This window comes from Stegodyphus dumicola, chromosome 10 (genome assembly GCF_044657685.1).
Source record: "Stegodyphus dumicola isolate Sdum_Otavi_A_Nest chromosome 10, ASM4465768v1".
In the NCBI taxonomy this organism is placed as follows: domain Eukaryota; kingdom Metazoa; phylum Arthropoda; class Arachnida; order Araneae; family Eresidae; genus Stegodyphus; species Stegodyphus dumicola.
In genome coordinates, this window is record NC_140777.1 from 164,424,052 (window position 1) to 164,484,999 (window position 60,948).

Here is a 60,948-nt window from a genome sequence, read left to right on the forward strand (position 1 = left end):
CCCAAAACATTTCTATAAGGATAGTTCATCATTTCAGTCATTTCTTCTTGTGTACTGGGACTTTGAGTATTTCACACCTTTAACTATTGGAAGGGAAGTAATTTGTATTTTAAAAGACTTGAATCGATCAACTATGTCTTCTATATATAATTGCTGATGAATTAAAACACTATTGTTCTCATATTCTAATTCCACACCCAAAAGCTTTCTTGTTTTACCTAAAATTTTTAAATCAAAATGTGAACTCAGGACTTTTAATATTCTTTTGGCCTGAACTTCACTTTTTCCAAACACAACTATATCATCAACATAAACCAACAGAATGACAAAATCTTTAAAACGATAGACACAATTACACCATTCAAACTTGATAAACCCTAGGTTACATAGTGTTCTATCCAACTCGTAGTACCATAATCGCCCACTCTGATGCAAATCATACAAGGCTCTATCTAAACGACACACAAAAGTTTCTTTATCTCGCTCTACAAAACCCTGATGTTGGGACATGTAAATTTCCTCTGATAAAGGAGCGTAGAGATAGGCACTTTTTACGTCGCACTGTATATTTGCCCATCCAAGGTGTGCAACTAAAAGAGAGAAAAAGAGCCTTATTACTGAAAAGTTGACTACAGGAGAGTAGGTTTCATCATAGGTATCTTATTTAATTTGCCGATAACCCTGAGCCACTAAACGATCTTTAAAACGAACAATGTTTCCAAATTCGTCACGTTTAATGTTGAAAAATCCACCTGCAACCTAGTGGAGTCTTGTCTTTAGGAAGTGGAACAAGATGCCATACGTTATGCTTTCGCATGTTGCCATTTCCTCTTCCATTGCCTCTATCCATTTAAGCTTTTCTGTGGATTTCATTGCCTGGTTATAAGTGTTTGGAATTGAAATCTCTAGTCAGCTATCTCGGGTATATGACGTTGAAGGAGTGCCAGTTGGGTCGATTTCACCACTATAAGTATTGCTTCCCTAGAAATCAAACAAGGTAGGATCATACTGAATATTATGTTCAGTGCAATACCTTTTTACATCATTTGGTGATCGTAGTCTTTCATTAGACCCCCTCTCAAAATAATACACATCCGTACGAGTGCCGTCTGGCCTTGGAACAGATTTACGAAGCCAAGTTACTTGTCTCAATGCAGATTGAGTGTCAGTGCCAATTGTAGAAGAAGGTACATTGGTATCGCTCGGTTCTTTCCTCTATTTCAGGAAAATAGCCAACTGGAGTATCAGTAGAATGGAACTCTATCCTCTCTTCAGATTCCAAATCAGGAAGGGTGCCCAGTGCAGCTCCACTGCCACTTTTCTGCATTCCAATTGATTCTTTAAAAGTAGCTTTTAGGGTTTCTACTACCTTTTGCTCATTTTCCAACCAAATCTTGTACCCTTTTGTTCGTACACTGTACCCAATCAATCGGCCCTTCGTTGCTTTTGGATCAAGCTTAGAATTTCTTTTAGCCTTTGGAATTCCCACATAGGCAATCGTTCCAAATGCCTTAAGATTACCCTTTTGTTTCCGCTTCGTGTACAATTCGAATGGGGTTCTATCTTGGCCCTTATGACAAATTCTATTAAATGAATATGCAAAATACATTACTGCATCTGACCAAAATTCGGAACTCATTCCACTATCATGATTGCACGTACATTGTTGAGAGCTGTCTGATTAAATCTCTCACAAACTCCATTCTGTTCTGGAGTATATACATCTGTAAATTCGTGCTTTACACCATTTTTATTACAATACGACCTGAATTGATCATTATCATATTCTCGCCCATTGTCAGTCTAAAGTATTTCAACTTAAGGTTCAAAGATCTTTCCGCACGTGCTATATGCCTTTCAAATACTTCAAACACCTGACTTTTCTCCACAATTGGGTACACTACCACATAACGAGAATATTCGTCAATAAAGGAAACGAAATAACGTTCACTATTCCTACCTGGAATGTTAATAGGTCCCCATACATCAGAAAAAACCCTTTCAAGCGGCTCTTTACTTGAAGACCTTCTAAGGGTCTACAGGAGATTCGTCTTTGCTTATTGATTTGGAAATGTTCACAAAACAAATTAAGTGAGTGCTTTAACACAGGAAGACCTCGAACTGAATGTCCCTTACTAGTCCTGACAATAGCACCATAATTTATACGACCAAACCGACCATGCCATAATTCACTATTGTTATGCTGAACTGTGGATGCCTCAAATTTTACAGATTTGCCCCCCTTTTTGACTATTTTAGGGAATACATGATAGTTACTTCCTATCAACTTAGCTTTGTACAAAGTTTCATTTTCATCATTAGTAACCTTAATTTGCCCATTTTTACCATAAAATCTTGCTCCATTGATATCCACCCTAGGTCCAGATATTAAATTTCGTCTCAGTCATTATTTTACTATCATTACTATCATTATTTTCCTCCAAATTGTTAACATTAGCTTGAGCTATAAAATGGGACTGAGCATGGGAATTATTTTTACCTTTACTCAACTTGGGTTTATTCTTACACTTATGAGATGTTTTATTACTACTAGAAACAGCTGAGAAAACAGAAGAAACAGGCAAGGGTGATCTGGTAAAATTACCTTTCATTCTACAGTATTCTCGAATATGACCTGGACGGCCACATTTGCCGTCCAGGTACACATTAAACAATAACACTTGAGCCCTTTAATCTGCTTAAATTTGTGTTCGCAATGAGTACTTTGGAATTCTATAGTCTTATTGGAATTTTCCCTATCTATCTCTCTTAAACCAAGACGCGTTTCCTCTGTTAGTATTTCAAGTTCAACAATTTTAAAAATGAACTTTTCATCTGGCCACCTCAAAACATTCTGAACTACTTGATCAAATTTATCTGGAAGGAACCTAAGAAACTGGAAACATATATATACGTCTTTTACAGCCTGATTAATATCAACTAACTGTTACGCGTTTTAATCTAGAAGAAAAGAAACTAATACTTTCATTTGGATTAATTTTACAATTTAAAGAACTCTGAAAACAAGGACATATGTCTTGATCGATAATCTGGCTGAAAGTATTTGGCAAGCGTATTCCATGAAACTACCGGATAACTAACTGTTACGCGTTTTAATCTAGAAGAAAAGAAACTAATACTTTCATTTGGATTAATTTTACAATTTAAAGAACTCTGAAAACAAGGACATATGTCTTGATCGATAATCTGGCTGAAAGTATTTGGCAAGCGTATTCCATGAAACTACCGGATCATCAATTTCACTTATCAAGCTTCTATATTCAGGGCTTACATTCATATAAATTAAAGATAATGTCAATCGACTTCTATTTTGATAGACGGCAATAATTTCTTTTGTAATACCCTTAACATCATTTAAATCAAGACATTTTTCAATACCCTTGACCAAAAGCCATGCATTTTTTCATTTAAAACAAACTTCATATTTTTGCACCATGTAAAGTAATTAAATGCCTCAAGTTTAGCAATATTATGCATGACACTAACAGTAGCCATATTTGAATTTTAACAAAAATCGGCCCCCAATTTCTTAAGTCCTAAATTAACTTTAAACTTCAAAAGTCTGCACTAAAAATAACTCAGGGGCTGGGCCCATAACCAAAATGATGCTAAAGCAAAGTTTAAAGTTTATAAAATTAAACATTTAACAATAGTAGCAATAAAAGCTCTCTGAGATAATATGTTGTGCAGACATTGAAGACAATAAAAAAAAGTTTCAAACTTAACCAATTTATTAACAACATAATAAAGAAAAAAAGACAGAAAATAAATTTAAACAATATAAGAGTCTTAGGAAAAATATAATATAACTATTATTCATCAAATAATATTTTTACCTAGTCTCCAAAAACACTGGCATTCAATACAAAGAAAAATGTCCTAAACAGTAATTATGCGGCCTCAAAATGAAGTTGGCTACACATTCAAAAAGTCCATGATCAATGGTCGGGAAAACACCTGAAATTTAAATCAAGTTCTTGAAAGCACTCAAAACCAGCCTCACTCCGTTTGCATTAGTTGAACACGAAGAATCGCCGCTAACGTATTTTAAATGCCACTTTCATTGAAGAACATGGATGCCGCCCACGGCAGTCACTCACATGGTAGCCTCTGGAACCAAGGAACTTATTCTGGAACAATCATCTTGTATACAGGAACCAAGGAATTTATTCACAGGAACAATCATCTCAAGGAACTCATTCTGGAACAATCATCTTGTATACAGGAACCAAGGAATTTATTCACAGGAACAATCATCTCAAGGAACTCATTCTCGAACAATCATCTTGTATACAGGAACGTATTCACCGGACTGCACGCATCCTTCTGAAGGGGCTGGAAACGGCACACCCAGGTGCCAGGAAAGCAGGAACTAGAAGTTCTGAGCCTGCTTAAATGCTTGCTTAAATGCTAATTGCTTATGCTTATATTAGCCCAGTTGGTCTTTAATAAGCTATATTGATCTAATCCCCTAAGGACAATCAGAATGTCAACTATCAGCTAGTTCCCAGGCGGGAAATCGGAGCGGGTAGGGAAAAGAGGGCCCATCGGCCATGGTGACAAAGTCCAATCAACAAAGTAACTTAACTCTCACCCCTGAGACAAGAGTAATAATCACGTGTATGGAGCTATGAAGATGCAAAAGAAATGAAAATATATGAAATGTGCATAGGATACAGTGTTGAACATGTAATAAACAAATGAAAGTAAAGTAATGTACGCATAAAAAATGTGTTATTTACATATTTAAAAACGAGTGGGCTAAGTGACAAAATTGTGCTCCCTCATTCTGTGAGTCGTGAAAGGCCTGATATTGTAGTCCTCAGGAATGCAGTTATAGTTCAGTACAGCATTAAAGTTTCCTTTACTGCAATTCAAACCTTTGTCAAAGAACTTGCTGTTAAGTTTTTGCAGATATTTGTCAATATATTCAACTTGTAAATCATCGTGCAGGAGTTTGTTACGGATATAAAAATGCGCTAGTGTAATGGTGCGTAAGATTGTGTTTTGAGTCACCTGCAATTTGTTTATATCTGAGCTCGTAGCAGTCGCCCAGACAAGGGACGCATAACACATAATTGGTCTTAAAATGGAAATATAAATCTGTCTTTTCCTTCTCAGATCTAACTGGGAGCTGCGCCCTAGCAGTACTTGTAATTGTTGAGCAATTCCTCTGAGCTTGTTTGCAATGTAATTGACATGCGTAATCCACGTGAGTCTTCGATTCAAGTAAACACCTAAATACTTGGCCTTGTTTACCATCGGGACACGTCGCCCGAATAGGTAAAGTGGCTGAACTGAGACCAGTATTTTCTTCCTTCTAACAAGAAGTAGCTGTGATTTAGTCACATTGATGGAAATCTTCCACCTGGAGCACCACTCCTCAATGTCCATAATTATATCCTGCATAACAGAAATTGCCCTGTTAGGCTGAATAGATCTGATCGCTACAGCGGTGTCATCCGCATAGCAGGCCAGCAATGTATTTCTGTTGAGTTTATCCCGCGGGAAATCAGCTGCATAGAAAAGATAGAGTACTGGGCCAAGACAGAACCCCGCCAACTGTCTGTTTCTCGAAATAATTTAAATAGACCTCCCAAAAAGACGTTCTGAATTTTCCCACGGAAAATTTCAGTTTCTCAGGCTGTCAAGACAGTATCTGAGAACAAATCAGCGCCTGTTAACCAATGGAGAGATGCTCCGAAAAAGACGTTTAGCGAATCACTGCAGCAGACGCACAAGACACGCCCAGAAAACCTGGACATAAAAACAGTGAGTGAAAATAATTAGAGAGATTAGTCTGAAGAATACGCAGTTCTTGCGTAGAGAAGAGAGAGCCTTTCTCTTGTATTTTACGGCTCTACCCGAGTCGCTAGTAAGCTTTAGAGAGCCCCTTTCTCTCTTGTGTATTTTACGGCTCGACCCGTGTCGCTACTAAGCTCTGTCAAGAGCGGAAAAAGAAACTCTCAAAGAAGCGTAGCCAGACTTTTCCTCCGCTACCTCTGTTTGGACTTTGTTTGAACTCAAGTGATTATCGTTTCCTATGTAAACGGACTATTTTGCTAAGCAAACTACTTTGTTATGATAAGCAGTTGACTTACCTTAAAATTCAACTTGTGTAATTTAACACCTACCCTTCAGTAAAAAAAATATTTTATTTACGCTACCCAAAATAAAAATCTGACTGTTCTCAAATTGCTACAGCTAGAAGGTATGTGTTAATTAGTGGCAGCGGTGGGATCGTAAAAACCCAATAGACAAACAAAGACGTGATCGTTTTGGAGAACCGTCCCGGTTCTTATCTTCATTCAGAATCAGCCGATTCTAACAGTGGAAAAGAATTTTTTCGCAGTAAAGTTTGGAGAGTTTAACCAGCAGCTGAAAAGGGATCATCGATGAGAAGCGTTCGTGAAGAATCAACTACTCCAAAGACTAGTTCCGGAAGTGCCTGGAAAAGAGTGTGAAGTAAAATTCTCCCTCGGGTGTAAAGACAAGACATAAGAAGTCCAGACAAGAGTGAAGTGTTGTGAATTCGCGTTTGGTGTTTACCACCCTCTGTGCAGTGAAAGTGCTTTTGGTGTTTAGTGAAAGAAGAATCGCCCAGTCGACTATTGTTCAATTGGTTTCCTTCTTCGATCATTGAATCGCGTGTGCAAATAGAAAAGAAAGGAAAGAAGAGCTGTTATTTTTTTTTTTTTTTGTCTGCAATGGGTAAGTTGATATGGCATATCTTTTTAAAGAGGCATTTTAATGGAGTTTGTCTTTTGTGTATCGAAATTATATGTTTAAATGGTTACTCGTAAATGTTTTGTTTTTGATGAGTAGAAAATTTTATAATAGTATTTTCAATCTTTAGAAAGCACGCATCATTTGTAAATTGAGTCAATAAGTATTGCTTTTTGTGACTAATATTCTTTTGCCAATAAGTATTTAGCAAATTTTTTATATACTGCATTAAGTATGGTTATGTGTTAAGCTGCAACAGATTATTTAAGAAATGCTTAATTTACTTTAATTTTTTTTCCTATGTTGCTAATGGTACGTATTTTATGTCATACATACCATAAATTGCATTGCTATGTTGTTTTACTGTAGTATTTCTGGATAGTGTGAAACTTTCAGAGTAGACAAACTGGTACCTTTAGTTTTATTTTATTGTATCATTTTAAAATTTTGTCACTGGCAAAATGTCATATCTTGGCAAGGGTCGAAAGCAAGACCTCATAAATCTGTCTGTAGAATTAGGTCTAGAAGTTCCCCCAAATGCAAAAATACAAGATCTTAAAAGCCTCATTGTACAGAGCCCTCAGTATGACGAAAAATTCGTCGAGGCAACACTAGAGTCGATTATCGAAGCGCGAATCGAACAACATAGACTCGAAGAAGCCGAAGAGCGTAAACTTGAAAGGGAAAGGGAATTTGAATTAGAACGTCTAAGGTTGACAAACGCCAATAATGGCAGAGAAAATTCTCAAAATAATATTCCGAGATCTATGAGAGATTTGAAAAATTTAATGCAGAGATATAATCCCGAATCATCGGATATTTCGCTTTACTTAGCGATGTTTGAGCGTCAGGCTCGCAAAGCGAAGGTAGAGGAAGGAGACTGGGTGTCACATTTGATGGCTCTATTGCCAATGGACATTGTTTCTATTATTCTACGAGAGCCGGAACAGGAGCTAGATAATTACTCCTACGTAAAGAAAATTCTTTTGCAGCGGTTTAAGTTGAACCCAGAGGCGTTCCGCGTCAAATTTGTTCAACACCAGCGTCGTGCGGGTAGTTCATATAAAGACTTTGCTTTTGAGTTAAAAAACTATCTAGATGAATGGTTAAACGGAGTAGACGTACGAGATTTCGATGCGCTAAAAGACTTAATGTTGACGGATCAAATTAAACGTCGAGTAAACAGCGAAATTCGCGAACACTTCGTGGATGAGTGGCCGAGTATAATATCTTCTGCCGAACTAGTGAAGAAATTAGATGAATATGAAGCAGTACGAAAGTCCGTAAAAAAACCAACAGGTTTTACTAAAAATACCGAACAGGATTCAAATATTAAAGAAAGGAAAAAAGGAGAATTTTCAGATCGAGTACGTCGCCATGATAATGTTTCGAAAGAAAAAACTGCGGAGAAATGGAAGTCAAGTGTTTTCGAAAAACGGAGAATACCTAGATGTTATGAATGTAATTCAGATAGTCATCTCCGACCTCAGTGTCCTCGGTTAAAAAGACAAGAGGCCTCTGAAGCTGTAAACAAACTAGGCACTTCAGAATCTCCAGATACATGGCTAGCTCCCTATATGAGTATAGAGAGAGTAAATAATCGAGAAATGCCTGTACTCCGAGATACTGGCTCCACTATCGATCTGATCGGATGGGACCAAGTAACACATCAGATGCTTCTAGGAGAGACAGTGTGGGTTAAGCAGCCGCTAGATTTACATTCCTTGTGTTTACCCTTGACTCGAATTGAATTAGAGGGAGAGGACTTTGGGAAAGTCATTACTGAAGCCGCAGTGATTAGCTCCGACCTGAATCAAGAATATTATCTGCTGGGAAATCGAACAGCCCGATTGATAGAACAGAATAAAATGCAGCCCCATAAAATCAATGCTGTTATGACTCGCAGTCAAACGAAAGCTTGCAGCAGGAAAGAAAATTTCCCTAGCCAAGGTCCAGAGAACAAAGAAGTTGAGCGCCCCGCGGGGCGAATGAATGACGAGGAGGAGGGTGAAATTTCCCCCGTTAGAAGGGTCAGCGCGGGATGCGCAGAAGGAGAAAACCACTTACCCCCCGGTCGAATGAGGAGCCGATGAATACTCTATTAGGAGTGACAAAGGAAGATTTTATCAAGGCTCAAGATGAGTGCAATACCTTAAGCGATCTCTGAAGGCAGGTACAAGAACAAAGGACCGCTGGAAAACGGGAGTTTGTCCGAGAAGACGGTTTGTTTTTTCGAATTTCCGAAGATCACCATGGGAATAAAAGAAAGCAGCTAATCATTCCTGAAAAGCTGCGGGAAAAGGTAAAGGTTTTGTGGCATGAAGGAACGGCTGCAGCACATTTAGGGGTTACGAAAACGAAAGATAAACTTTTAAGGTATTTTTATTGGCCAGGTTGCTTTAAAGAGATAGAAGAGCATGTTCGCACGTGTGACCCGTGTCAAAAGGTGGGAAAACCCGGAGAAAAGAAAAAGGCACCTATGAAATTAGTACCCATTATAAGAGATTTTTTCTAAAATCAATATCGATGCTTGCAGACCCCTACCAGTCACTGCGAACGGAAATAAATATATCATAACTGCCATCTGTATGTCCTTCAAATATCCTGATGCAGTCCCCGTTGCAGATATCAGTTCCGTGACGGTAACGAACGCGTTGATGAAAATTTTTAGCAGAATGGGGTATCCCAAAGAGGTCCAATGTGATCAGGGAACTTCCTTCACGAGCAACCTAACAACCGAGTTTTTCACAAAATTTGGTATCAAAGTGACTCACAGCTCTGTTTATCACCCGCAGTCGAACCCCGTAGAGAGACTTCACCGCACAATCAAGAGACTCTTGCGAGTGCTGCGTTTAGAGGCCGGATCGGAGTGGAAGAAACATCTCCCACCTGTTCTGCTAGCATTGCGTACGGTTACACACGAAAGTATGGGATTTAGTCCCGCCGAATTAGTCCATGGTAAGAACCTAAGGACCCCAGAAACACTATTGTATGAACACTGGGTTGAGCCCCAAGAGGAGAATGTCACTGTTACGGATTATGTTCTCTCGTTAATAAATAGACTGAAAAGGTGCCAAGATATAGCTTTTGAAAAGTTAGGAGAGTTGCAGGGAAAACGTAAACTCTGGTATGATAAGAAAGCAGTTAAGAGACAATTTAAAGAAGGGGACTGTGTGTTAGTCGTTGCCCCCTCGAAAGCAAATCGATTATCAGTTCAATGGTTCGGCCCTGGTATTATTGAGAGTCAACTCTCAGAGACTAATTACGTAGTGAAATTACCGGGAAAAAAAGAGCGTTCTCAGATATATCATGTTAATATGCTGAAGCCATACCATCAGCGGCCGGAGACAATTAATCTACTATTGCAAGAGGTTGATGATAAAGGTTTAGAACCGGAAGTTGATATTCCATACTTCACTGCTGATCCAAATGTGTACGACTTTGAAGATATAACTCGGGAGAGTAAACTAGAAGAAAGGTTGAGTTCTGAACAGATAGCTCAGTTGCAGACTTTGCTAAATACATACATGTCAGTGTTCTCTAACGAACCTGGGATAACCGATTTAGTAGTTCACGACATTGAATTAATCAATAATCAGCCCGTGAGATCGAAGCCATACCGCACATCACATGTATTCAGTCTCAGACTACCGACTGGTTATTTTTCTTGAAAGTCAACTCATTTTGCTAATCCCCATCAAATGTTCAATGAAACTTTTGCTGCACATGTATCATCAACTGCTCAGGTCGAAGTATTCCATATAAAATATGTGCCATTGCATGGACAATGGTTTATTGCTCATTAAATCCAAGACCCCCCTCAACACCACCACTGTCAGTGGCTCCTCTGAAAACCTACACAAACAATGTTGTCAAATTAAAATGGGCAATTCTAAATGTTGCACCTGATATATGCATCTGATTTATTCAAAAGATATCATTTTGCAGAAAACGCTCTAAAATCAAATATAATTTTATGACAATATCTGAGTGACCAGCAGCAGTTTGTGATTTCATAATCTAATATTCTGTGTCTAATAGTACATAAATCTAATGGAAAAGACTCCATTATAGGTGGTGTTACTGCTGATCTCACAATCATTCTGACATTCATCTCTTGTTGAAGAAATTCATTTTCCAGATGTGAAGCTAGTGAATTATCATCCAAAAATAAATAAATAAATAATAAAATAAAATAAACTAAGGTAAAACAATAAATTGTTTTCAAGGGAATGCAAATTCAGTAGTGAAGTTACATCCTTAATAAACAAAGAAAAACTTTTCTTACAGAAAATTTTATTTAAAAATGTAAAATATGCTGCTGCAATTCAACATTTGTGCCCATAAAGTTAGATATGGGCAACAGCACAGAAGTACAAGCTTCTGGATGGCTATACAGTAACTAAAAAATGAAAAAAATATGCTCAGATTCACATTGTTTTATGTTTGCTCTAACATATAAAAATACATATGATAAAAAGGACTAGAGAAACATATATCATTAATCACAGTTTGAATACTGCAGCAAGGAAATACATAAATTATATGCATATTTTACAATCATTTCTAAAATTCTTCATTCACTTAAAATACAATTTTGAAATTTAACAGAATATTCATTACATTTAACAATATTACATTTAACAATATATTCATTACATTTTACAATCATTTCTAAAATTCTTCATTCACTTAAAATACAATTTTGAAATTTAACAGAATATTCATTACATTTAACAGATATTGCACTTATGCACTGCTATGTAAAAATTATACATATAATTTATGATATTTGCTTCAAAGCTTTATCCACGAATAAATATGAAAGATTTAAATGCTAAGACTCAAATTTCTCATTTTCCAAGCATTTTTCAAGACCAATCAAGACTTTAATAGGATGCCGTTTCAAGACCATTCTTTAATAGGATGTCATTTCATCCCTATTAAAAGAAAAAAAAATCCTATTTTTTTATACATGTAATATATATCTAAATAAGAAATTCTCATATAACATAACACTTTAAAAATATAGTTAGATAAATCAGCATAAAAAGTATTGATAAATGTCTTTAAATTTGAATCATACAAAGTTCAAATCGCAAGTTTTATTATATATTAAATATTAAAAATACCAACTTTGTGATGAATATTAGCTATTAAAGAATGAGAATTGTAGCAGAATTCTTTTTATGGCATGGTTTTAAAGTAAATTAGCGACCAAATATGGATTTATATCAAAGGGATTTTAGAGCTGTGATTTATTAACTAAATAAAAGAATTGGAAGACCACAGGTTTGCCAGATGAGAAGAAAAGATTTCAGAGCTTAAAGTTAGATGATGGCTCCCTCTGGAGTCTTATCGAACGGATTTAATTGTAAACCAGCATGTAAGGCATCAGTTCAAATAGGCAACAATTATGTTTACTCTGATGACAAAAAGAAATAATTTTCACTGATCATCTGAAGAGAGAATTTTCATTTAATACTTCATCAACTGACCACAGCGTATTAAGAGAGTTAAGGTGAGTTTGACTCTTCAATCACAGCTCGTACCATAATACTAACTTTCTATTCACCAAACATGGAAAATTAGTTAGTATTATTAAGATACTAACTAATTTTCCATGTTTAGACTTAATCTAGAAATGCTCTTGGGTTTTATGGCATTACATAAATGATTCACAATTTATTAAATAGCACAGTTGCTAAATCTTTAAGGATCATTAATGTCTACCTGGTAAATAATAACTTCCCAAGATCCTAGAAATATGTTAGCATTTGTTTTGCTTCCCAAATCAGAAAAAGTTATTAATAAATGTGAAAATTTCAGACTCGTTAGTTTTCTCTCAGTTTAAGAAAAATTCATAAAACAAACTTACCCCAGTTACACTGCAGCCTTATTTTAACTTGATTTCTGATGATCACTTTGAATTCAGGAAACAATTTTTAAAACCAAGCTACTTGTGAGGCTAACTGAATTTGTGAGGAATTTAATATGCAGCATCAAGGGTGGTAACATTAGCACTCAATTTAAAATTCCATACTAATATTATATGGGAGACATTACAAAATCAGAAACTGACTACAATTCATTATTAGCATACTACTTGTGTGATACTGGTACAGCAGTTAAATCATTCAAACTAGACCACGCAATATAAAACTTTGAAAACAGCGTATTTAAGAAAGGTGCAGCAGTATTTAAGAGTAGTAAAACAAATGGTCAATTTGCATCAATGGAAGTAAATCAAGATTACTTATAATCAAGAAGAATAAAATTATGGCCTCAGTTATATTTATTCAACGAAACTGCCATTAAATCTATCAAGGAGTGAAGCAGAGATTTATGAAGATCATGCATATCCAATAGATTATTTGAAAGGCCAATTTCATGTTCCATAAAGTTACTTTTCTTCTTAGGTAAATGTTCCAATTTGAACCTAAGCAACAAACAGCATCTTTATCCACCTATTACTAGGTCCATCATGTTTTATGATTGTCTGGCACTGAAAACAGATACTGATATCGTAATTCAATATTGTGTACTTGGAATAATAATGAATGCTTATAACTACATTAGGAATAGTCTGCTCTAAACAGATTTCAAAGTTGACACTATTGCCAACTAGCTAGCCCTTTCCGCCCAAAAAAACGTTTTTCAAATCATTTTTAGAGTATTCTCATACACGAAATCACCATCTATCATTTACACTTTTCATTGCAACGATAAAATGTAATTCTCTTGCATCTACTTTTGCATATTATATTTGTATATATTCTTTTTATGGCTATTAATGTATATATAGAATTGCTTGGCATGGTATGCTGTCTGATTGATAAACTTTGGATCTTATTTTATGAGCAATTTTGTCCATTTTCTATATGCATATTAAGAATACATAAGCTTTTGGCTTTTGTGTTTCTGCCTTTGATAAATGGTATTAAGTATTAGTTTCTGCAGGTTCCAAGATCTAAATTTTTGCATCTTATATTTTATTCTTATAGAAATTCATATATTTAACTAGTTTAAAAACTAAAGCTTTTAAAGTTTTAATTGGTTACGCCCCAGTGAAACAAAATGTTATTTCATATAATTTTTTTAATTTTAATTATAAATTTAAAATTAGATCTCATTCTGGCAAAAATGAAAGATTTAGGAAATTATCCAAATGTGAGGGATTGTGTTTTGCATACAGGGAAAAAAATATTTAGAAAGTTTTATGAAAATGACGTCTTTATTGAGCTAAGCAATTTAAGACTACAATATAGCATACTTATGGCTTGCATTATAGATAGTTCCTGTTCCGTAAACAAATTCTTTCTTCCCTAATTATTTAAAATATTGTTGAAAATTATGGAATAAGGAAAGGGCTGTTAGCACAACCGTGCCCAAATTGACAAGTGAATAAGCCCTTTTTTCTCTATCTATTAAACTACCTGAATGTGAAATAAGATATATAACATAAATTACGAAATCTAAAGGAACTGAAAAATTTTAGATTTTGCCTAAGAAATAAACACTTAATTTTGTCTTGTCGGGAGGAATGATACAAATCATGAATATATAAAAATAAAAAGCAAATATGTACTTTTACCAGTAATAATCAAATACCAGTTCTAAACTATATTTTTCTGAATTTTTTTCATTTATTAAATGCTGTTGTGAAAATTGGATTTTCAACTGAGCACATTATAGCTCAGTAGGTATGACATAAGATTTGGAAACCAAAGGTAGCACATTATAGCTCAGTAGGTATGACATAAGATTTGGAAACCAAAGGTCTCAAGTTTGAAACCCACCAAAAACAAGTTGCCTAAAATTTGGTTTTTGTTAAATTTTTCCTTTATGTTCCATATATGGGAGAATTTTCTCCATTTTCTAGAACATTTGTCTAAAATGTTCCAACTCATTCCTCAGGTGTATGTAAGTGGTTATACTTATTCAGTTCGAACAATAAAGTCTTGAATTCAGACGAGTTACTTGCCTCTTCATCTATATGATCACTTCATTTATGCGACAGTTTGGCGGAGGCACCATGTAAATCAATTATTGCGACAGAGTTGCACCAAAGCCTAACGTATTCAAGGACTTTCTCTGAGTTTGGTCTCATACAGGATTTGAGTACAAGATCAAGAAACATGGCTGATGGGAAGGAAGCCAAGCAAAATCCCCCCAGCAGGAGCTAGCTCCGTTCCAAGTAATACTGCACCAATACTGATCCCGCCTTACTATTGTGTTCATAAATGCTCTCAAAAACACATTTTGCTGTGCAGCTCATGTAAAGTAGCAAGCTGAAAGACTACTACTTACACGGGTGCAGCAAATCGATGAGACATCTTGTAGAGACATTAGGTATATTTTTGGAAGCAGGAAAGATGAAAAACAGCAACTGCCTTCGCCGGGAATCGAACCATGGACCTCTGGAATACCGGCTCAGCGTGCAGAACCATTACAGCACGAAGGCACGCTACGAAAGTGGGAGAAATAACTTATATACTCCCCTTTTTAAAGGGTGACTGGGGTTTTCAGGGGACCCAATTGCCAAATCTTGGGTGTGGAGAAACCTCATCCAACACCCTTTTAGTTCAGGCGCCACTGTAGAGACATTAGGTATATTTTTGGAAGCAGGAAAGATGAAAAACAGCAACCGCCTTCGCCGCGAATCGAATCACGGACCTCTGGAATACCGGCCCAATGTACAGAACCACTACACTACAAAGGCACGCTAGGAAAGTGGAAGAAATGCCTTATAGTCTGAAGCTTACATTCAAGATGTTCTTGCTCTATGCCAAAAAACAAATCTCTCCATGGACTAAGAGGTAAGAGGCCCATCTCAAGAAAGGCATTGCCGAGGACTTGTACCAGGTCCTGTCGTCTCAGAATTATGACAGCATCAATGCCTGAGTGAAACATTGCCATCAAATAGAGAGCAACCTCTGCAGGAGGTGAGGCTGCAACTGAAAAAAATCCCCAGATGTACACCACAGCCAAGTTAAAAATGAATGTCACCTTTATCACTGTGAACAGACAGTGTGTAAAAGCCCTTGTTGATTCGGGTGCCAATTATTCCATCACATCCGAAGAATTATAGTGACAATTGAATGTTCCTATGTTTACTGAAAATTGATTTATACTGAAAACTGCCTGCAGTAGCCACACTGGCACACTGTGTATTAAAAACTGATTTGAATGGGACTGTGAGGCTGTTTGAATTTCTTGTGCTTTCACAATGTAGCCATCAAATGATACATAGATGGATGGATGTGTGTTTATTGATGGTGTTATCGATTGTGGAAATCAAGAACTTCAAGCTTGCAGAAATCCTTACGGACAATGAATGTTTAAATAAATCAGAGTGCTCCTTGTTTTCCACAACAGATTATTTAATTGAAGCAAACTCCACAAGACAAATATGTGGCCTTAATCCAGAAGTATGAGAAGCAGATGGAGCTATGATTGTTGGGAATAGATTTCTGATGTGTGAAAGAGAGCTATCAATACCAGCTTCAGTTGCCACTATAGAGGATAGTTGTGGCAAATTATGGGCAACTAATTGTTCTTGAACAACCCAACTGATATCAAAAGGGATGAACTTAGGCTGTTTAATGACTATAGTAAATGACACTACTTGCTCCCTAAGTAGTCAGGCTCAAGAAGGTTCTTAGGGACTAAAGTCCAGAAAAAGGTTACCTTGAGAAACAGTTCACATTTAAAAGAAACTTTCGATACTGATCAGACCAATGCTGAGGAACACGAACTGTTGAGTCTACTAGAAGAATTTAGTGACATATTCAACTTTAACAGTATTGCGAGGAAATTCCAATGCTATGTGATGAAGCACAAATCAATACATGTGACAGCATACCAATCAAGCAAAGGCCATACCATGTGTCAGCCACTGAGAGATGTGCGATTGCAGAGGAAGTGCAACGGATGCTAAAAGAAGATGTGATCATCAGACAGTCAGAATACTATCAGACAGTCCATGTCCAGTCATGCTTATGAAGAAGAATAATGGCGAATGAAGTTTTTGTGTCAATTACAGAAGATTGAACAAGATAACCAAAATGGACGTTTATCCGTTACTTTGCATCGATGATGCTTTGGACTATCTGGCTGATGCAGAAGTTTTCTCTATGATGGATCTAAAGTCAGGCTACTGGCAAATAGATAGGAGTAGATAATAATAGAGGTTAATGATACAGACACGTGACACCAGATGGTCTTTATGAATTTAAAATAATGCCATTCGGATTATTACAACCATACTCGAACCAATGACGGACACGATACTAAGAGCCCTCAAATGGAATATTTGCCTTAGCTACCTCAACAATATAATTGTGTACGCATCTAATTTCAAAGAATACCATTAACGCTTGAGGGAAGTTCTGAAATGTACCCAAAGAGTAGGACTGATGCTAAATTCCAAAAAATATTCCTTAGGCAAAAAGAAGCTGACTATACTGGAACACCTAGTCGATCAATATGGGATCTATACCAATGAACAAAAGGTACAGGTGTAACAAAGTTCTCTGTTCCCAAAAATATCGTCGATATCAGAAGTTTTCTAGCTTGTTCTTCTACTACCAATGATTTATCAAAAATTTTGACAATATTACAAAACCCCTGCATGACTTGCTGAAGAAAGATGAAAAATGTTCTTGAAACATGTTGCGAAAGGAATCTTTTACAACACACAGAAAGTTACTGACCAGTGGCACTGTTTTGGGACATTTTATTCCAGATGCAGAAATGAGGATACATTCTGACATTAGCAGCTATGGCATTGGTGCAGTACTGGTTCAGATCCAGGATAGCAAAGAAAGAAGGAAGCCTATGCATCCAGGTCATTTCCTGCAGCTGAAAGGAACTATTCTACAACCAAAAAGGAATGCCTTGCTGTCATCTGGGCAGTCAGTAAATTCAGGTCATATTTCTATGGAAAACCCTTCACGGTAGTCATGGAACACCACTCTTTAGTTGGCTGGCCACTGTTAAGGATCCATCTAGAAGACTTGCACGGAGTACAACATAAATTTCGTCTACAAGAGCAGTTCCATATACTCTGATACAGATTCAATATCTAGGAAGCCCCCTGTCAAAACAATAATTGAAAGCAATGATGACATCCCTTTCCTCACAGCAATCACAGATTATAGAAAAAAGTAGCAGAAGGATAAACAATTAAAAGTCGATCATTACAACTCTCAAGAGAGGTGATGAATGCCAAAATTATCAAATGAGAAATGGTATACTATGATGATCATATGATAAGGTATGATCATATGACAGAAGCTATATAAAAGAAGTTTATATGAAGTTTTATAAAAAACTATAATCCTATGGGACAGCAATGGCTCTTAATTGTACCAAGACAACTTCATAGTAATGTTCTAAGTCTTCATGATGCTCCAACCGCAGGTCATCTTAAATTTGCCAAAACATATGACTGAATAAGAAGGAAATGCAATTGGCCAAGGCTATGTGGGAGCACACGATGGTATGTATCACACTGTCAAGAATGCCAAAGATGGAAGTCGCCACCGCAACTTCCATTAGGAAAGCTTCATCCTATAAAACCCTCCTGACATACCATTTACCAAAAATTGGAATAGATCTACTTGGATGCATTCCTAGTTACTCAAAATTGGAACTAGTGGATTATAGTTTACACAGATTACTTTACCAGATTTACAGTCACAAAGGCAGTACCAACTGATGAGGGCACCGAAATTGGCAGATTTATAATTGAAGAATTTGAACTGAAGCAAGGCGCCCCTGAAGAGATGATACATAACTGAGGCCACAATTTCTTATTCACTACTGTTAAAAAAATCATCCAACTATGCCAGACGTCTCATTCTGATAACTGCATACCATCCACAGATCAATGGTTTAACTGAAAGATTCAGCAAGACACTTGCAGACATGCTGTCCATGTACAGTGGTGACCAAAATTGTGGACACTTTTGGAAATTTTTATGTTTTTGAACTTGTATGCTTATAGAAAATGTTACGTTTCGCAAAATGCAAACTCGTATACAGTCAAAAGTCTTTAATCCGAACTCGTCGGGACTTCGGCGATTCCGGATTATCGATTTTTCCGGATTATAGATCATCAGTTTAAATCTGGTAAGATGGCATGCAGAAATTATAAAATTAAAAATATGAAACCGTAATTTATAAAATAATGAGCAATTATGATCTAAAGGGTATCAAAATTTACAAAAGAAGAAGCTTAATATTTATTTGTTTACTTTATTAAACATTTCTTTCAACGTGCGCATGCGTAAAGCATACATTACGCATAGCCGAAATTAGAAAATTGCAACCAGAAAACTATTTGATTTGTATTCGTGATATTTATAATGATGAGGAATTTGATTTAAATCATATCAAAGACGGAGTACATCGAGATAAAATACTACATTTAGTAAGGAATTATAAGCCGAATAAAATAAAAACATCTGCCCTGAAGATAACGATAGTGTTGACAGATCAACTTCCAGTTCATTGCGCGCCGCGACGTCCCCCCCCCCCGCATGCAGAGCAGCATGAAATTGATAAACAAAGGATATGTCTTTATTCATTTTTTGTAGCAATTCCACTTTTTGTTTGATGGACATCGAAACATACTTTCATTTTGTAGATCCTTTGGGAGCTCCAGCATCGGAAATTCTATTTGACATAATCAAAAGTTCAAGCTTACTTTTATAAAATTGCTCTTACAGTCAGCAAAAAACAATAAGCCGGATCCAATTCGAAGATTAAGGAACAATGCAATCATCAACATTAACTGAAATAGATAAGATAATTTTAGCTTATACCGTCCATTATACATTAAACGTGGACGCGAAAACGTATTCTGCGCTTGCGCAGACGCATATGCGCAGTAGTAAAGGTCTTGAGCGCATGCGTAAACGCAGCGCATGCGCAGAAAGATTTTAGCTTTGAGGTCCAGATTATGGGTGTCCGAATTAACGACTTTTGACTGTATATCATTTTAAAGAGAATTTATTACTGAATTCAATACAAAACACAAAATTCAATTATTTGCAATACAAAAAAAGTTATATGTACTTTAATATAAATACAAAAAACGCATCTATGAAGTGGTTTGTAATGTCTAGCTTTCCTGGCCAATCACTGTTCTTGTTCTGAGAACCAATCAAATGTTAGTAACTGCCAGTAGAAGCTGACATCATGTTTACACTTGAAACAATTCATTATTTTGCTCTGTTCTGTAGAAGGAGGACCTGTTTCTTATACAGTGCAATTACAAGTAGGAATTTTTGTAAAAATTTTTAATATTTAGTCAAGAAGCAATGACATCAAATAAAAGAGTAGATTGGACACCTAGAAAGAGATGTAATATTATTACGTTACGAGAAAGTGGTCTTTCCTATGCTGAAATTGCAAGACAGGTGGGTGATTCAGTGACTACAGCTGGAGTCCGAAAGTTTTGCTTGCAATATCAGGAGACAAATTCAATAAAAAACAAAGAAGGAAAAGGCTGAAAAAGGTGCACCACATCTATTGATGACAGAAGAATAAAAAGACTATGTCTCCAAGATAGAAAAATGTCATCAGCGGCCATCAGAAGTGATTTGAATGATGCTGGTGTTTCTGTCAGTTTAAGAACAATCAGAAGAAGATTAACAGATGTTGGACTGAGAGGTAGAATTCCACAAAAAAAGCCTTATCTTAATTTTCAGCAACGAAAACAAAGACTACATTGAGCAAAGGAACACATTAATTGGACAGATGATCAGTTGTCACAAGTTATATCGAGTGATGAAACTAAGATATCGTTATTCGGTAGTGATGGGCGAAAATATGTAAGACATAGAATAGGAGAAGAGCTACATCCTGACTGCATTCAAGCAATTGGGAAGAACCCAGTTAGTGTCATGATTTGGTCATGCATGTCAGCAGACGGTATTGGTCGCCTTCATGTCATCGATGGGATACTGAATGCAAGAAAATACATTGACACTATTCTTACAACCAAAACTTCTACCTTCCATCAGAGATCTCTTTCCCAACAATGCTTCGTTTATTTTTCAGCAGGATTTTGCTCCTTGCCACACGGCCAAAATATCGAAAGAGTGGTTTCGTACAAAGAGCATTAAATTGTTGTCATGGCCAGGAAACAGTCCTGATCTCAATCCTATCGAACATTTGTGGCACCGTTTGAAAACTCTTGTCTGAATGAGGCGTCCATCAAATAAAAGGGAACTAATTGAGGCTAAAATTGTTTCCTGGCATCATGTAATAACGAAAGAAGAGCTTAAAACTCTTGTCAGCTCAATGAAACGTTGATGTGAAGCTGTAGTCAAAAATAAAGGGTACCCTACTAAGTACTGATAACTCACTGCAATCATCACTATCTAACGTATATCGATAACTATTATCGTTTAACATTTTTTGTATTGCAAATAATTGAATTTTGTGTTTTGTATTGAATTCAGTAATAAATTCTCTTTAAAATGATATATACAAGTTTGCATTTTGTGAAACATAACGTTTTCCATAAGCATACAAAGTTCAAAAACATAAAAATTTCCAAAAGTGTCCACAATTTTGGCCACCACTGTACATAGAAGTTGAACAGAGAAACTGGGAAACTATCCTACCGTTTGTGACTTTTACTATAATTCAGTGAAACAAGACACAATTGTGTTTAGTTTATTCTTTCTCATTTATGGTAGAGATATCCAGACTTCTCTTGACAATTTTACCATCCAATACTGATGACCCCAACGACAGTTATGTGCAACATCTGATCACCAGAGTTAAGAAGCTAGACAGCTTGCAAAGCTCAATATCCTTAAAGTGCAAGCCACAGAGAAGCACCGATAGGATGAGAGGCTTGTCATTGACTTGTCAGCTACAACATTGGAGATTTAGTGTGGGTTTTCACTCCAGTAGGAAAGGTTCGATTACCCAAAAAGCTCCTAGGACATTACTTTGGACTGTATCGAATAATGTAACAGTTGTTTGACATAACATATGAAATAGAAAGGACATTACTTTGGACTGTATCGAATAATGTAACAGCTGTTTGACATAACATATGAAATAGAAAGTATAGAACAAAATAGGAAATGGCGGAGTTCAAACAACATTGTTCACGTATTGTGATTGAAGCCTTATCCTGATTCAAAAGAACAACTAGATGATGAAAGAAAGCCCAATATTTGCAGAAAACCTGTTTCAAGAAGCCAGACAAAATTGTAGCAGGACACTGCTTCTTTCCAAGAAGGGAGTTATGTAGAGAAAATTGTTCCTTTCGACCAAGCTCATTATGGCTCAGTGGGTAAGACAAGATTCGGAAACCGAAGGTCCTGAGTTTGAAACCCATCAAAGGCAAGCTGCCTAAAAAATTGGTTTTTGTTTAAATTTCATCCCTGTTAATTTGTTTCTTTAATGTTCTATATATTGGGTAATTTTCTCCATTTTCTAGAATATTCCAGCTCATTTATCATGTGTATGTAAGTAGTTACTCATTCAGTTTGTACAATAAAGTCATACTTCTTCAATTGTACGATAACGTCAACTACACAATATATATTACATCTTGATAAAAATAAAAATCTGGATTATTATGTGTCTTGCAATAAGAATAAAACCTTTTCATTTCATCACATGAATGAAAGTTGTCTTTACCTTTAGATCATTTAAGTTACTCAATATTTATTTTCTATGCAAGTGCTTCAGTCTGTTGCTCTTTTGCTGTAATGCCAGAAATAGCTTTTAGAAGCTTTCTAGAACTGCTCAAATATTCTATTCAGCACAGATTTTGTACTGTCAAGCACCGGCAAAATCATTTGATCACAGGCAGCAGTTTAAATGCAACATAGTTAATGAATTTACCAAAATTCTAATAATGAACACAGCTACAGCATAAAATTGCAAATGCGGTGGTATATAAAAGGAGGGGGGAAAGGTGTTACCCTGCTTTAAAACATTATTAAGCAAACTATTTGATAATTTGGCAACATTCACAATAATCTGGAACTAAACATTTTGCAATTAATATTTTCCTGGAAACATTTGGTTAAATGAGTTATTTTATTTATTTTTTGAACACACACACACCACTCCCCCCCAAAAAAAAACTGCATTGAGCTTTTGTATAACATTAAAAGTTTATTGATTGATTACAAATTAGTAAAACTTTGAACCACATGGATAGGTTATATTATGGTTACTTATCTAGCTCTAGTATTTCAAAAATAAAATTACAAATTCTCATTCATTGCAATAAAGCAAAACTACCACAACACCTTACAATAAATCTTTCAAGATCAACTAGTAAATACTAACAAATTCATTGTTTTTCTTTTAAACAGAATATTAACTTTTAGCATTACCCATCTATGGCCTGAAACCAACACTCATATTTGTTTTTACTATCACAAAGCAATACTAGTTGATGGATGGTTCCCCAGCAGTGCAGGGTTATGTATATATAGATGGAAGACAAAATAATATGAACACCTGTGAAATAATAGAAAATCTTTATTAATAGGGGGTTGGACCACCCTTTGATTGAAGTACAGATTGAATGCAATGTGGGATAGATGCATAAAGGTGATGGATAATAAATATTTAAAGGTATATTAAGCCATTCCTCCTGCAGAGCGATCTCTAATTCCGAAAGTCCGGATGGAGGTGGAAATCGGGAATGAAGTTTGGACTCCAAATATGCCCATAAATGTTTAATAATATTCAAGACCGGAGACTGAGGGAGCTAAGCGAGATGTTCAGTTGCATTGTCATGCTCTTCGAATTATTCTTAAATACACCTAGCAGTGTGGATAGGGGCGTTGTTGTATTGAAAAAGTGGCACTCCCCAGGGAATACAGTCTGGACAAAAGGATGGACATGATCCCCTAGAATGCTTAGATAGTGTTTGGATGTGATCCTCCCATGCAGAATAACAAGTGGCCCAAGACCGTGCCAAGATATTGCACCCCATATCATAATGGCGCCACCCCCATGCTTCAGAGTCAGCAAGATGCAGTCAGTAGAATGAAATACTTCTATATTCTCCAGACATAAATGCGTCCAGTCGTCTGAAATAGGGTAAATGACGATTCATCTGACCACATTACCTGTTGGCACATCTATGGGGGCCGGCTTTGTGCTCTCCGCACCATTGGCGTTGCTTGAAAGCATTAGTTGCTGTCACCAAGGGTTTACGAATTGCCACTCTGTCATAAATGTTTGCAGCATGAAGTCCCCTTTTGACAGTTTTTGTTGAAACGGGGTCCTGGAGATGACTATTCATTTCGGATGTTATCTCGGATAACGATTCCTTGTGCTTTTGGGCTACTATGTGCTTCAAGACCCATCTATCCCTATCAACCACTGTTGTGCTTTGAAGACGTTGTCTTACCCTCTTCTGTGTACACTATAATAACGGCTGATACCGTACTCCTAGCACACCCCACAAGCTTTGCTCTTTTCATAACCGATGCTCCACTTAAACGCACTCCCACTATCCTTCTTCTTTGGAACTCTGGCAGGTCTGACATTTCAACTTTTCACAGACAGTTTGATCGAAGCATGCAATGCAGGTGACTGCTGTTGAGAGAATGATACTTTCCTCTTCCCGCTCACTAGGTGGCAGACTTTTGTTGCAGGTGGCGCGGCTGTACTGCAGGTATGAAATACGTCATACTTTTTCACAGGTGTTCGCATTATTTTGTCCTCCATGTGTTTATAAGCTACACAAGCTATAGCTTAGGGCCCCACCCCCCAAAAAATTTAAATATAGTATAACAGTCTCATAAAGTGCACTATAATCTCAAATAGCTTGGGGTGTTATCAAATCTAAATCCGGCTCTGTTCCCCAGTTATCAACCAGGATAAAGCTTCAAATATGTATTAATGTTTACTAGGCTGGTAATACTGTCAGAGCTATGATAGCATACTAAGATATTTATTTGCACATAGAAGCTGAACACTTTGACTGAACAAACTGATCACAAATTAGGACTGTGTTGGTTCTTATCAGCAAGCATCCAAACACATAACAGCTATGCAAGAATCGAGAGGCTCATTCATCTCATTAATTTAAATACAATGTCAATTCAATTTTTAATTAATCAGGTATAGACTATTCAAAATCTAATAGCTTTGAATTATTAAAAACAAATATAAATTTTTTTCTACTGACTTACTTTTTAATGTCAATATAAAATTAAACTAATTTTAATTAACAGTATTTTAAAAATATAAGAATACCGATAGTAGCATAAAATAGTAGCTAAAAAAATTGCATTTGAAGGGAACAACAGTAAGATGGTCTGAGAAACATTCTAATTTAGAAATGGGCTCCACAGCTGGAAACAGTTATAGAAATACTATTTTAAAGAATTAATTATTCAGATTTGAAATATAAAGATAACACATTTTTGTTTAAGAAATGCAGTTATAAATTATATTCGTTAAAAAAAAGTTCAACATTTTCATAATACTTTTATTCAATAAATAACATGTAAGTTACGTTTTATATGAATATTGAATGCATCACAACTAAAACTTTAATCTTAATAAAATATAATAATTTTTTAGGTTTGAGATAAAAAGAAATTTTATCCTAATTAAACACTTTTTATTAATCAATAGCTGAAAAATTATGTTTGGAATTTTATTCATGGCAATGTCTGCAAAGTTATGGCCCGAAATTATACATTTAACACAGCTTTTAAGCTTAAATAAAATAGCTGGATGTTTTCCTTTACAGGAAACATGCCCAATAATTTTTGTTAGATGATACATTTAAGGAAACATGCAAAATAATTTTTTGTTAGCTGATACTTTTAATTTAAGATTTTCAATGGAAAAATACTCTAATCACAATCTTTCTTATTTATGTGACAGATCCATTCAAACAGACCTTAGCTGAAATTCTTCCTTTAAATTAAATGCATTGTTCTTCTTTTAATAACAGTGGTCTTGTTTTTAAAATAGGTATTATCAATGAATATTTGGTTCTTTTCCGTTTCACCGGCGCAAATCTCGCCAAGCAGACTTTGTTGGCGACAACATACAGTATACACATAAAAAATGTTAGTTCTAAGAATTTTTTATTTTGAAGGCATAAACATTTTAATATGGTTTAAAATTTTGTAAAAAGCCAATAAATAAAGACAATAAATTTGTAAAAAGACATTAATTTAAGAATTTACTATGCTATCATGGTTCAACATCCTGATTCACCGGTTCATATCACGTGACCCCAAGTGATCTCATCTCACGTAAACTACGCTACAAAAATATAATTCTCTCAGTAATTATCTGCATTAATTTGAAGTTAAATCTTAATTTGGAATACAAGTTTAAATGCAAGAATTATTTCAATTCGTACGAATAGCTTACTCAGAAATTATGTAAAACCGCAGTGCTTTACTTAGCTGGTGCATTCTCATTAGAATTAATTAATTTAACCCTTGATTTTGCCTTTTTTATATTTTCGCTTTCGAGTAGAGGTGTGATCTATTTCATTCATCTATTCTATACATCCTAATTGACTTAATTACCGCAAATGGTCTTAGGGCATAAAATTTAATTATCTTTGTAAATATTCTATGTAATTGTATGCCAGTATTGAAAGAAACAATCAAGCTGGTAAGAAATGGCTGAGACTTGTTTTGGAAATGAGGCGTAAAAGGTTACCAGCGAAGATATTCCGTTTGGCATCAGTTGTACCATTATTGGTGACTTTATCGTTTGCGCCGGCAAAACGGAAAAGTACCGAATATTTTTAGTGTCATTCAGTTTTAGTTCTTTTTTTTATTGAAATAACTATGAGACATTATTTCCTATGATTAGAGAAATGTTACCATCATGTTTTTTATCATGCAAAGGGTAAATATTTTTTTTTTAAAGAAAAGAATTGTCATATGTGGAAAAAATAAATTCACCTAATTATGCTCCTTATAATAAAAGAATTTCCACTGATCATAAAACACTTAATTTTTTCCCTTACCATATCAAGCCGATCTTCAATAAATTCACTAATTGCTTCCTCCACTGAACTGGATCGAACAAAATTTGGAATAATAAAATTTGGCAAAATAAGACTAGATAATTCACAAGCCAGAGCTAACTCTTCAGAAACAGATCGTGCTGTATACGAGAGGAATCGCAGAGCAGCTTTCACTGTGCGAGATGTTAGACAGTTATTCAAACATTCTGCAACTGATGAAACCTGTTTCAGGTGCAAAAGAAAATAATGTAAATTTAATTTTTTTAAATAAATATGAAAAATAAATTGAACATGAATGTATAAAACATGGTAAATAAAATAAATGACTGCTTCTAGATGTAAAAGGTCTGGCTATTAATTTCCAGGACTGATGTAACTGTAGGAGAACGAAAAGTCGGAAGATGGCACTACTGATTGCATACTGAAGAGCGTTTTCTTAAGCATGTGCAGTGCAATCGACGCCATTCTGAAGTAAGTGGTTCTCGTGATAAGGCGCATTAAAACCTAGCTCTTAAATTCCTATTGTTGAAGTAAAAATGGAGTAAAGAATTAACATTAAATTTTGCTTCAAATTGGTCAAGACAGCTGTGGAAACCTACGAAATGTTAAAACAAGTTTACGGCGAGGAAGCATTATCCCACTCAAGAACTTTTGAATGGTTTAAACACTTTGGGACGAACGCGAAAGCGTCAAAGATGATCCACGCACGGGTTGGCCACAGTCCGTACGCACGCTGGAAGCAACTGAGAAAGTTCACGATATGGTGAAATGTGATCGTTGATTGACTATTCGAGTACTCGCCAATGAATTCAACATGAAAAAGAGATGGTTTGGAGAATTTTGATGCAAGACCTAGGCAAACGCAAGATTTGTTCCAGATTCATTCCTCACCATTTAAGGGACGAACGTGAAAGCGTGGAAGATGATCCACACACAGGTCGGCCGCAGTCCGTACGCACGCCGGAAGCAATTGAGAAAGTTCGAGATATGGTGAAATGTGATCGTTGATTGACTATTCGATTACTCGCCAATGAATTCAACATGAACAAAGAGACGGTTCGGAGAATTTTCACACAAGACCTAGGCAAATGCAAGATTTGTTCCAGATTCATTCCTCACCATTTAAGGGATGAACAAACGCAATTGAGACTGGATGCAATGTGGCGAATTTATTGACAATGCTGATGCTGACCTTGCGTTCTTTCACGGGAGACGAGTCTTGGTGTTATTAATATGACCCTGAAATTAAGTGTCAAAGCTCTGAATGGCGATCTCCAAGTTCACCACGGCAGAAAAAAATTTCGACTTGAAAAGTACAAAATCAAGGTCATGTTAATCACTTTTTTTGATTGCAATGGACTCATTCATCATGAATTTCGTTCTCCTAACATGACTATCAATGGATAGTTCTACACAGAAGTTCTTGACTGACTTCAAAAACGAATTTGTAGAGTGAGGCCTCATTTTCAACAAAATGGGAGTTGGCTACTGCTACATGACAATGCCCAACCACACATTGTGTTGCCTGTGAGGTGATTCTTAGCCCAGCATGGTGTTGTTGAAATGCAGCATCCACCATACTCTCAAGACCTAGCACCCGCAGACCTTTTCCCTGTTTCCTAAGCTGAAAAATTCGCTGAAGGGAACAAGATTTCAGGTGCCGAAGCCACCAAGAAAACTGTAACGTCACTATTAAAGAGAATTCCAAAAGAGGACTTTAAAACTTCTTTCCAAAATTTGCACAGATGTGCATTACGGCTGAAGGGGATTACTTTGAATCATATTAAATGGCTATGTGTTTAACCTTTTTTTTCTTCTGAATTATTCCATGAGTCCTGGAAATTAATAGCCGGACCTTGTATTTATTTATTTACTTTTGGTTTAATGAGTTTAAGGACAGAATTATTTAAAATATACGAGCACAATTAAAAATAGGAGAGAATTAATAGATGCAAAATTTACAAGAAGTGAAAGCATTGCTTTATTTCTACATAGGCATTACATCATTGCAGCTTATGAACTGATCCACTTAAATAGGATAGTCGCTAACCACTATTCTATTTAAGTGGGCTATGCACATTTTACTAAATAACTGAACTTTGTTAAAAACAATGCAGAATATTTCTTCGAAGTTTAGAATTGTAGCATTGAGTTTAAACAATATATAAAATAAGGTTAGGTTAGGTTAGGTTAGGTTATTTAATTACGGCAAAGCCTTGAGGGCTATCTGCCTATGGGAAGGGATGCCTTCATGGAGGACTTTCTAAGGGAAATTGGATCGTATATATGTTACACATGGGGAAAACCATGAAAACACCCATGCAGCCAGCCCGTTCGTGGGATTCAAACCTCAGACCAAACTACTAGTGTTCAGCGACTAAAGAATTTGAATAATATAATAATACCATACTAAGAAATTTGGACTGAATGATGTATTATTATATATAATTGTAATAATAATGTGCAGTATATTTATTCAAATTATTAATATTCAACTAACTTTCACCACACTTATTTACTTGATAAGAATAAAAATAAAAACTTACTGAAAACTGGGGACCAACAGTATGCATATTTCTTACAACTCTAATTTCCTCTTCATTTAGACCTAGAAGTAATAAATCTATGCAATTTTTCTTTTCCATAGATACATGAGAAATTATAGAGCCTATTAATGAAGTTAAAGTACCTTCATTTAGCAAAACTGCACGCTCAACAGACAGCAATGACCGTGGACGTCTGATGTGTATTCTATCAGCTGCAAGTCTTAAATTTCTAGCAATTGTTCTAATTCTTTGTCGTTGTTGAGCATTTAAAGCACCTAAAAATATTTATAGATATTAATTAAATAATAATTATCATGTTAATAAAATGACATGAAATAATTAACTGAAATGAATTAAGATACAAGAAGATAACTAATTAATACTATCAAAGCTCCAAATTAAAATTTATTGAATGATCTTATAAATAATTTGAAGAAATGCATAGTTACCAAATAAAAAAGGCAAAAAATTGGAAAACTCCCAGTCAAGTGTTTGCAGTTTTGTAACTTAATTTCACTCCTCCCTCCTTAAATACATTTTTCTATATTTCAGAAAATGGAGGAGAGGGAATTTCAACTAATAAAAGAAGTAATATTAACCCCTTAACTGCCACGGAAAACGTATAAGATTCATTTCCCAATGCCACGGTTTTTCACACAGACGCGCATAGTTATGCAATTTATTGGGGGAAAATAAGTGCAAGTTTTACTTTCTAAAAGCTGCTTATTTTCACAAAATAAAGAATAAAAGAAAAAAAATTAATGCACAAAATTTAATGTTTTGAGTAAAAGTATAATAAAAAGATGTAAGTATAATAAAAATGATGTTTTATAATAGAAAAGATCCCTAAAATGGAGTTTCGATCAATTCATTTTTAGACTAGTAAAGTGTAATATCAGATTTCAGTGTTATACCTTGTGAAACCAGCATGCCTAAAACAACATATATTTCTTCTGAACTGGTTGAATGCCACGATTTTGTTCTTGATTTTTCGTTTGCAAGGTGTTGGTTCATATACTCATCTACAAAACAGATTCAGTAACAATATGAAGCACGAGCAGTTCATCAAAAAATAATTCAAAAAAGATAAATGGGTTTGAAACATCCGTTATATCTTTCTTTATTCCTGGAACCTACTACAAAAAGTAAATGAAAACGGAGGACACAGAATAAAAAATATACGTTTTACTCAAACAACACCAGCCAATGTTGTGCAATCACGGTTTTCACTGCTTTAGACACATCCCTCTCTCCAATTTCTCCCATACTTCTCTGAAATAGTATCCTCCTTCGCATACTTTGTCAAGGTCATTATGGTGTTGCATTCCAAAGCTTTACGAATAATTTTACAGGTAGTAGTGCAAAGCAAATGATAGTATTTTGGAAGGGCGTATATATACGCCCGGGGCAGTTAACGCATCGGCTGAGCAAGGCATATATATACGCCCACGGAAGTTAAGGGGTTAATCAAAAAATTTAATGATTCAAGAAAAACTATGACGCCTTTTACTTCAATGTATTTAATAGCACAATATTGAGTTTTTCAAGCAAAAAACAAAGCTGGGTTCATATTGAATTTGAAGTTTTCATCTGATTTATTCTGCTAGGATTATATTATTTTGCAATAACTATCCTGAAAAGTTTCCATTCAGAATAAATGTAGCCAAAAGATATAATCTATTTTCCTATAGCAATTAACATCCGAAATGCTTCTTACCACAATTAATGCTGTAATAATGAAATAAATTTCAGACATACTTATTAAGAATCAATTTCTGAATGCAATGAAATTAATTTTTGTGAGAAAAGGATACAAAATTTTGAGCTATATTATGAAAAATGTAATGTCTTAATAATTATGAAATTTAAACAGAAAATAGGTTAAATTGTGGAAATATGACACTAACATGTAAACAAACATTTTTTTTTTTTGTTTAATTTTTAAACAACATTTTTTTCGGTAATTTTTTTTTTAAGGGAAGGGAAGGGCAACTAAAAAAGTTCTGAAAATAAAGTTGCATAAGTATTTGGACAATTTAGACAGTTTATTTAACAAAAACATTAAAATAACGAAGGACATCTACAGCTAAAATTGCACCTTTGACATGGATTCAACTAATTGTTTCAAGCTAGAATGTTCCATTCCTCTGTAAGAAATGCTTTTAGCACAGCTTTCAAAGAAATATATGCTTCCTTACTCTTTTCTCCCATTCACTTCTTTCATGTTCATTAGGGCTTAAATTCAGAGAAGACGGGGGAGTTTTGATTGCTTAAGAATAATTGTATAATAACCAATAGCAAATTTTAAGGCCATATTTTTAGGATCATTATCCTGACATAGCTTGTAGTATTTTATACTTCAAGTTTTCTTGCAGATGCTTTCATGTTTTCAATAAGAATATTCATAGATTTATAATGTAGTATACTATTTTCTATAAAAGCAAAATTTCCCATTTGAGAGGCAACGAAACATGCACAAACCATTAAGCCTCCACTTCTATGCTCAGCAATAAGGCAAGACATTTTTTCATGTTCTTTTATTTCGGTTTCGCCCCAAAATAATTCACCGATTAAGCCTAAAAGTATTAAATTTTGACTTTTTTGAAAACGTAACATTGTCCCAATATGATAAATTGCTTACCATGCATTTTGAAAATGCCAGGCATATCTCCCTTGCTTGCTAGTTGATGAAGAATATTTTTCTTCTTGATCACTGATTGTATCTATTTGCTTTAATGATTATTTTCACATTTAACTTTTATTGGATATTGTTCTTTTAAATCCCCTGCAAGTTTTACAGTTTTAATTTTGGCGTTTCATTTCATTTTTTGTTGGTAAATCTCCGATTCCTTTGTGTTATCTTGGAAAGGGTTCCAAATTTCACTGCATTTTGAACAGTCCCACATAGTTTCCATCATTTTAATAACATCAAAAATAGTTATATACAATATATTTATCATCTTTAAAACAAACTTAAACTGAAAAAAAAAAAAAAAAAAAAAAAAAAAAAAAAAAATCAAAATTCTAACAGAATTTGTCATTAATATATAGTGCGTTGTATGTTCACTTCAGATATGAAACAGTTAATCTATTTTGCTAAACAAGTAAAGTAATAATTTCCAAGTACAGGAAAAAAATCTTATGATGTATTTCCATTTGAAACAAAAAATTATGACAAGAAATGTCATCTTCTAAATCATTTCAGCATAATTTTTGAGTCTACAAACTTTCTAATTATTACCCCTAATTATTAATTAGCATTTTTTAAATAAATTATTTTTTACTCAGAATATTTTGGTGATATTTATAACAAGAAAATCTTAAAAAAAGAAAGAAAGAAAGAAACCTGTGTTTCAGTATTTAGAACAAGATTTAAGCAAATAAATATCAAAATATATATGTTTGAAAACAAATATGAGCCAGTATCACTTACTAATACAGCAACATCTGCTTCCCTATACTTTACATCCATAATTATGCTTCCTTTGATTCCAAAGGTACTATTGTCCAGCAACAAGTATGGTATTTGCATACCCTCCACAATTCAGAGTTCTGTGCTTCTTACAAAATCAATAAAACAAATCAACTCTGTTTTTGTCTTTGCATAACAAATAATCATCAGTATTTACTTTGGATGACCCAAAACTTTGCATGCTTGAGCCTTTTTCAAAAATAATATATACATTAACTCCTAATCAACTATCTGGCATAAAATGAAATGGAAAAGATATTAAGCGATTAAATGGATGAGGTATGGTCCAATATTTCTCTTTAGTATTTCAGCATTATTTTCTACATTCTTCTTTCACGTTCTACATACAGAATGTGAAAGACCAATTTACCCCATGCCCAATTAGTAACTGGAAGTGCTAACAAGACATCTTCAGGAAATTTTTTTTCATTGAAATAGAAATCCACAAATATTCTTTGATAGTGAGAGGCTTTGGGGGGAAGTGAGCTGTAGCACATTTGAAAAACATTTAAGGGAAGCGATGCTAACAGGAGTAAATGTATAAAAAACAAGGGGGGAAATGAGTTTGCTAGAAATGCAAAATATGAATAAAATATTCACAAATTAAATTATCGCACACACACATATATTTACGGCCATTTTATGAAATGTAATAATATGACATCTAGTGATGAATAAAAAAAATAACCTATCAGGCAAACATACCAGTCGAGCAATTGAATATTGGGTAAATGATCTGATGTGGTTTTTAAACATGTACACTTAGCAGGATTCTCAGTGACCTCATTTTTTATAAATGTTTTAATGTTATTATAAATGTCCACTTTTTAGCTGTTTTTACTGGCTGGAGAGGGCAGGAGAACTGGCTATTGGATTTTGCTCAATTTTTTGGAATAGCCAAGTAACAGTCATAGACTATAGTTCATGAATCACTGATGGCAAATTTCAATTATGATTTTAGCAATAACCATTTGTCAGTCATGAAATCTTTTTCTATTCATTAAGACTGGATAATGGCAGCCATTATAGTAAAAGGGTTTATATATTTTGAGCAGGGATGAATCAAATGGAAGTTTCATCTTTTATTTTACTTTTGATAAATGTAGGTAGATGAAAGAAAAAGTTTAGAATTCATCTTCTTGGTTTTGTTAAAATTTGAAGTAGAGTGCAAAGTCTGAGACCTGGAAGTCCAATATCCAGAATGATCTAAATTCCACAATTCAAAGCCACAAACTTTTTTGTATGCTTTACCCATGCACATTTGATTTTTCCTCCTATAATAAAACGTGGAGAGTCCCAATTCTTAATTTTACTCAGGCACTAAATAAAATACCTCGTTATTTATGAAGCAATCCTTTAAGCATAACTTTGTCAGATCAATAATTTGGCTACGTAGCTGTGTATCTGCTTGGCACACATCTCAAACCGAAAAATATTCTACAAGTTCTAAGTTCCTCTGTTATACTGAAATATCGTACAGTAGGTACGACATTGTCCATAGGAAAATCGTTGATTTTATACCTACTAGTGTTTTATATGCCTGACGCCGACCTGGCGAATCATTACTTACTATATTTTGCTTTCATCACCGTTTACCAATACATGATAACTTGAGTAATGACTCATGCAGCAATGTCTAAACTTTTTTTATATATATATTAGTAATTGAATAACAAGAATATGGCAACCATTTATGCTGACATTACGTTTGGTGATGATTACAATTAAATGCGCTAAGAAATATCAACGAGGAAAAATTCAACAAAAATTTCTTTTCATATGCTAAAAATAGATTTTGATAATGAAAATCATAGGCCAAAAGACTATGTTAAGTGCTATTTGAATTAAAAATATTTGATATATTATTCACATAAACCCAGAACTGGCGTCAGAGCTTGTATGACCGCACCGGGCGGCAGAATTTAGAGAAGACAAAGTTTTTGGAGTTTGGAGAAGCACTCAAATTGGCTGCCTTAATTTTGTATTTTTCAAACAATGCTCCTCTCATCTTCAGTGCAGAAGCTTTATGTTTACAGCTCACTGTGTAGATGAATTTTTGACGTAGAGTGCAGATAATTTGGTCAAAGAATATACAAGAGTTTTGCTGTTTTAAAAGGATGATAATATTGTCATCTAAGTGTTTTGTCCTATGTCCAGAAAGAACACAATTTTGTCCAAAATATATAAGGTTTTGAATCAAATGTTTAATAATTTTATAAAGAATATCAAAAAGCCTAAGGAACGCAAAATGCAAAACCCTAATTCAAAGGCTAGAACAGAGGGCATTTATACTCAAATGAAACAAAACGGGACAAGAATCAGAACTTTGCATTCCCTAAAAGAATTAACTATGAAACTGAAAGTTTATATGATTCACTACTACTTCTTTCCCCTAACAGTGAAAATTTCAAAATTTCTATCATAACATTAGCCTTGACTAGAATTCTATCTGGCAGTTCAGTCAAAAAATTTGAATGGAATCATAGAATGAATTCACATATTTTGGTTCAATGATCTTATACATCATAAAGTGTTTTAAGACATGTTTATTTTAGCCTTGTTCTCTTAGGAGTTGGGGATCACACCTGCCTTGCATAGCCTTTGTTTACGAAATAAGAGAAAAGTTACAGTTTAAAAGCAACGATAGAAGAAATGCACTTGTACAGATAAATAACAGTAAACATTTGTTTCTCACGCATGCACAGATAAAAAAATTGTTCTTCTTGCACATGAGCAGATCAATAATTGTTTTGTTTCTTGCAATGTAGACATGCACCAAATCAACATTCTCTCCAGGCCACAATAGAAGTCAAGTACCAAAAATTTGATAAAGTTAAATTAATCCGTTAGCACACACGCTAGGGTAAAATCCACCCCACGTGTAGTCTTTTCTTAGAAAATAAGGGAAGGTCATACGTGACCTTTCTAGTACTTCATGTACCTTTCAAGATCAAGGTTAGGAAGCAGTCGCCCAGAGGAATTTTTCTCCGTGTTCTTGGGGAAGGAATGTGCAATGGGATTGTAGCTACCTCACGCGTGTACTAATGTTTCACTTCTAGAGAGACATTCAGTGAGATGAGTGCGTACGATCGAGAACAGTAACGACTGCGGGTTCTTCTCGCTAGTGTTAAAACTGATAGCGAAATTGAAGATTCCGATTCTAAGGGCGATAATATTTCTGAAAGTGCTCACGAAACTGATTCTGACCATAATATGATGATTCATGTGATTTAGGGAGTATATCTTCTTTGACATCAGATAATTTTTATGTTTGAAAAGATGGAACAATTTGAAGTAAAAAAATTATCCTCGAAAAACGTACGGACACAGCCGCACAATATAGTGACACATTTACCTGGTGTAAAGAAAAGCTTTAGAAATTTGAAAAATCTAACTGAGTGTTTATTGCAAATTTTTGATGACGAAATAATGGAAGATTTGGTGAAATTAACAAACACATTTCATCAATAAAAAAAAAAAATTCTCTAGAGAACGTGATGCACAAGAGATAAACGTAGCTGAATTGAAGGCATTGTTTTTCATATTATATTACGCTAAAGTGTTGAGAGCAGAACTTCTCAAAGAAAAGATTTGCGGTCAGCTCACGGAAATGAAATGACTGTTTATCAAATAACAATGTCTATCAACCGATTCCACTTCCTGTTGAGGTCTATTAGGTTTGATGACATAAATTTACGAGCAGAGCGAAAGATGACGGCTCACTTATTAGAAATGCTTTTGAAATATTTATCAAAAACATATGAAAATTATATTCTTTACCTGAATATTGTACCACAGACAAAAGATTAGAACCTTTGGAGAAAGGTGTCAATTCAGACAAATATATAAAAAGTAAGCTCCCAAGATATAGAATAAAAACTTTTGCTTTGTGCGATTCTCATAAATTTACATACTACCTACAACCTACAATAAATACAACCTAGAAATTTATGCAGATCAGCAGCCTGTCGGACTATATAGACAATCAAATGTGGCATTGGATGTTGTACAAAAACTTATTGCACCCATAAGTGGCCCTGAAAAAAATATAACTATGGATAATTGGTACATGAGCATTCCTTTGGCCAATGCATTATTGAAAAAACACAAATTGACATGTTTTGGAACACTTCGAAAAGATAAGCATGAAATTCCAGAAAATGTTCTGTCAAATAAAACAGGCTTCTGTACTCTTCGTGTTTTGGGTTTAGAGGTAAAGAATTAACTCTTACTTCATATGTTGCAAAAAAGAGTAAATCGGTACTTGTTTTATCATCCATGAATGAAGATAATCAAATCGATTCATTGTCTAAAGAGCAGCTCAAGCTCGAAATGATAAAAACCTTTTGCAACTCTACAAAAGGTGATGTTTATACTGTTGATGAGTTATGTGGAACTTGGTCTGTTTCAAGAAAATGCCGCCGCTGGCCTCTAACGGTATTTTTCGGACTAATGAACATTGCAGGTATAAATGCTTTTATTATTCATCGATCAAATAACGACCAAGTGAATATGAACCGAAAAGCTTTTCTGAAATATTTAGCATTAGAGTTTGTAAAAAAACATGTCCTAAAAAGGGCTGCTATTCTCTCTCTCTCAAAAGAACTCAAAACTGGAGTAAAAAGGTTGGCAGGAATAGAAAATGCAGCAGACCTTCACCCTAAAAAATTCTTTGTAAAAATATGTTGTCAAACTATGTGAGGATTGTTCAAAACAAGATTATTTGAATAATTAAACTCAGGTAGGAGAGGAGGGGCAGAAAACCTATGTGTTATTTATATTTTTTAATATTCGTATTTAGAATCTATTCTTTGATATGAGTAATTGTATGATATTATATTGAGTTTTAAGGGAAAAAACTAGTAAGAATGCAGCCTTTGCATATTCCTCTAGTGCTTTATCAAACCACTCTTTATAATAAACACTTATGTTTAAAAATATGTACATATGAAAGCTGAATTTTCGAATATAAGAAATCATATATGTATCTTATATAAGTTAGTAATTTTGCATAAATTTTGATTTTTATGGCTTACTTTACGTAACCAGTATGGAAATGTTTGTATAACTTAAAATAAGATTATCTTGAATTAAAACTGGAAAAAAGGTTTAACAGAATTCACAAAGCTATTAGTCATTTATACATCCATTTAAAACCAAAAAAAAAAAAAAGCATTTATTTATACGTTGGTGGTTGAACTCCGAAAAACAAACACTGGGGTAAAATTTGTCCCGCGCGTGTACTAACGTACTGCAGTGGTGCGCGTGTGCTGAAGGGTTAATAAGTTTAGCACATTATCAATGTTAATAGAGAATAATAAAACACACTAGATCATTTCACACATTGTTAATAAAACAATGCAAAATTTATTCTCGAGAATCCTTGCCTTTTCTATAATGGATCATAATGCTTTCTCTGGTCTGGCAAGAAGTTCAGAAACACTGGTACTATCATCACTTTTATACTTGGAAACCATTGAAACATAAATAAAAAATTTCTGAGTATGTAAGGTGCAACACAATGGCACTAACGAGAAGAGGAAGATTATTTAAAGCAGATATGAGAGAAATCTAATAGAAAAATCTGTGTATGCATGGAAAGAGTCCGATGTTTTGACCACTGATAGCCATGACCACTGAAGGTCATCTGCAAAAATTTTTAGAGTTGTCAAGGTGGAAATATTAATTAAGAAAACCACAGTCCTAAGGAAAGACCTCTAACCTGAGAATGTACATCAGGTTCCATTTGTAACCTTTTTCATAGTTCCCCCATCTAGTTACATCCATTAGAAAAGTATATACACATAATATAATCATGATTGCTGTGGGAATAAGACTAGCAGTTTTTCTAGTCTTTAGCACAAAAAAGCATACAAAATAACTATTATCAATACTAACTTAGACATTATTTATTATAAATACAAAAGAATAGCTTTATACTAAAGCTAGAAAAAGCTTTGAAATATATTTATATTTCTAAGTTTTTCTAAGCTATTTTGGGCAATTGCAACATATGAACAGAATACAATCAGGAGAACATGCTACTTCCAATTACTGGACGGAATCCATTTAGAAATTTACAATAACACAAAAATTTCTAAACATTAGTACTTTGTTTACAAACAACATATAATTTTTAAAAATGCAATATTTAAATACCTTAGGATTTTTCTAATATTTTAAAATGATTACAAACATAAATAATAAAAAGATACACTCAAAAGTCATTAATTCGGACACCCATAATCCGGAATGATCTATAATCCGGACCTCAAAGCTAAAAACTTTCTGCGCATGTGCCGCGTTGGAACATGCGCACAGGCGTTTTACGCGTACGCGTAAGACCTTGACTACTGCGCATATGCATGTGCGCAAGTGCAGAATACGTTTTCGCCTGCGCGTTTAATGTATAACAGACAGTGTAAGCTAAAATTATCTAATTCAGTTAATGTTAATGATTGCGTTGTTCCTTAATCTTCGAATTGGATCCCGCTTATTATTTTTTGCAGACTGTAAGAGCAATTTTATAAAAGTAAACTTGAACTTCCGATTATGTCAAATAGAATTTCCGATGCTGGAACTTCTAAAGGATCTACAAAACGAAAGTATGTTTCCATGTCCAACAAACAAAAAGTGGAATTGCTGCAAAAAATGGATAAAGACATGAAGAATGTGACAGAGAGGTTAGTGAAAACGAAAAAATTTCAATTGACAAGTTAGTCGGTATTCTCGGCACAGCAATTAACGGGACTTGAACAGCGAGACTTTGTAACTGAACAAGAAATTATGTCTGTTTATAGAATTAAAGAGGAAGTATTATCACATAAAATGAAGCAACTTAAACAACTTACATTGAAAGAAATGTTTAATAAAGTAAACAAATAAATATTAAGCTTTTTTTTTTTTGTAAATTTTGATACCCTTTAGATCATAATTGTTCTTTATTTCATAAATTACGGTTTCATATTTTTAATTTTAGAATTTCTGCATGCCATCTTACGAGATTTAAACTGATGATCTATAATCCGGAAAAATCGATAATCCGGAATCGCCGAAGTCCCGACGAGTCCGGATTAACGACTTTTGACTGTACTATATAAATGAAAGAAACTGTGTTTTATGAATTACCTTCATGTGCATTTTGAGCTCCTCCTATTACTCCTTGCAGTTCTGCAGGCAAAGCTATAAATATTAATGAAAAATTTATATGAAATTATCGATTAGTTTTCCTCTAAGGAAAAACACTTAAATTATGCATTAAAACTGCTAATTTTTTTATTATGAAGTAGTAGAACAAGATTTTTGAAATACTGTTCTTATTAACAAAATAAAAATACTAATTATAACATAATTACTTAAGAAATATCCCACTTTTACCGCTTTTTCATTAGAGAAACTATAATTCTTTTAATAATGGGAAAAAGTATTTACATGTAAGAGCATGCCCTTTTTTCCCCAAACAAGTCTACAGAAAAATTATTTTATACATTTAAAACAAATGTATCAAAATGGTGATTAACAACTTGGCATATAATAATTAAGCTACCAGATAAAAAATGACATGTTTAAAATCTTTTTTAAAGATATTATTATCCAAATACTGAATCATTTGGATATAAAATACTTTAATACAAAACTGTAGATAAAAAAATGATTGTTTTATTTTTGCAGATTACCTCATGTTCCTTTGAAGAGCATCATTAATCTATATCAACTGATAAATTTCTTGCCAAATAGTGACAAGATATAATAGCTCTTTGTGACAAAAATTATGAAAAAGAAAACTGATCACTTATTTAAATAACAAAAGTATACATGCACAACTACATGTCCTTACATGCCGATTCATTATTTATGGTTTCCATCATACATAGTTTAAAGCAGCTGAAAATATTTTGAAAGTTAAAGATATACAGAATTCCTAACTTATATAATGTACACGAAATGAGAATGGACAAAACATGGTGAAACATAGTAACTTTAACAACACAGGTCTTTTCTACATATTCATACAAAATTCAGATAGAAGTTTTACTCATTGTAGAGCATTTTGGGAAGTATAATATTCGTTGCTTGGCCACTTCATGAAACTGTCAATTTTATACCACGATTATATTAAGATATCAAATTCTCATACTTTCACATATGTGAAAGATAAAGAAAAAAATATACCAGAATAGCATGGTGCATGCAAGACACTTTATTTAACAGTAATAATGTTGCTGTATACAAAATTTATTAACTAAATTTTACCATCTTATGTTAGTACTACACTAATATCATACTATAAACTGGTGTTAAAAATTAGGGAATTTTGACATTTGGTGAACTGTCTTAAGAATTGATATTAGAACCTCGGATTTTAATGAAATTTTAAGTGGACATACCTCAGTATATATATATATATATATATATATATATATATATATATATATATATATATATAAGATAATCTGGAAACTGCAGACAAATATGCTTGCCCTTGGAATCAAGCGAAAAAAATCTAGTTAGCATATTGTTTTGTTTGTACTGAAATAATTTAACAAAAATAATAATAATAAAAAAAAAATCTGGTCTTATTTTATTAATTTACATAAGACACTATTCATTAAATTGAATATTTGTGTAATACAGAGTATTTTTCACCTTTTGTAAACATTTTTATATACATATTTGTATATCTTTTATTATTATTGAATTTTTATATAATTAGTCCAAAGGGATTTCAGTCCCGAAGGACTATTGCTTTCGTTTTGGCATTTTGCGTCGGACTCATAAACGTCGGTTCACTTTTCAAACTGTTGCCACAAAATGTTAGAGTCCTGCATTATATTTGAAGAAATTAAATAATGAAAAATCTGCATAAATGATTGTCTATTTCTCGCATTGTGATAAAACAATGGTACATAGAGCCATCGAATTTTGAATGACGAAATCCTACTGCGAATATGGGCATCTGAAATCCCAAATTTGGAATTTGTTTTATTATAGATTTTATATTTTGTAAAACTTTAACGAATTTTTGATTTACAAACTCAATGCTTTAAAAGCGAGAAATGGCAACGTTATATAGAAAAAAAATACTTTTATCTCCAGCTCGCGAGACTGTGTATATCGGAAATTCTAAAGATATGTTTAATTTAACATTATTTCGCGATATTGCTCTTGAACTGAATTTTATGGTTTAAGTGCAAAGAACATGATATTTAATAAATAAAGGTAACACTCAAAACGTTAAAAAAACGCCCCTTTGGACGTAATTTAAAATCTGAAAAATTTCAGATTTTTTCGTTTTTTTTTCCCTATTTTATTATTTAGCTATTTTTGCATTTATTAAATTTAACTAGTAATTACAGTAGTGAATAACATAGTGTATGGGAATTTGTGACAGGCATACGAGTTTGCTGATTTTAGCAAATTGTTACATAAAGATGATTAAAAAAATTTTTAAGATTACATATGCATGGCAGGACTAAACATAATGTCTGAGCAATTGGGTGGAGAGTGAGATAAGCTAATTCCCCCTGATGAGTTGGCATTGCCTCACTGAATTTTCAACTGCAAATTTTTGTAAAATTTTTATATAATTTGCATTTAAATTATACTTGCTTTACTACTACCACTAGCTATTTCTTGACAGATATTCTTCACTTCTCCATGTTCATTTTATTAATTCCCTTTAAATATATTTTTTTAATTATTGTATTTGAAACTGGTACCAAACTGCATGGTTGATTGGTGTAAAATGTTGACTTTGAATTGAAATTCCTAATTTTTGGCTAGATTTGCACTATTAATAGGAGTTACTTTCATTTCATTAATTTGATTATTAATTAAATCTTTGCAGCTAAGGTGCAGGATTCTAAGAGTAGACCTACTTTCCATTTTGATTATGTTATTACATATATAATATTTTGGTGACCTGAGTGGATGATTTTTTGGAAAGCAAGAATATTAATCAGATGGAATGTCAAGCTAGGTCTCCAGACCTAAACCCTATAGAACTTGTCCACACACTCTTGGAAAAGCAACTACACCTTTCCCTTTCTAGAATTCCAAAATTGTATTACTGCAGTATTGTGGCTGATTGCCACAGGGACTTTATTATTTCCAGTGCGAATTTATTATGAGTGCGATATGACTGTTACAGAAGTTATTGTTATAGATAATTATAACAATAAGTTATGCATACTTATTTATGCATGCCAATAAGTTATGCATTCTTATTTGCACCTTAAGATGCTGAAAAACTATTCTCAATGGTTATCTGAAGTGGCTCAGCTCACTTTAGATACTTGTACACAAGGTCCCTATGATACATGTATTTTAAACATTTGTAGATGTTTTCGAAGAATTTTAGAGTGCTCTTTTTATAGTAGAAGGGAAAAGAATAACATAACTACAACTGAAGTAGTTCAGTGTCTTAATATTACATTATATTTAAAGAAGGCAAATAATTTATTATGGCAATTGTTATGGACTACCTGAATAAATTTTTACTTACCTTTAAGAAAAACTATGAAAATGTTTATAACTCAATTCTTCCAACAGCAAATCAAAAACAATAATGGACTACAAATGAAATTGTCAGTGTTTAGTGATTTTTACTCAACTACAGGTTGTCTAATATTTCAGAAAGACATCGGCAATAGAAAGACAGAATGCCAATAATTTGACAAGACTTTTAATCTAAACAAGACAAGTGGAAAATAAGTACTACCATATACTTCTTGATTATCCTGACTAATGCCAGGGAAGCAGGTCATGGATAAGGGAAAAAACATGAATCAAGTTTCATGCATATTGTATGTGTTTATTTCTTAAAAAATCCAGTAATTTTACTTTGTTTTTGAGAATGTTTCAAATTTTACTGCATATTTTTAGAAGAGTTATTTTATCACTGTGCTCAAATCTCCTTTGATCGAAGAAGTCCACTGGAATTTCAAACAGAAGTCACTGCTGTCTTGGGATTAATGTGATTGTCAGTCACTTGGATTTTTAGTACCACTCTCTATTTCTGTTCTTGTGACAATTGAAATATCTGCACCACTCAAGCATTGAAAGCCTGAATCAGGCCACCAAATCATTACTTGATATTATCCCAGGTAACATTTTCGAAGAATTTTACATTTTCAGTTTTTTGCATACAACTTCGGTTACTACCTATCATTTCTTCACAATTAGATAAAGCTCAAATTTCTATATTTCTATATACATATATTTTACCTATTATATTAATAATTGCAAAAGTGTGCAAATTTTTACATGCTCTTGAGGACAGCGTTGAGTGTACGTGTATGGGCACCACCATGCATAGATAATCCACAAATTGGATAATAAACTCTATAATTGGAGTAAATTTAATAATCAAGATTACACTGTATCACTAATTTCACTGTTTTGCAGTTATTGTGAAAGCTTACCTTTCAGATATTCTGATTCTACAATTAACCCCTTAACTGGTTTGCCCGTACAGTGTACAGGCTACTGATCATTGGGCACATCTGGTTTGCCCGTACGGTGTACGTGCATCGATATTTCCCCCTTTCTTATTTTGATTTGCCCGTATTTTTAATATATTGAAAGAGAGGCTTTAGTATTAGAAGATTTCAATAGATGGCGTAGCTTTTCCATACTATTTAAAATCATTCTGACCAGTTTTTTTCTTTTGTTACCGGAAGTCGAAAATATTTTGCATTCTTGGTTCTTGAAAGTTTTGCTACACTTTTTTTTGGTTGTGAATTCAAAGCTCTTTAGTTATGGATGATACAATAGATGATGATACTCTATTGTTAGATGCTTTTGATGATTCGGATACAAATTCAGAACAGTCTTGTAATGTTCTGGATAATTCTTCAGATGACACGTGTAGTGAGATCAGCTCCAATGAAGACTTGACTTCTGCTAGAAATTTTATTGAAATTGATGTAGAAAACCTGCCTCTTCCGTGTCCCAGGTTCAATTTTACTGGTGTTCCAGCAGTAAATATACAAATTGATGATACTTCTGATGAACTACAATTTTATGAAGCGTTTATTGATTCTTCTTTGATGAATAAAATTGTGGAAGAAACAAACAGATATGCGACACAGTGCATCCAGTCAAGCACTGCAAAAAAATTCTCAAGAAGTAAATTTTGGGAACAAACAACTCAGGAAGAGATGCATATATTTTTTGCTCTGGTTATACTGCAAGGAATTATAAGGAGGCCCGCAGTTGATCAGTACTGGGATAAGAGACATTCCACGTACATGCCTTTTTTTCCCCAAATAATGACTCACCGTCGATTTCACCTTTTGCAACGATACTTACATTTTTCGGATAATTCAGCATTTGATGCACAAAGTCACGAATGACCAAAATTAGTGAAATTGTGGCCAGTTTTGAAACATCTGAATGAGAAGTTTCGCTCGACGGTGACACCACAATGTGATGTAATTATAGATGAAAGCCTTATGCTTTTCAAAGGAAGATTAGGGTGGAAGCAGTATATTCTCCTAAAAAGAGCAAGATTTGGAATAAAATGCTTCATGCTGTGCGAATCGATTTCTGGTTATGTATGCTCTGTAATAATATACACAGGCAAAAACACGATTCTGAAACCAGAGTTTTCAAATCTATGTATTTTGTCACAAGTTGTTATGACAATGATGCATCCGTTACTGCATAAAGGATATTGTCTTATGACGGATAACTATTATTCGTCGCCAGAATTAGCTGATAAATTAATTTCGTGTCGAACGGATACATATGGCACCCTGAATCTAAAGAGAAAAGAAGTCCCAAAGGAAATGCAAAAGAAAAAACTAAAAAAAGGAGAAATCAATGCATTTCAGAGAGGAAAAGTTACTGTTATGAAGTGGATGGACAAAAAGAATGTTTCATTATTGTCTACTATTCATAATACTGCAAAGGTAGAAATACAGGTCCGCTCTGAAACGAAACAGAAACCAAAAATTGTTATGGATTACAATAACACAATGGGAGGAGTAGACCGCATGGACCAAAATTTGAAAAATTTTGAAGTCATTAGAAAGAGAGGGAAAAAAATATTATAGAAAAATTTTTTTCCACATTTTTGATATTGCCGTATGGAACTCATATGTCGTATATTGTAAAAAAGGTGGAAAGAAAACTCAGTTACAGTTCAGACTTGATCTTGTTGACAGTTATCGAGAAATACCATTCTGGGATGACTTGCAAATATGGACGACCTGGTTCTGAGCCTAATCCTTTGAGATTGACCGAGAGACACTTCATAGAAGTTATTGCTCCAACAGAGAAAAAACTTAGACCTGCCAGACAATACGTTGTATGCTGTTCCAGGAGGAATGAAAGTGGAAAGAGAATCAGAAAGGAAACACGGTATTTCTGTCCTGATTGTGATGTAGTCTGACAACATGTTTTAAATTGTATCACACAAAAAAGGACTACTCAACAATGGTATTAGAAGTATGAATTTTTAACGTATGGTAAGTTTTCTTTTAGATTTGCAGTTCGTGAGATCTGTATAATAAGTTTCACTGCATAAACTCCGTGATTACAAAAAGCCAACAAGTAGGGGCATTTGTGTTACAAAGTTATAAAATAAAAAAAAAATGCTTAAATTCATTATTTATCAAAATTTTTTAAAAATTTCTTTCATTTTCCTTTTATACTAAGTTAGGCCTTTAATTATATGCAATAAAAAATATGCTTTTTTTTGGAACATTTCTGGAAAAAAATTGACCAGTTAAGGGGTTAATCTAAACTTATGTTATTAATGACATAAAAATTAAAATATTACATTAATAATAATGGTGATATTATAGTCTCAAGATGTGTTTAGGTCAAGTCATTTGAATATGAGAAAGCACATGAAGGCTAGCTAAGGGTAAATATATCTTCATGGAAAGTATTTTATAATATTCTGGCAGTAATTCTTTCAAATAATCCTCTTTTGAAAAATTTATTACCACATAGCAATTTTTTATTTTTTTAATAATGGTTTTAATTCTCAGATTGTTTTATTTTCTGTCTCTGTGAGTATTTAAAAATAAAGAAATAAAACACTGATTGGTCATTTTTTTCATTTTCTTAAATCTGCTTGTTTCTCTCTGTCAAAGTATTTTTTTTTCAGCATTTGATGAACATTTCGTGCTAGCTGCAATCTTTTGCACTGCTCAGCCCCCATTTCTTAAAAGCTTTTATTCCTCTTAACACACAATTCCAAATAATTTGACACCAGAAATGCTTTAAAAAAGTTAGACTGAAAAATTACAAAACAAAATTTCTTTACTTTTAGAATTCTTGAATTATCTAAACCTCTACCAATTACACCCCATAATTTTTCCCGGCCACACAAATGCAATGAAATAAAAACATTAAAATGTGAGAAACATTGAAGGTTAGTTTCACCAGTTTTAATAAATAAGATTGCTAAATCATCAGCAATTCTGAAAGCAAGAAGCTAAAATCTTATTTAAAAAATAAAAGTTTGATATCTTACATTTTATACATTTGAGTTTTCATAATAATTGTAAAAAGACAGAGCATAAAAATTTAGTGAAGATAATTGTGAGAAACCAGTTGTGGAAGTGGGCACATACTTTTGCTGCAAATCTAATATAAGCATTAGCTGTAATTAGCCAAAATTTACCTACAAATGACCTCTTACTGATTTAACTAACAGAACTGGACTCGATTATTAAACTACAGCAAAGCCCATAAGTGCCCTTCAAGAGAATTTTGACTGAGAGTACCATGAAGTCTCACTCTCTTCTTCTACTACTACTAATCTCTCAGTAAGATTTGAATGTTTATGAATTAGGAATTAAAAAATTCTTGCCTTCAAGCTAAGAAAATATGAGAACTGAGAAATAATATTACCTTTAAATTTGAAATCACTTATACATATTTTTGACAGTCATTATGAAGTTTTTCCTTTTCTTCTTTTGATTTATTTTTATACATTACTGTATTTTCATTACCGTTTCTTCATATCTCTTATGTAATTAAACTCCCTTAAAGGGCATGCAATAATATGACTTTAACTATGTACTCTCTGAAGAATAAGATAAGAAATTTTAAAATACTGTATTTTTTCATTAGTAGGTTACTGTAAAACAAAGAAGAGTAAACAGAAGTTATTTTATCAATTAAATAAAAATATAACATTTTTGTTTCATCCTTAATCACATCAGTTTTTAGTTAACAATCTAATACACATATTTATCTAGCAAAATAAAATATAAAAGAATTTAGAAATAATTTTTTTCAAATTTTAAAATGCACACCTGATATATATTTTAAAACAAAGAAATACATAAAAGTCCAAATTGGAAATTAAAAAATTATATCAATAACATTAAGAGCAAATTTTAAATATTTTTATGATGTTAGGTTTTGGATGAACTTTCATTAATGAACTGTAAAAAATATAAAAATTCCATTAACATTATTCAAAATAACAAACATTAACTATATTTACCATATAAACAACATACTACTCACCATCAACAAAATCATTTAGCAAAGGTAATGAAAGTGATCCTGACCTTTCTTCATTTGCTTCATGAACTGTTTAAAAAACAGACTGATTTACAATCTCTATAATTTAATCTTCACAGATCTTTGTAAAAGTAGATAAAATAAACATATTTCATTGAAAACATGCAATCAAAATTAGGCCTTTTATTATCATCATGTAATAACAGTAAATATCAAAATATAGTCAACTTAAATTTTTAATAAATTAATGATGTTTCATTTCAGTGAAATAAAAAGTTCTAATTTCATTAATTATTTTAAAATTTAAAAAAAAATGATTAGGCATCCAAAATAACAAAAAGCATAACAACTATTTTTGAAGTGTAAACAGACTATACACTTATGTTTCTTTATAAATAATAATAACTTTTCATTAAATAATATTTTGGATAAAATTCATATTGGAAATGCTTATAAAAGTACACTCTTTTGCAAAAAAAATCAAAGCACCATGAAGGAAGTGGTTGTTTTTGATGAAACTGAATATGTGTATATAGCCCATACACAGAAAATAAAATGATTAAAAAATTAAGGTCATAGTACCTGTTCATGGCTCACCCATTGAGTGTTCAAATTAGTAGTTGGTTGAGCCACCCCTGGCAGCCCTGCATGCTTGAATTCACCAAGGCAAGGAGTGGTAGAGGTTCCTAATGTCATCCTGCGACACAGTCTACCAGGCATTCATCACGTGTTGCTCCACATCTGCGATACTTTGTGGTGCCTGAATCTGGCAGCCTACCATGTCCCAGACATGCTTGATTGGTGAAAGGTCTGGTGAACTTGCTGGCTAAGGAAGAGTATCAACCGCTCGGAGACAGTCCAGAGATATGCGAGCAGTAGGTGGCCTGGCATTATCTTGTTGGAAAATGGCTCCAGGATAACGTGCCACGAAGAGTAATGCAACCGGCTGCAAGATGGTATCAACATATCATTCAGCTGTTAAAGATGTACGAAGGATGACTAAAGATGACCTGCTGTCATAAGAAACAGCGCCCCACACCATCACATCAGGGGTAATGGCTGTATGCCTTTGTAAAACAAAGACTGATTGGGACTGCTGGGCTCATCCTCTCCAGACACAAACACAGTGGTGATCTGCTTCAGGAGTGAAGCGGGATTCATTGCTAAACACTATACGATACCAGTCTGATGGCAGCCATGATGACCAGCTGCGACACCACTCCAGATGACTCCGCCAATGTTGTGGGGTCAAAGGCAAACATCTTAAAAGGCCTCTGTGAGTGTAACCCCACATCAGACAAGCGCTGTAAGATGGTAGACAGTACCACAGGAGGTATAGACGTAGCTGTAGTGCGTTGAATAGTCGAAAATGATACTGCTGGGGAGGTTTGGACCTGGAGAACAATCCAACTATCTTGCCTCGAATTTGTGATCCTTGGCCTTCCAGAGCCTTCATTTCATTGGCAATTTCCTTGTAGCAACCATTGCTGCCAACACCTTCGCACAGCAGTGTCTGTACATTGCAGGTGGCGGCCCATTGCTCGGTATGTCCACCCAGCTTCATGCAACCTTACAATGTGACCATATTCGAAGTCGTTTAGTTGATTTTAAGGTCTTCGATATTGTTGTAATGACATCTTTAGTTGCTTCTTTACGGAATTAAATGGCAGCAACAACAACAACAACAAAAAAAAGATACATTTTCTGCCTGTTACCGATTTTATACTTTGCAAATTGCGCAATAGAAATGCATGCTATGATCGCAATTCCTGTTCATTTGCCTTAAAACTTTTATCATTTTCATGTTTGATCAAGATGTTTTGCCATATCAATTTCATCACGATCGTAAAAGTCTTTCTTGGTGCTTTGATTCTTTTCAAAAGAGTGTATTTATTCTATGCTGTGTGTGGAGGGGAATATAACTAAAAGATTTTTTTGACCAAAAAGTAATTGATTTTTGGAATATTTCCTTACAGCAAAGCATACTAGAGATATCCCCTTATAGCCAAGGGATGCTTTCATGAACTTTATAAATGAGAAACTAAGCTACATTACTGAAAGATGAAATGTATCAAGTCATGACAATGTAAACATGCTTCCTTATTTCAAATTTATGATATTTTCAAGTTAAATTTCAACTGTTAATACTTAAAAACTAATTACATTTCCTTTTTAATTTTCCTTTCCGTTCATTAATAAAAATAATAAAACACAACTTTTATATAATTTATACCTCAAAATATAAAATGTATCTACAAAATTCAGTAATTGATACATTTATAAAAATAATCATTTAAAAAACCAAACGAAATTTTTAAGTACTGAAGTATTTGTGAGTATTTCACACACTAAGTTCTAAAACCTCAGAAGACAGCACACAACATCTTTGCATTGCTGTGCTCAGTTCATATATTTTTAACAGAATGCAGTAAAATATTAGGCTGTGTTATTTATAGCAACAAAGCACTCAAAGGCTGCCTTAGAATGGACATTTTCACAAAGGATTTTATATGAGAAGACATTAGTTCACTTATGCTAAATATGGGAGAAAGCAACCTATTTTATAAGAAGGAAATAAACTCAGGAATCTACAGTGAAAGCCTGACTATCTGGCATTCAACTGACCAAAAAGCTCAAGTAACCGGAAATTTATTATAATTTCATTTTTGTAAAACATCTCTTTGTACACTGCAAAAAAAAAAGGAGGGGAACAGTTCTATCTCTACCGTTCTACTCTGCCGACTGACGAAATTCAACTTGCATTTTTCATGTCTCGAAATTGTGACTTAGAATATATTATTAGATTTATGCATAGCATTGCTCTAATATAGGTATTTTGACACAAAATTCGGACCTTTTCTGAAATAACATACAATTTTTTTCAATATTTCAATCCTACGACTCAAATTACGTCAAACTACCAAGTTTTGTAAAAATCGCACAAATAGTTTTTAAAAAATTAGCTCCTCAATGTTAATCGAGTTTGGTATATATTTATTAATCTCCTTTTTTTTTGTTAAACTTATTTGATTCTTCCTTTTGAAATTCAAGTTCATTTCAAATAAAATTCACCCATTTTTTATGATTTATTTTTTAAATTTGTATTTTAAAATAATTTTTATAAATTTTTCAAACCATTTTGAATTATAATCTATAAAGTTTTTACCATCATCTTAAAGTAGAATACCTGCAAAAAATTACAGTTTTTTATTCGAAATTTCTGAAGACATACGTGAATTTACATACTGGCGCATTTTGAAATTTGGCATACTTGTTGATAGCGATAAGACATCAACGGTGGTTTAGACACTTTGCTAAAATTATTTGAAAGTAGGAACACTATGACTTTTTTCCGCTCATGCACCATTTAAAAAGGTAGGAACGAGGTGCTATTTTTTCCACGCCAGCATAATGGAAGGGAAAGGAAAATTGGTTGCCATATATTAAGAAGTTTGCCAAGTGAATTATTTTTGGCACAAAGTAAAAAAATTGCATCAAGATAAATTTTTGAATTTCTCCATAAATTCGCACCAAATTTTAGAAAATTTAATATTTAAGCGTTATTTGAGTCGTAGGATCAAAATATGGAAAAAAAATGGTATGTTATTTCAGAAAAAGCCCGATTTTGTGTCAAAATACCTATGTTAGAACAGTGCTATATATAAATCTAATATATATCTTAAGTTGCGCTTTCGAGACATGAAAAATGCAATTTCAATTTTGTCAATCGACCCAGTAGAACAGGAGATATAGAACTGTCCCACTTTGGGGGAGATGGCAGTGTACCTTGTTTATTTTTCAGATTCAAAGTCTTGTATAATAAGTTGCCAAAATGGAACTTTATAATATGACAGCGAAAAATAAAAATGTTTTATTTTAATGTTATTTTAAAAATATAATTTCAACATATTACCATTATTTTAATGAAATTTATCAATGTTACAATGTATAAAAAAAATCGTCGAAAAATTCCCAGATCTCGGAGTTAGAAATTTCTTATAGAAACTGATCTTAAAATTGCCAAAATGTTGATGAGTCATTAAATTTAGAACCGTTTAATGAAAGAATTCACATCCCAAAAAGCGAAAAGTTGTTTAAGAGCTCTTCATTAGACAAAATGAATTCTGAAATGCTTATGTTTCATTTCTTGCTTAGAAACTCGAGTATCCCACCATTTATTTTAGAAATAGGAACAAATTATAACCCATTCAAAAGATAGCCATATATATCAGTTAATTGCCAAAAATATTCCTCTAATATGCTCAAAATGGTAGTCGTAGAAACAGACAGAAATTTCAGATGATTAAAATTAAGGACCTTCTGCCGATTTTGGCCAAAATTAAGGACTTTTAAGGGCCAAAAATCGATTCCAAAAACCTATGGATTTTTAAGGACTCTTAAGGGCTGTATAAACTCTGGTTAAGTGATCAAAAAGGCCCATACAGGACTCTTGAATTCCTGTTGATAGCTTCTAAAATGTGAATGAATTGCATGGCTCTCTTTCAGAAGATAATAACTCCTCTTGTCATTCATTCATCTAGTTGTTCCAAGAATCCATCCTTGGAATAGGGTAGATCTCATACTATGACTCTGAAGGAGCTTCTAATGAGAACTACTATAAGAACTCTTTGTTACTATGGTATTGGGATACATGAGAGATTTCAAGGTTAAATATAAGCTTTTAGTTTGTCTACCACAAATATTCTACTCCCCATTATGTTTAACTGTGAGGAGGATGACTAGAATAATAAGCCTTCTCTATTCTATTAAATGGATTTGCAGCAAAAGTCTTATAATTATTTAAAAAATTTGGTATTTAATGTATTTTCCTGTCAAACACAACACAATCATAAGATCTTAACTTTATGTAAACCACATGAATTCTTGATAAGCCAGTTTAGTTTCTGTAAAGAAAATATAAGTCAAATGTTATTTGTCTGCTTACCCCACATTCTAAAAAAATGGTTAAAATTTGGGATCCCCCATCTATACAAAAACATGAAGTATTTTCATTGTTACAGGAAGAAAAATGTGTTTTAATGGGAACAATATATGACTTTATTTGAAAATGAATATACAATGGCAATGTAATTATAATACCTGATTTTAAGTTTTTTATATGCTATATTCATAACTTGAATCTTACGATTCTAATTAAATAAAGAATGATCTTTTTCATTTAAGCTTCTACCAAAATGGCTGGTGCATGTTTAGCAGCACCTCCACCAACTTTCATGATTGACTGTATATTATAATCAGATACGATTTTTTAATTTTTTATGTTGAAGGTCGACAAAATGAAATAATTTCTTTTTCAGAATCTTACATAATTTTAAATGTAGGCTTTAGACACTGAAACTAATTACAAAGAAGATGACTATTTTTATAATTTTAGACTGAAACTTTCTCCATTCATATGGCTTTTCTAATGCGAACTGCATTTTGTACACATTCAACTATCTGGACATTTCATGCATTCAGAATTTTGCAATTCCTGACATTCCATATAGTTGAGCTTTTACTGTATTTAAACATTGCCACCCCTACACAAAAGCGAAAGGTTTACTGAAATAATGTATCACGTGAAATAAAATATTGCATACATTAATTTTTTTTTCTCTGAAAGTTTAAGAAGCATTCTACAAATATGTGTTCAGTAGGATCCTCAATGCAATGAACAGAACATCAACCAATATGGGGGGAGGGACTCTGAGTAAGTTATTAGTTTAAAAAAAATATCCAGACATATTAACTTTCAAATTATCATTCATCTTTTAATAATCTTTGAGCAGACAGAAGTAAATGAAATATTGACCATTTAAGCAGTGTTTGCACTCATTAATGTATGTAATACTTTTAGTATACTACACTAGCATGGAAACAACAAAGAATAAATTTTAAAAAAAAATCAGATAAAATAAAAAATGATTGATATAAATATTGTTACCAAAATAAAGACCTCTTTCCTTCATGTAACATTCTAAGAGATATTTCACTTGAGGTTTCTGAAAAAAATTACCATAATTATTTCCATGAAATACTTAACATAATTATTTATAGAAAACAGTTTAACAATCAACAAATACACAAACAAAAACAGAAGAAAGTTAGAAATATTATGACTTAATGAAAAAAGATAACATTATTTTTTGGCATTTTTCTGTTAAAATATACTCATTTTCGGCAGCATATAGGTGCATATTGGCTTATTCTTTGGGCATACTGGCTTTCTCATTGGGTTCATACCAGATGAAGAAGAATTATCAGGAAGAGCAAGAAAGAAGCATATACAATTTTACAACAAAATTCTCCAAAAACACATTGTGGTAGAAGAACACAGCCTACATTATTCTTTTACTTTACTATTCTTCATAATCTTTGATCAATTTCCAGAATTTTGCAACATTCTAATGATCTTAACATTAGGATAAAACAACAAGGAATTGACACATATCTCTCTTATGGAATTACTTCAATTACCTATTGCGTTGCAATTAATTTAAAGCAAGCTTTGGTTCACAAAACTCCACACAGGATGTTTATAAATGAATGGTGTGATTTTAAAAATTAATAATAAATTAATGTATTATTTTATATGGGCAAATCTTACAGCATAAGCAGTGGCAGCTGTTCAAGGTTTTGATGCATTAATCACAAGCCTTCAATATGTAATCCCTTGGTCAGACGACACACATTAACACGATAATCTAATTCTTCCCATACTCAGTTTAGGATGTTTGCTGTAATGGTCTGCAGTGCAAGCTTTATCAGACCACAAACTTCCTCAGGGGATCAGTGCCAGTTTAAGCTAATTTCGGGTCCTGGGTGCAGAAGATCTACGGGTCCCCTTGGAACTGGCAGATCCAAGGAGGGGCTCTTAGATTTGCTAACAAATGAAAGAAAATTTTAATGTTTAATTTTTATTGTAAAAACATATATACATAAAAAAATAAAAACATTATTCTTATAAAAAAATGAGTTGGATCCAGCTTATCTGGAATCCAGGCCCCTAGGCACCCGCCCCAAGCGCCCAATGGATAAACCTGCACTGCAAAGGATGCAGGCATTGGTGGTACATAAACTTGGTCTTAAATTCCAGGACTGGGGCTAATACAATGGAATGAATAATAAAAAATAAACATACGTTTAATAGTCTTCAAAATAATCACCTCTGGCAGTCACACATTTTTGTGCACGGCGGTACAAATTCTGGAAACACGCTTCGTAGTATTCTGAAGATATGCTTCAAAATTGAGTGATTACATTTTTCTGTATGCCCTCTATGTCCTGAAATTGACACCCTTTCAGAGCAGTCTTAAGTTTTGGGAACAAGTAAAAGTCAGGAGGCTACAAATCAGGAGAACACAGAGGATGATTAACATCTATGATGCCATGTTTTGTCAAGAAGCACTTCTTATTAGAGAGCACACTCTTTGCTCCATCACTGACCGTGACACATGCCGTAATGAACCACCTGCGTTTACCTTCTTCAAGCTGTGCTAACGCAATCACTGCACATTTGTTAAACCTTAGCATTTCATTTGTTACACTACCACATCCCCATGATAACATGTTCCTACACATTTTTATTCATTAACTACCCATACAGTCCTGGAATTTAATAGACACATCTTGTACTTAAATTGAGAATAGCACTTTGATTTTATAATACTCATCAATGAAGCCTATTGTATATGATTTTATCCTATATACTCTACTTTTTAAATGAGAAATGATAATAATTCAAATGAAATGAATGCCATGCTTTATGATAATTTTAAGTATGGTTTTGAGATCCTTATACAAAATGGCATATATAAATTAAATTAGCTATTCAATGAAATCAAGATAAATTTCATAAGCATATAGGCCAAGACCTAGCTCAGTGGTCTTCAGTTAACATGAAAAACAGATAGTAAATATGAAAATAACTAAATAAATATATGACCAGTGTAAGGTATGAAAATTTTGTACAATTAAAGCCATATCATGAATTTTTGGTGCCATATTTATGCATTTTGGCTCATCTTTTCCCAAGCCTTTGGCTTGATACTAAGTGAAACAGAAAAATCAAGAAGATATATTAAAAAAAAATCTACAGAAACCTACCATGATAAAAGAATATGTTAGATTGTCTTTTGTGGAAAAGTTTTGGTACTCACATGTTATTCTATTGACTGTGAAAGCCGGCAGAGATCCTGCTAAAATTGAGCCAATTGTTCCTGCAGAATTCTGAGATAAATGCAGTATTTGACCCTTATCATAAAAGGCTTTTGCTGATTTTTACTATTATGTTATGCACTCCAATTTTACAGGAAACTATGTTTAGAATAATATGCTTACAAACTTCAATTATGTAGCTGTTCTAGCTGATTAGTGTTTTGTTGATAATATTCAGCAGCATTAATACACATAATTTTTATAGCAGGATCCCATACCTTTGAAAATACTCCACTTCTTACTATAAAAGGCAAGTTCCAAGGTGTAGTCTCTCTTTTTTTTTTTTTTTTTTTTTTTTTCAAACTGCAAGAAAAAATACAGCAATAGCAATCAAGTTATGTCTTTGTCCATAAGAAAACATGGCTTATCAAGATTCAGTTGGGATTCATCAAATGAAAGTACAGATGTTATGAATGTATTTTTATGTCACACTTATCCATAATTGGCACTAAACCACACTGCTTGGTAAAAGTTTCATGGTCGACGGGATAATATGTAACCACCAAAGCTTTCATTAATTTACACAATTTTATAGCATTGGTTTATTTTAATATTAGAAAAAGATAGCTAGGAATTGGCAAATACTTCACTTATGTAATTATTCAATCTGTGATTGTGTTGTCATTTATTTGAAGCAAAATTTGGCTTATCAAACTCAACAGACATTAATTCCTGACCTCATAAACAAGTAAATCACATGGCAAGAATGTGAACACAAATAACAAAAAGAACACATGATTCAAAAACCACATTTGTATTCAGACATTCATCCTGATATGAACAAAGGCTGCACAGCCATTTTGATTTCAAATCATATTTGAATTTCATTGCAGTTATTGTAGTGGGCACTTTGGTTATTCAAGTACATCCATGTCTTAGCAAATCACAAGACATAAATATTCATTGAAGTAAAAAAATGCAAGTGGGAACTGATGAAGTCCTGCTAGCAATAATCATAAAGAAAACCAGGAGAGAAGCTAAACCAAACTGTGACACCTAGTGCCGAGGAAATACACTAAACAACAAACAAAAGTACCAAATGTCATGGTTTAAATGGAAAAGTACTGAAAATTTTAACAAAGGGCTCACACTTTACTATTATAAAAACAAAGTATCAGATTTGGATGATCATGTTTTAGTTCACATGTGGAGAAATTGAAAACATCAAACTTGATAATATTTAACAGATCAGAATTATACCTATTACAGTCAAAAGTCGTTAATTTGGACACCCATAATCCAGACCTCAAAGCTTGCGCGTAAGACCTTTATGGCTGCATGTGCACATGCGCATAATACGTTTACGCATGCATGTTTAATGTATAACAGACGGTATAAGCTAAAATTCTCTAATTATCTATTTCAGTTAATGTTGCAGATTGTGTTGTTACTTAATCTTCGAATTGGATCTGGCTTATTATTTTTTTCAGACCGTTAGAGCAATTTTATAAAAGTAAGCTTGAACTTTCGATTATGTCAAATAGAATTTCCGATGCTGGAGCTCCCAAAAAATCTACAAAGCAAAAGTATGTTTCGATGTCCATCAAACAAAAAGTCGAATTGCTGCAAAAAATGGATAAAGGGATATCCTGTGTTTCTCTAACCATTCCAAAATATGTTTATCAATTTCACGCTGCTCTGCGGAAGGGGGGGGACGCGGCGCTCAATGAACTGGAAGTTGATCTGTCAGCATTATCCTTATCTTCAGGGCAGATGTCTTTATTTCATTTGGCTTATAATTCCTTAATAAATGTAGTATTTCATCTTGATGTACTCCGTCTTTAATATGATTAAAATCAAATTCCTTGTCATTATAATTCGCTTCCAATTGTGAAGAAAGTGACACAGAGGTTATTGAAAACGAAAACATTTCGATTGACAAGTTAGTCGGTATTCTCGGCACAGTAATTAACGGGACTTGAACAGCGAGACTTTGTAACTGAACAAGAAATTATGTCTGTTTATAGAATTAAAGAGAAAGTATTATCACATAAAACGAAGCAACTTAAACAACTTACATTGAAAGAAATGTTTAATAAAGTAAACACATAAATATTAAGCTTTTTTTTTTTTTTGTAAACTTTGATACCCTTTACATCATAATTGTTCTTTATTTCATAAATTACGGTTTCATATTTTTAATTTTATAATTTCTGCATGCCATTTTACCAGATTTAAACTGATGATCTATAATCCAGAAAAATCGATAATCCGGAATCGCCGAAGTCCCGACGAGTCCAGATTATCGACTTTTGACTGTATTATATTTTTATACAAAAGGAGTAATGACAGCTGCTCAAATAAAAACTGAACTGCTTTCTTTTTATGTTCAGGAGCATATTTTTCTAATTCACGGAGAAGACCATGAGTTACGAATAATAAATTTTCAAAGCTGTTTTCATTATGATAACCTTTAATTTCTGCAACTTCTTTAAGCAATGAACAGAGATTACGCACATTCATTCATTTTAAATTGGAATTCATGGTTACTAATTTTTGTTAATGAAATATCTAAAATATGCTTTTACTTGCAGATCATCATGGATAACGACTGATGCAGAAATAAAAGGAACAGATTTTGTGCTTGTCTAGTGAAAAAATATATTATTTTCTTTAATCACACCTGTTAAATCATAAGATATCTTAAAATTTTTTAGACATGATGAAAGCTCACTCAGATTATAACAGTATTTCTTTTCATGTACTTGCTACGCTGCTATGGTTTTAGATATTGCTGCTTCAAGTTGCTCATTTTCCCTTCTCTCTTTTTTCTTCAACAGCTGTTCACCAAATGATTTTGTTAAAGACAAATATTTAGGGTAAGCACTGAAAATTCAGGGAACAGGATTTTTTTTCAATCGTACTTGTTTTAATGGAACTTGTATTTTCTTCCCTGTCTTTTGTCATCTCATAGTATTCAAAAGCACGCTGAAAATCTTTCTTATGGAAATGTAATTCACAGGCCTAAATAATGCAAATGTAAACATAGGCCTAATTACTAATTTTAAAGTGTGATTTCTTGTAATGCAATTTATTTTTGAACAAAACAGGTAATGGCAAGCATATGTGTGTTTATCTCCTCGGGAGAGAGAGAAAAGGATTCTTAGCTACATAAGTTTTACTAATATTTGAATTTTCATGCATTAGAAATTTAATTTATTTCTTATTTTATGCAAAACTGTGTACTTTATATCACAATTAAAAAAACATAAGCATATTTATTGCCTTCACAGTTTCTTTCCAAAAAACTTCTAACCCAAAAATATATTAAATATTAAGTTAAATACGTTCTGTCATACACGTATGAAGTTAAACGTTCCAAGTGAAATATTAGAGATTTTAAAAAGTGAATATTTAGCACATAATTCGATACATAATTATTAACCATATAATTCAATACATAATTATTAACCATACAATTCGATACATAATTATACTGTCGGGACTTCGGCGATTCCGGATTATCGATTTTTTGGGATTATAGATCATCAGTTTAAATCTCGTAAGATGGCATGCAGAAATTCTAAAATTAAAAATATGAAACCGTAATTTATGAAATAAAGAACAATTATGATCTAAAGGGTATCAAAATTTACAAAAAAAAAAAAAAAAAAAGCTTAATATTTATTTGTTTACTTTATTAAACATTTTTTTCAATCTAAGTTGTTTAAGTTGCTTCGTTTTATGTGATAATACTTTCTCTTTAATTCTATAAACAGACATAATTTCTTGTTCAGTTACAAAGTCTCGCTGTTCAAGTCCCGTTAATTGCTGTGCCGAGAATACCAACTAACTTGTCAATCGAAATGTTTTCGTTTTCACTAACCTCTCTGTCACATTCTTCATGTCTTTATCCATTTTTTGCAGCAATTCCACTTTTTGTTTGTTGGAAAGTTCCAGCATCGGAAATTCTATTTGACATAATCGAAAGTTCAAGTTTACTTTTATAAAATTGCTCTTACAGTCTGCAAAAAATAATAAGCGGAAAACAGTGTTCGTGAATTTTTGGATCCCATGGCCGTAACTAAAGTGAATTCGAAATGGGTATTTAGTGGTATTAAAAAGGGTAGTAATAAATGTTTCTTTAAGGTTGTGCGAGATCTTCAGGTAAGTTAGTATTTTTAATTATTTGGGGATATTATTTTTATGCATTGTTCTAAATGTAAGGTGGAAGTAAAGGAATTTGGTATTATTGGGAAAATTGTTATTAGCAATGATTTAGTTTAAAGTAATTAGGATTGTAAGGTAATTTTTATTAATTTAATGTATGTGCTCATTTATATTTTAAGTAGTGTTTTTGAATTTAATTATATTTTAATTAAATGATAGTTATTTTGTGAATTTTATGTTTGTAGGAATTTGGTATACGTTTAAGTTGAAGTAAACGTACATGGAAATAATTTAAATATTTGATACTAAGTATTTGTAATGCTTGCGGTATGAATTCGTTGGTGACGTGTATAATGTAA

At 33.3% G+C, this 60,948-nt stretch overlaps 1 protein-coding gene across 1 annotated transcript; it reads right to left on the reverse strand.

The window, feature by feature from the left end:
• Window positions 1-11,026: 11,026 nt before the first annotated feature.
• Window positions 11,027-56,769, reverse strand: LOC118191937 (uncharacterized). The gene is made up of 8 exons (XM_085825807.1): window positions 56,698-56,769; window positions 54,207-54,264; window positions 48,263-48,328; window positions 39,899-39,952; window positions 29,442-29,573; window positions 29,299-29,360; window positions 26,753-26,974; window positions 11,027-11,687 (listed from the first exon to the last, which is right to left on the reverse strand). The coding sequence occupies exons 2-8, from the start codon at window positions 54,229-54,231 to the stop codon at window positions 11,682-11,684; spliced, it is 567 nt and encodes a 188-aa protein (XP_085681933.1). The 5' UTR covers window positions 54,232-54,264; window positions 56,698-56,769; the 3' UTR covers window positions 11,027-11,681.
• Between the last annotated feature and the right edge of the window lie 4,179 nt (window positions 56,770-60,948).

What these genes read in the sequence shown, in the direction of transcription:
- LOC118191937 (XM_085825807.1), bottom strand. Translation starts at nt 54,231, where the DNA reads ATGAAGGAAAGAGGTCTTTATTTTG. An exon ending in GGAAAGAGGTCTTTATTTTG is followed by an intron (nt 48,329 to 54,206) that starts GTAACAATATTT and finishes TTTTTTAAACAG; the next exon opens with TTCATGAAGCAAATGAAGAA. An exon ending in TGCAGTTTTGCTAAATGAAG is followed by an intron (nt 29,361 to 29,441) that starts GTACTTTAACTT and finishes TATTACTTCTAG; the next exon opens with GTCTAAATGAAGAGGAAATT.